The 52,496-nt window shown below is 41.4% G+C and overlaps 4 protein-coding genes across 4 annotated transcripts in view; all 4 read left to right on the top strand.

The window, feature by feature from the left end:
• The window catches only part of LOC115823843 (butyrophilin subfamily 1 member A1-like), a 7,924-nt gene extending 3,678 nt beyond the window's left edge, over positions 1–4,246 (top strand). The window contains exons 5-7 of the mRNA XM_030787866.1: positions 1,268–1,792; positions 3,824–3,891; positions 4,088–4,246. Coding sequence (XP_030643726.1) covers positions 1,268–1,792; positions 3,824–3,891; positions 4,088–4,246 — 752 coding nt within the window. The remainder of the gene's footprint in view (positions 1–1,267; positions 1,793–3,823; positions 3,892–4,087) is intronic.
• An 18,217-nt stretch (positions 4,247–22,463) lies between these two features.
• Positions 22,464–24,745, top strand: LOC115823842 (butyrophilin-like protein 2). Its single transcript, XM_030787864.1, has 6 exons — positions 22,464–22,521; positions 22,629–22,976; positions 23,330–23,488; positions 24,027–24,212; positions 24,384–24,473; positions 24,690–24,745. Exons 1-6 carry the CDS (start codon positions 22,464–22,466, stop codon positions 24,743–24,745), a joined length of 897 nt encoding a protein of 298 aa, XP_030643724.1.
• Positions 24,746–25,148: 403 nt separating this feature from the next.
• On the top strand, positions 25,149–26,784 carry LOC115823841 (erythroid membrane-associated protein-like). Its single transcript, XM_030787863.1, has 5 exons — positions 25,149–25,175; positions 25,515–25,610; positions 25,897–25,977; positions 26,131–26,157; positions 26,255–26,784. The coding sequence occupies exons 2-5, from the start codon at positions 25,532–25,534 to the stop codon at positions 26,782–26,784; spliced, it is 717 nt and encodes a 238-aa protein (XP_030643723.1). The 5' UTR covers positions 25,149–25,175; positions 25,515–25,531.
• A 6,988-nt stretch (positions 26,785–33,772) lies between these two features.
• LOC115823840 (butyrophilin-like protein 8) lies at positions 33,773–44,959 on the top strand. The gene is made up of 7 exons (XM_030787862.1): positions 33,773–33,910; positions 37,106–37,165; positions 37,267–37,620; positions 37,972–38,130; positions 44,177–44,302; positions 44,574–44,666; positions 44,913–44,959. The coding sequence occupies exons 1-7, from the start codon at positions 33,895–33,897 to the stop codon at positions 44,957–44,959; spliced, it is 855 nt and encodes a 284-aa protein (XP_030643722.1). The 5' UTR covers positions 33,773–33,894.
• The last annotated feature ends 7,537 nt before the right edge of the window (positions 44,960–52,496 follow it).

Here is a 52,496-nt window from a genome sequence, read left to right as displayed (position 1 = left end):
TGAGGGCAGCCGTGTTCTAAAGGTTAGAGAACCGGGCTTGTGATCGGAGGGTTGCTGGTTCGATTCCCAGGCCCAACATCCACAGGCTGTGTGCCCCTGAGCAAGGCACTTAACCCTAATGCTCCCCGGGCGCAGAGGAATGCTGCCCACTGCTCCTGCATCTGTTGTGTGTTCACTACTGGTGTGTTGGATGGGTTAAATACAGAGACAAATTCACTGTTCACAGTGTGTTTGTGCAATCACAGAGACTTTACTTTACACGTGCAAAGGTCATACAAAGTTTTAGTCTACGCTGGTTAACAAAAATAAAATTATAAATGATTTATCTGTCAACTCCGGAATGGGATGCTATGCCTGGCCAGTTAGTTAATTAACGTGAACAATGGATGCAAGGCTACCTCTTCATAACACGGATTGTATATATATATATATATATATATATATATATATATATATATATACACACACACACACACAGTTAGCTAACGTTCGTTGGCTTAAGAACAAGATGGGGGAAAAATATGTGGATAAGTGAGACAGGCACTCTTTTTGATAGTTCTTTGTAGTTTTTATATGTTAGGGTAGTCTTGAAAAGCCCTCAAACAGTTGGCTCTTCAAAAAGCAAGATTTCATTCACCATATTGCAGAGCCACAACAGCACAAGGTTACCGAGACGCCATCTTTTCAACCTCCTCTCTTCAAATGTCTGCCTGTTGCATCCCAAAAAAGCAGCCTTAGACAGAAAGTGCTTTTCAATGAAAAACTGCCTGATTACATTATATTGGATTCAGTCAATATTCACTCTATTTGGAATTACACAAACATAATGCTTATGTTTTATCTAACTAGAACACGTGGATTTTATTCTAAACATTTTTTATTTACTTAAACACTCATTATCTAGGCCACTTATCCTGATTAGGGTCGTGGGGGTGCTGGAGCCTATCCCATTTACTTAAACAACTGCCACAAAATCAAGGACACAATTATAATGAATATATTTTACCTAGCACATTATTTAAAATCTACAAAAAATCTACCACAGAATATTTTTTTTACAGTGTATGAAAGTTCACAGTTCAAAAACATATCAAAATGAAGATATATTGCTAATGAATTTAAATCTGTTCTTGTCCAGATTGGAATATCATACATCTTTGTGAAGGTAAGCCCAAACACTATACACCATCAGCCTTTACCACTGATTGGAGATAAACTCCATGAACTGTGCATGACATGCTTTTTTCCTTATATTATGATTCCTCAGAGCATCTCACACTGGACACATCTACATGTCATGAACATCTGACAGTTAATAAGGGAAGAAAGGAAGTGACTTATCAGCCAAGAAAAAAAACAAACAACAAAAACAAACAAAAACAAAAGGCTAAAGAGAATGAAGCTTCCAATTTAATGCTTGATGTGCTGTGTGAGAAGAAGTTTGACTCAGGCGTGCACTATTGGGAAGTGATTGTGCTTGATGAAGAGAAAGCTGTTCCACCTAAACTGTCCTGGTATGTCGGTGTGACTTCTCATGAAAAGCAAAGAAAGAAAGAGCCATTAACTCCAGAGAATGGTTACTGGGTTCTCCAGTATGAAAGAGGGAAAGGATTCTATGTAAACACTGGCCTTCCAAGCCCAGTGTTAGTAAGAGACTTGTTCTCCACACTGGGGGTGTATTTAGACATGAAAAAGAACACTCTGTCTTTCTATGATGTAGATTCAAAATCACATCTTTATACTTTCACTGAGGTCAAATCTGAACGTAACCTGATTCCGTTGTTGAGTCCTGGTGAGTATTCTCTCACACTAAAGTGAACAACAACAAAAAAAAGAATGTGGAATAGATAAATAGATAGATAGATAGATAGATAGATAGATAGATAGATAGATAGATAGATAGATAGATAGATAGATAGATGAAAATTACATTTCAAAATCATACATAAGGATGAAATGTTTGTCTGGCAGTAAGGAACTGTGAGCTTCTCCACTCCCTCACAAACACAAAACAGATGAGCATGAGTTGCCATACACTGTTTTTTTTCCTCTAAGGCAGTTCATTATTGGTGTGTACCAAAGTGGCATTTTGCAAAGAACTCATTCTCATATTAAATCTTAGGAAGGTAAGCAAATCAGCTTGAGTTTTGTGGTCTTAAGACATGTAGACTTAATCCTGTTATTTTGTTAGTGCCACTGGACAACGGTGTTCAGGCCATCATTACAGCTGTCATTACATTACATACCATTAAAGTCTATGCAAAAGAGCTGGCAACACCCAGAGGACCTGACATTGATTACATAATGCCTTTATGCTCAAAATCACCTGAAATCTCAGGGAAACATAAAATTCATGTGTCATTTGAATTTTGTTTACCAAATATGTGTCTGTTGTGACATGTAGAGAGTTACATGAATAAATAAGAGAAAAAACATTTTTGCTATGTCACTTCTAGGACAGATTTTTATATATGTCCATTATCTTTGTATGACTATTGATGTGGCACAGAATTCAGATTATGAAGGCTATGTGACTGGATTACTGGATCAATCTGTGTTAATCATTACAGCTACAGATTATGATTTTGATTATGCAAACAGAAAACTGTAACCTTGTGGCAAATGTTGTTTTTTCCCCCTTTGCTTTGTTGCTTTGTTTTGTATGTTGTTGGATAATTGTTTGGGAGCTTGTATTTTCTGATTCATTCCATGTACATGTTGTACCCTTAAAGTTAAAAATTTTCAAGAAAAAAATGAAAATCTTAAAAATCTGCAGTATTAAAATGTAATTTTTTTGTTGTCTGTTTACATTTATAAAGTTTAAAAATGTATTCAACTATCTTATATTGTATGTTAAAATACTGTCCTATGTATGTTTTGACGCATTTCTTCTCTCTTGACGTCTTTGTAACCAATCTTGTGATGATGAATGTGACTCTCAAGCACGGCTGCCGTCTAATTAACCATTAATCAAATCATCTTTACAAATCAGAAGTTTTGGCAACTTTATATTGAATGCAGTACTTTACGTGCCAGTACTGCCAGTGCAATGCAGTTATCGTTGTATAATACAAGTTAAATGAACGCGTCAAATGACGATGTTAAAGAGAGTTTGCACGAGAGACAGCCCTAGGCTTGTTTGCTCCCCCAGCCAGTTTCCTAATTAGAGCTGGGCTGTATAAAACACCTGGTAGTATGTCTCCTGCCTCTTTGTCTCTGCGTTGGTTTGTGGTGTTTGGTGTTCCTGCAAAGCTCCTTGATTTGACCTGTTGGCAGAATATACTTTGTGTTTGAGCTTCCAAGGTATGTGCCCTTTATAATAGCCAGTTATACTACCAAGCAAAGGACTTGCACTTACATTGATCTTGTTTATTGTAGTTGCCCTGCCCAGCTTGGGGAGATCCTGTGTGTTGGTACCTCACACCCGAGGCACTTTACCTGCTGCTGTTTTGCCTTTAGTTTGCTCTTGTTTTGCCCTTCACTTTGTCCTTGCTTTACCATTGTTTTGTCCTTGCTTTGCTTTTAGTTTGTCCTTCACTTTGTCCTTTTTTTTTTCTACAGCCATTGTTCTGTGGCTAGTGCTCTGTAGCTATTGCCATTGCTATTGGTTTCACTGCTACTTGGTCCTTCAACTTGTTGGCCTTGTGGTAGTTGAGCAGTTGGTGTTAGGGCTGCTATTTCTGTTTTTATTTAAACCTACTGGGTTACTATTCGTAATTCTTTTTGTATCAGTTCCTTTTTTTCCTCTTAGTGAACAGAGTGCCATATTGTGGGGGTGGCTAGGTATCCATGGTGGGGGTCCCTTCACTTGATGCGTGTGTAGGAGCACTGGGTCACAGAAGTAGATTGCACTACTCTTTTTGCGGTGAGGATTGCTGTGTTGCCCGTAAGGTAAGGGTAGCACTTCTGGGCACTCCTCATTGTTATCAGCCTCTCCATAAGTGGCATCAATTCCAGTTTAGTTTCCGGTGGGCTGCTATTTTATATATTTGTTTTAGGGTCTAATACTGTGTTTAGTTTTTAGCATTTGTGTTAACTATGTCTGACAAAGTATGAAAAGAGTCAGGCAGATATTCGGTGCTTTTAGGCCAAAAAGACGCCTAGCCTGCCAGCCACTGAAAGTGACTCAGAGCAGGGTGAGAGCGAGGAGAGTGACCGGGAGAGAGCATCAGAGAACCGAGCAGAGGCCAGCCAAGGTCAAGACCAAGGTGGCTCCAACCCCTTTTCACCAGGCCAGATGACCTAGGCACAACAAGATAATGATAATAGGCAAACATGACTGCATTGTGTGAAGTTGACAAATCGACATACTGATGTGTGAAAGATCATGTAAGCATATACCTGAATTCTTGTCCCTCATGGTGATGAGGTTTAACGGCTTTGTTTTGCTGAGCAGTATGTCTACAGGAGTTCTCACTTAAATGTTTCGAGTCTTTTCCTTAATTTTTGCTAATAGTTGTGGTTTTATAGTTGTCATAACAGATAACAAATAGCAGGTCTTAGCTGAATACAAGCATGGATTTTGTGATGTGTATTTGTGTTTTAGCGACAAACTGGGATCACAGTTGATGCGCACATGCTGCTGTGTCTATGTGTGTGTGTGTGTCTTTAGTATATTATGTATTAAATATTTGAAGTGTTTTTATGCATTATGTTTTCTATGCACCACATTTTAAATATGAAAATTGAGTTTTTATTTAAGCTTTTTTGAAGTACACAGTGTTTGAAACAAGGAACAGTTTGCAAAATACATTCAATGATGTATCTTTCCTCAAATCTGAAACTGTAGCCAACAGCAAACAAGAAATGACTAGTGAAATGTATATACACCTTACAGAACAGGGAATTGTGCATGGATGTTGGACCTATACTTGGGCTCTCTGTGTTAAATGTTATGATTTCAGGTTATAATTATTTCAGTTAATATGCTAAGGCTAGCAAACTAATGAACATTTAAATGGGTGAACATTAGCCAACAGTGGCACTTAGCTTGCTATCTATTTCCAACACCAGTAAACATTGCAGGTTTAAGAACATACCTACAGATGACATCCATGCAAAGCTGGAAATCTGTCCTCAGTAGAACCTCAGCCACAGAAACTAGGGTGGAGATTACAAAAACACAATATACCTATCTGCACAGGTTTACTCATCATAAAAAGAACAAAACATACACTCTCTCTTTCTCACACACACATTCACAATTTACAAGCATTTGTGTAATGTTATAATTTACAGCATGATTGACTCACCCTAAAGGAAATAAGAAAAATGTCATTTATATTGTATGGAGAATTTTAAATGAATGACTGTTTAAATCTTAGAAACTGAGTCTTCTGGGATGAAACCAGAAAGTGCTGACAGAAAAACCAACACAGACTCTGCTGCGATACCAGAGAAATCTCCAGACTAAATCTGATCAGCACAAACATCAATCACAGGCCTCACAATGCATAAAATTCACTGGAATGAAATAATCAAGCCAGCTCATCACAGTATAAACAAGATTGGAAATGTATTTTCACTTCAAAAACGTCACATTAACTACTAATGTATTCAAACTTTAAATTTAATGTTAGAGGGTTTATCCTTTTGTGAAAATAAGACTATACACCAACAACACTGAGCTTTATTTAGGAGATCCCGTTTCTTTTCAGTCCCTCAGATCATCTCACACTGGATGAATCTACATCTCACAGTTGACTGAAAATTAAAGAAGCAGAGGGTTTTAAATGCACAGTAAAGGCCATTACATACTTGTTCATGTTTAAATCCAGCATTCATTTCTGGCAGGTCACTGTCAAATGTACAAAAAGCTGTTCCACTTAAACTAGACATTAAGTCCAGAGAATGGTTACTGGGTTCTCCAGTATGGAAGAGGGAAAGGATTCTATGTAAATACTGGCCTTCCTACCCCAGTGTTAGTAAGAGACTGGTTGTCAACACTGGGGGTGTATTCAGACTTGTATAAGAAAATTCTGTTTTTCCATAATGTAGGTTCAAAATCACATCTTTATAGTTTCACTGAGGTTAAGCCTGAAAATGACTGATCCCATGCTTCAGACTGGAGAGGAATGTGAGCATTATGTAAGACTAGCATCGACTACAGAAAGATTGGTTTAAGATTATGTATGAGAGGGGGAGAGAGAATGACATAGATGCTGTGATTGTTAGTGTCCCTGGGCCACTGGTGGTCAGCATTACAACTGTCATTACATTTCATACCACTTAAGTGCATTAAACTGGAGCTAACAGCACTTGGTGGGTTTGACAATGATACTGTTTTAATTATGTTCCCCAAAACCACATGAAATCTAAGAGAAACTTAAAAACCATCTTTAAGAGTATGTGTCATTTGGGATGTTTATGCAACATGAGTTCCCCTTCAGACCTATAGAGTCAGCACATACCAAAAAAAAAAAAAAAAATCCCACTTGTCATCTGAAGAATTTATCACAGATTTATGTTTTAACCTTGTATGTTATTGATGCAGCTCAGAATGGAGATTATGAAGACTTTATGACAGAATTACTGGATTAATCTGTGTTGATTGTTACAGCTGCAGATTTTTATCGAGAACAATTGTAACGAGCTCGTCTCCTCCCCCGCCGACTTCAGCCATTCGGCCATCAGCGTCGCCGGTTTTCTAATCACCGGTCTATTCACTCATCACCTGCACCTGTCGTCACTTACATGCACACAGTCACTCTCCCTTACTTAAACCCCTCTGTTTCCTTTGCGCACCGCGAAGTCTACACTAGTCTATGTGTTTTCTAAGCGTTAGTACTTACCTGATAGCGTTCTTCATTCAGTTCTGTAAATCCTTTGCTTATTCTAGTACTTTGTTTGTTTGTTACTTTCTTGTATCTTTCATACTCTTATTTGGATATTAAACCTGCAACTCTGCACTTGCGTCCTCCCATTGGTGATTCGTTACAGAAGACTTCGCCAGCACATGGACGCAGCGGAGATTCCTCTCCCCATGGACGAGAGTCCAGACCCACGCGGAACATCCTCGTCGAGGCCACCCCTCAGCCAGGTGGTAGCGGACCAACAGCGCGAGCTCGTACATCTTCGCACTACCCTGGGTGAGGTAATGCGCCACCTGGAGCGGCTCACTGTCACGCCGCCTCCTCCTCCTCCTGCCCCAGTACGCCCTCCAGCGCCCACGGTTGAACCTCTCCGTCTCCAGGATTCACCTGTGAAACTCCCTCGTCATTGCGATGGCACACCTTCAGGTTGTCGTGGCTTCATAACCCAGTGTCAATTATATTTCGCTCATCACCCTTCTTTTCCAGATGAGACGAAAATTTCGACAATCATCAATCTGTTGACGGGAAGAGCCCTGCAGTGGGCTACCACTGTTTGGAAGCGAAGGGGAGAAGAGGTGGCGACCTATGCGCGCTTCGAGGGCCTCTTCTGTGCTGTGTTTGACCACCCTGCAGAGGGCAGGGAGGTTGGAGAGCGGCTGCTCCAACTCACCCAGGGTACCGACTCAGCAGCTGATTACTCCCTGTCCTTCCGCATTGCTGCCGCCGCCAGTGGGTGGAACGAGTCAGCCCTGTGTTCTATCTACCGCCGTGGACTAAGAGAAGACCTACAAATGGAGTTAGCCTGCCGCGATGAAAACCTGGGTCTGGACTCTCTCATGGCTCTCTCCATCCGATTGGATCGCCTGCTGCAGGAGCGCCGTTGCACTTCCGGAGTCACCAGATTGCCCATTCCTTCCCGTCCACACTCCGAGCCCGAACCCATGGAAGTAGGCAGCACCCATCTTACCGTCCGAGAACGTCGTCGCCAGATCGAGCAGGGTCTGTGTCTCTACTGCGGAGAGGGAGGTCATCTGGTTCCCAGCTGCCCAATTAGGCCGGTCCGTCCACGTTAGAGTGGGAGAGGAGCGCTTCCCAGGAGCACAGCCCCACGGCATGAGGTAAGCGCTTCCTCCTTCCTCATGTCTGCCCAGCCTTTCCTACTTCCCGTGACTGTGTGCTGCGGTGATTCTTCCCTCTCTCTTACAGCCCTGCTAGATTCGGGGGCGGCAGGAAATTTCATCAGCCGTTCCCTGGTCCGGACTCTCCACATACCACTGCACTGTCTGTCCACCTCCGTGTCCATCCATGCTCTCGACGGCCTCCCCGTGGGAAGTGGATTGGTCACCCACATCACCACCTCAGTTCAACTCACCGTGTGGGTGTTCCATCGAGAGGACATCCAGCTTCTCGTTCTCCCATCATCAACTTACCCCCTCATCCTCGGTCTTCCCTGGCTCGAGCGTCACAACCCCAGCATCTCATGGTCCGATAAAGAGATCACCTCCTGGTCACCGTCCTGTGGTCAACATTGCCTCCGTCTATTCTGTGCCGCCACATCCATTGAAAGCCCTCCCACTTCAATCGCTCCTGAGGTTCCCAGGCAATACCGTGACTTACAAGAAGTCTTCAGTAAGCACCAAGCCACTCGTCTCCCTCCTCATCGTCCCTGAGACTGTGCCATCGACCTCCTGCCCGGTACTTCACCTCCTCGTGGGCGCGTATACCCCCTCTCATTGATCGAAACCCGCGCTATGGAGGACTACATCGAAGAGGCTCTTCAACAAGGCTTCATTCGCCCATCCACTTCCCCAGCCTCGGCGGGTTTCTTCTTCGTCGGAAAGAAAGATGGGGGTTTACGTCCCTGTATCGACTACCGAGGGCTGAACTCCATCACGGTGAAGTACCGGTACCCACTCCCTCTAGTCCCATCGGCCATAGAACAACTCCGGGGGTCCCGATTCTTCACCAAATTGGATCTCCGGAGTGCCTATAACCTAATCCGTATCCGGGAGGGTGACGAGTGGAAAACGGCCTTCAGCACAACTGCAGGTCATTATGAGTATTTGCTCATGCCTTTCGGTTTGGTTAACGCACCCTCTGTCTTCCAGGCCCTGGTGAACGATGTGCTGAGAGACTTTTTGGGAAGATTTGTTATCGCCTATATTGACGACATCCTCATCCACTCCACCACGCTCTCAGAACACATCACACACGTTCGCCAGGTCCTGTCACGCCTCCTAGAACACCAACTCTACGTGAAGGCAGAGAAGTGCGTATTCCACCGAACCACCGTCTCCTTCCTGGGATACGTGATCGGCCCTGAGGGAGTGAGGATGGAGGAGAAGAAGATCTTGGCAGTCACCACATGGCCAGAGCCCAGCACCATCAAGGAACTCCAACGCTTCCTGGGATTTGCCAACTTCTACCGCCGGTTCATTCGCGGATTTAGCTTTGTGGCTGCCCCCCTCTCAGCCCTCCTTAAGGGACAGCCTAGAAAACTGTGCTGGAGTGACGCTGCCAGAGCTGCTTTCCGCCTGTTAAAGGAGCGTTTCACCTCTGCTCCCATACTAAAAATGCCTGACCCGAAAAAATCGTTCACCGTGGTGGTGGACGCTTCCGACACAGGTGTGGGGGCGGTTCTGTCGCAGCGTCATGGTGAGCCTTCTAAACTTTACCCATGTGCCTTTTTTTTCTAGAAAGTTGTCCCCAGCTGAGAGGAACTACGACGTGGGCAACCGAGAGCTGCTGGCGGTGAAGTTGGCACTTGAGGAGTGGAGACACTGGCTAGAGGGATCTCAGGAGCCATTCATCGTGCTGACCGACCACCGCAACCTGGAGTATATCAGAGCAGCAAACGACTGAATCCACGTCAAGCCAGGTGGGCCCTCTTTTTCTCCAGATTCAATTTCTCGATCTCCTTCCGCCCAGGATCTAAGAACGGAAAAGCCGACGCGTTGTCACGCATCCACGGGTCGAGTGAGAGTCCTGCTGCCGATAAGACAATCATCGCCCCATCGCTGATCGTAGCGCCCATCCAATGGAACTTGGAGGAGGATATCTGGAGGGAACTCGCCAGAGAACCCGCACCATCTGACCAGCCCGTGGACAAAACATGCATCCCTTCGGCTCTCTGTGATCGGATCATCACCTGGGCGCACACATCCCCTTCCTCTGGTCATCCCGGCATCACACGCACCACCCAACTCCTAACGGCTAAATATTGGTGGCCCACCTTGGCCTCTGACGTGCAAAGATTTGTCAAATCCTGCTCCATCTGCGCCACTACCAAGTCCCCGAGGGAGGTCCCCGCCGGTAAACTATTGCCCCTACCCATACCGCAGAGACCATGGTCGCACATTGCGGTGGACTTTATTACGGACCTCCCTCGGTCAGATGGTAACACCACGGTCTTGGTAGTGGTAGATCGTTTTTCCAAAGCCTGTCGTCTAATCCCATTCCCGTCTCTTCCCTCTGCTCTCCAGGTTGCGGATGCCCTCTTTCACAATGTTTTCCGCTGTTTTGGCCTTCCGGAGGACATTTTGTCTGACCGTGGCTCTCAGTTTACTTCTCGTGTTTGGAAGGCATTCATGGAGAAACTGGGTGCCACGGTGAGCCTCACATCCGGCTACCACCCGGAGTCCAATGGCCAGGCAGAGCGGACCATCCAGGACCTGGGGAGGTTTCTTCGTAGCTACTGTCATAATCGTCAACATGACTGGTCCCAGTTTTTGCCTTGGGCTGAATACGTGCAGAACTCCTTGTGCCATTCGTCCACTGGACTAACCCCCTTTCAGTGTGTTCTGGGCTACCAGCCTCCCCTGTGTCCCTGGATCCCGAGTCAGACCGAAGCCCCCGCGGTGGACGATTGGTTTCGGCGGGCGGAGAGGGTCTGGCAAATGGCCCATGTCCACCTCCATAGAGCCGTCCCCCGACAGAAAATCAAGGCCGATCGCCACCGCCGGGATTCTCCAGTGTTCAACCCAGGAGACAGGGTATGGCTCTTGACTCAGGATCTCAAGCTCCGCCTGCCTTGCCGGAAGCTCAGTCCGCGATTTGTGGGGCCATTTAAAGTCCTCCGGAGGGTCAATCCAGTCACATACACTCTCCAACTACCTCCCCATTACAAAATCTCACCCTCTTTTCATGTTTCCCTCCTCAGGCCGGTGATTCCTGGTCCACTGGCTGATGCGGTCCCCCGTGACACTCCACCTCCAGCGCTGGAAATCGAAGGCGCACCTGCCTACGCGGTGCGCACTCTTCTCGACTCCAGACGCCGTCAAGGCCGCATTCAGAATCTGGTGGACTGGGAGGGGTACGGTCCCGAGTAGCGATGCTGGGTGCCGTCATCGGATATCTTGGACATCAACCTGATCACAGATTTCCATCGGGATCACCCAGATCGTCCCGCTCCTCGCCCTCGTGGACGTCCCCCTGGCCGGCAACGCTCCACGGCTGGAGCCGTGCGTCAAGGGGGGGGTACTGTAACGAGCTCGTCTCCTCCCCCGCCGACTTCAGCCATTCGGCCATCAGCGTCGCCGGTTTTCTAATCACCAGTCTATTCACTCATCACCTGCACCTGTCGTCACTTACATGCACACAGTCACTCTCCCTTACTTAAACCCCTCTGTTTCCTTTGCGCACCGCGAAGTCTACACTAGTCTATGTGTTTTCTAAGCGTTAGTACTTACCTGATAGCGTTCTTCATTCAGTTCTGTAAATCCTTTGCTTATTCTAGTACTTTGTTTGTTTGTTACTTTCTTGTATCTTTCATACTCTTATTTGGATATTAAACCTGCAACTCTGCACTTGCGTCCTCCCACTGGTGATTTGTTACAACAATATAAACCTACAGTTTCTTTTAAGTGAGAGATGAACACTATTGACGCCTTTATTGTTTTATGCTATGTCACAATGTACTTTTATTTCCTCCAGCCACAATCAAGATAATTTACTACTAATTGATATGGGTGTTATTTCTATTTTGTGTATACTGACAGAAACAGAGAGCGACAACCTTACATCAAATTGTAAGTAAATTATTAATAAATTGTGAACTGAATGTTACCATCAGTATGGGAACCTAAATGAATTGATTTTCTCTCTGTGCCCCTGAAGTTGAAAATCAGCCCAAAAATTAAAAAAAAAGAAAAAAGAAAAAAAGAAAAATGTAAATTCACTTGGTACAGGATTATATTCAATTGTATTTTATTATATTTTAAATATCCTTAACCACCTTTGAAATATGTAAAACAATATGCTACCACTTTAAGAGTAAAGAACTTATATAGTGGCATGGTTGTGTAGCTAACCTTTGGTTGAACAGTTAAGAAAAAAACACACTGAAAAATAAAAGGCACAGAAATGGAAAGAGATGTGTGTTTTCAACCAGGCCTTTCAAAGCACCTTTGAACCAGGGTCTTTTCTCTGGGTAAAACAAAATAATGAACTTTTTCAAAAAAAAAAAAGTTTGTTGTTTTCATAAGATTCAATTAAATCCAAAGAATGGCTCATGGATTCATGTACTTGGCTCCATAAGTCCCAGACAAGTCAGCAAGGACTGAGTGTTCTTAGATATTCATAAACACATATACTGTCCTTTACTGATATTACAACAAAGTCATATTTCAAGAATCATAAAAATGTAATATCAAAACACCCTGTTCAGACCTAGAACCAGAGACATTGCATAATAAAAGGCAGAATATGAGAATCCGTAAGGGTTTCCATCTCTGTAGACGGTTAACTTTATCACCAGTCTGACAAGGCTAACCATTCAATCATCTGTTGTGTCTGCTTCCGTTCCCTTCCTTCCTAATCTCACCAGAGATCTGTTCAGTTACCCTGCTCTTCAGTTAGCATAAGTACTACTGCCTTTTCACACTTGTCATGTGAAGCCTCACCTTGATGTACCTTAGTCGTACTTCTGAAAAATAATTCAGAATAGCATCCTGCCTTGTTCTACCCAAAACATTGTCAAAACTGCCTGTCAGTCTGAACTTTTGTGTATCCTGTCTTGTGTCTCAGTGAGTAAATCTCCCTTCATTCCTGTTCTGTGCATGTGTGCCTTCTATCCTGGAATCTTTGGCCTTTCAATAAAATCTTGGTCAACTGCACACACATCCAGTCTCTTGTCCATTATGTGACAGTAGCCTGTGTTTCAAACACTATTTTTGCTAAACTCTATGTGGCTTATTCATTTTGTGTATGGGATTAATAATAAGTGACATTGTAAAGTTATACATTTTTGAAAAGTCTGGGTTTTGTCCTTTTTTTTCGATATTCAATAACATCAATTAATTTTTAAGCTATTTCAATGATACCCCTTAGCTCACTTCCTGGGGCGCCTGATTCCCTGGCCCGTGGTTGGCGATTCGAGCCTGGCTCAGGGGAAATCTGCTGTAGCTCTGAATAACCAAGTAAAGCTGAGAGACGTGAGTGTAGCAGCTGTGAACCAGTGCCGCCTGGGAGCCTGGCATATCTAAAAGGAGTCTCATGATAAATGTGGAAGAGTAGAAGCACTTTGTATGTGAAAAACAAATGGGCTGATTTTATTTTACTATTTTCAGTGTTTCCCGATGATCACTATAAGCCAATTCATTTGAGATGACATTCAGTGCATTGTGGAAATTTGAGACTGTTGCAGTTTCCCTTTTACAGAAATATTAAACATAACATGGGTGTGGTGGTTTTGTCTCTGTACCTCTCTGTCATTACTGTAGGTAACTCTGCATCTCACTCTGACCAACACTGTTTACATAAAAACCTGGTAAATGTGTTACACTATTAAGAGTCCACAATTTGATTCAGAAGAAGTAAACAAGCAATTTATACATTTTTCTTTTCCTAACTCTAGAGATATTCTCAATGTGTGGTTTTGCCCTGTGATCTCTCTCCTCTGTGGAGCCGGAGGTGTGTTGATATAGGCCCAATAAATTCAATACTCCAACTCAGTTAAACAATGAGCCACAGATCCAGGAGACTCCTACAGAAACTCTGGCAGGGAGTCTCTGATAGGGAGTGTGAAAGAGGGCAACATGTTTCTTAAACTGGAGAACCTCACATAAGCAGACAGAGAAAAAAAAGTCTTGTGACAGAACTAGGTATGACAAGGGTCCAGTTTCACTCACAGTAATTACAGTAATAGCAGTGGAACAGATTTATGTAGCTAGTTTGTGTAAGAGCACAGAGCTAACACATGAACTTTTGGTGACCCATGAGTTAAAATCATTTAAAGGCATTTTGAAAACACAGACCCTGAAATATATCAACTCCCAAACAAGAATCCCAAACAACGGTCAGGATATATATGAACTGTGTTTAACTACAAAAACAAAGGGAAAGGCAGCTCTCCCCTGACTGTATACCAGATAGAGGTGTCTTACATTTGTGAAGTCAGTATAATGTGAAAAGTACATTGTACTGTTGAGGACACTGTGTTGAACTAGCTCCAAATGTTATAACAGTCTTTAGAGTCTCAGCATTCCACATCCTAGAAAAAAGGAAAACACGGACTTTTTCAGTTTTAAAGTTTAGATTCATGAGGTAGCTGTGACTCAAGCACAAGGACTTTGTGGGGAGTGCGTAACTTGCTGAAGAAATATAGGGTAGCTGACTTAATTATCTGTGATTTAATGATGGTTACGATAACTTGTCATTTTCTTTGTAGATTTATGCAGAACGTTAAAAGGTCATGAAATGACACGTGACTAAATTTCTGAGCGTGAATCTTCCTATTTTCACCCAGAGCGGAGACCACAAATCGAAACCGAAAGTAAACCGAGTTCAGAAAGCCACGTCATAACTGTGATTCAGATAAAGACACCTCGCCTGTGGTGTAGGTTTGCACTAGACATACATAAATTTGGGATTTTAGACCGGTACTTATTCGCCTAATCAGCGACTAAAGTATGATGGATTTACGTGGTGAGTAGACTGCGTTATTAAAACGTTTGAAGATTTGTACAATAATCTATGTTAACCATATACAGCGAGGAAAACCTCAGTTCGGTTTCGTGCATGGTAATTTTGGGTCCTTTTTAATATTTTAGACAAACAGTTATGTCAAATATTGCGACTTATCTTAACCTTTGGGCATACAGCAGCAAAAAAACTTGATTTGTTGCAAGGATAATCACACTTATCGAAGTTCAAATGACCCGTTCAAAAGATTGGCGTAACGCAGGCTATGGGATTTACGTCAAAGATTTCTCCGAAAATCAAGCTTATTCGTTTGGTATAGAAAGCATACACAAGGCTACAAGTCATCGTACATTCTGCAACGTCCTGTTTGCCATTGAGCGAGGCAGAAAATTTCCCTCAGTTCAGTTTCAGTTTCAACTTCGGTTTCAGTTCCATTATTAGTCATATGCGAGGATGGAAGTAACGATGGAAATAACGTGATCTCCTACGCCAAGACAGCAAGTCAGTTGCTCATTCTATACCAGGCCGTCGAGATGAAATATTCTATGTGGAAGCCCGTTTCCGCTACATTAATAAAAAAAAAAAGCGTGCTTAAGCGCCGCTGTATTTCTCGGAATGCTGACTTTTTTGTCATAATTCTGACTTTATTTCTCGCAATGCTGACTTTTTCCCTCACAATTATTAGTTATTTTCTAATAACCAAAAAGTAGCTTGAGCCATCACTTCAGCCACCCTGTCACAGCCTGCGCCTCGTTTTGGACTCTTATTTTGATATGTCTTGTGCTCTTGTTCTGTGTCTGTCTCTGCCCCTCACCTGATCCTGTTTGTCCCATTTATTAACCTCGTTTTCCCCTTGTTAATTTCAACCAATCATGTTTCCCCTGTTTAGTTCTCCTCTGTATTTAAGCCTTTGTGTTTGACTCGTCCTTTATCTATCGTTGTTAGTGTTTGTATGCACTCTGTTAGGCTGCACCTCTTTCAGTAAATATGGGGTACCAGTGCTTTCTTCTATGTTCTGACTTGCACTAAAAATGGCAAAGTTTAAATTGTTTTGATTGAATTCCCTTTTTCATTGCGAGTGCTTGCAAAAACTTTAATGTGGTGACACCTTGACATGTTTGATTTCAATTTGTAGTATACTTTATTGTGTTGTTATTTTTTTCAGTTTAATTGTATTTATTTCATGTTTCAATCAATGTTATTAATGCACTATGATTTTTTTTATTAAATATTTATGCAATGTTTGTTTTAATTTGTTAATGCACTTTATTTTATGATGGTGATCTGAAATTAAAAATAACATGTTATGTACATGCTCTTGCCCTACCTGCATTGCCTGGGAAAGGTCCTAGAGGACAATCTACCTCACCAACCACAGTTTAAAAAAAACAAAACAAAAGTAAATATGCAACTTGTACTCAGAGTACATTTTAAAGAAGTTACTTTTGAGTGGATTTTTACACAAGCAGTTTTGCTCTTACTTAGCACAATTTCACCATAGCAACAGTACTTAAGTAAAATAATTTGCTACTCTTTACACCTCTGGCCATAGGTTAACACAGGGTCAACGGTACAATGAGATGTGTTGGATGAGAAATGGGTCAGCTCAGCAGTAAGAGCACTAGTTACATCAAATATAATGTAAGATGAAGGAATTTAAATAAAACTGGGATGGGATATAATTAAATATAACACTGTGACAATGAGGATTAATATGTAAAAGTGAGGAGTGTATACAACAGTATTGCATGCTGGGTATGTAGCAGTCCTGGTTCAATAGCAGCAGTCATGGTTGATGGTGCATTTTTATGTAAACAGTGCAGACAAGCAGGTAAGCAAGTATGTGATGTGGAATATTTAGATGTATGAGTTGAGAAGCCTGATGGCCTGGTGGTAAAAACTGTTCTTAGGTCTGGTGGTATGTGCAGCCATGCTCCTGTATCGTCTGCCAGACGGTAAGAAGGAGAACAGTCTGCATGCTGGGTGGCTGAGCTCATTAATGATGCTGTGTGCCCTCCACAGGCACCGCTGGTGGGAGACATGCTGATCATTTTGTTTTTTTATTTTCTCTGATCTTTTTGTCATTTTATGGCCTTGGGAGCAGAGTGCGAAATAGGTTTAACACTTGAGACTCCCTGAAAGCCTCAACAGCAAACTTTGGAGGGGGTCTCTTATTTGTCACTAAAAATGTCTTTTAAAAGCTTACTATGTTCAGTATTAGTGACTGAAATTGCAAACCATGTATTCACAAATATCAATACAGAAAGACATCGTTGTGGTGCTTCCACGTATGTTGCCTTTGAATACTCGATCGTTTCTGGTAAGGCCTCTGCCATGGGTGGCGCTGTTGCAAATGGTCCACAATCCAAATATTGTGTAGTTTAGACAACCAAGAGTTACCCCTAACACCCTGAAAAGCAGTGGAGTTTTTTCTTCTTTGACACCATGGTTACACTTGATTAAATATACGGACTCAGAGTGCCATGCCAAAGAGAAAGCAAAGTTCATTACTTGCTAACTTTGGGCTCACTTCTAAAAAGCTGAATCAGAATAATAATGAAAACATAGACACGAGACACTGCTGGTAAACTAAAGATAACGCTGGTAAACTAGAATATTTTTCGATATCTAACCTTTGTTTTCTGTGACTGAATTGTGATAGAATTGCTGTGCATAAGATGAAAAGTTGTACAGCGACACACAAGTGTGCGTCTGTCGGGTTCGAGTGTGTGCGTGTGTGTGTTGGGTTAGGTGAGTGTGCTGTGTGGATTCTGCTGCAGGGCATAGTTGTTGCGTAGTTGTGTGTGTGGCCTTATTGCTAATGATATTACCCTCCAATTTGTTTTCGTGACGAATCTGTATCTATCATAATGACCAAATTATTATTATATTTTTTAAAAACCAAAAACTCCTTATTTACTTAATGTAAGTGTGTTGTGGCAACTAATGGGTTTGTACCTGTGCAAGTCTGCTGCCGCTGTTGTGCTGATTATCGTCACTGCCCTACGATCTGTCTCTAACATTTACGTTGTGCCGCACTTGTAATCTTGTGTGCTTGTTTTAATCTCGCTCTGTGTCTGTTTCGTTAGCGTTACCTGTCAACACATTCTTTCTACTGTCTGGCTGCTAGCGTGCTAACACCAGCTTAGCCTTCTTGCTAACCTTACTTACACAGCAATAGTGTGTTGATAGTTCACGTTTACGTTACCTCTCTTTAATTATCTGCCACTATGTCTTGCTCTCTCTGCCTCGCTGTCGTAGAGAAGTTGTCTCTCCTAGAGAGATGTGTCCGTCAGCATTACCCCAGATAGCATTAGTTTAGCCTCTGAGCCGATTAGCGGCTCAGTCTCTCCCTTTAGTGCAGTTTCGCCGGCAGAAAAGGAGTTTGTTACAGTCGTGAGTGGCAGGAGGTCTCGCCGACGCCGACACCAGCCGTCATCTGTACGGCACGACTCACAACCACTGCCGGTGGTGAATCGCTATGCTACTCTTGTTTCTCCTGCTTGCCGGCCCAGGTCCTCTTCCTCCCTCGACCGCCCCAAGCCCCGTACCTTAGTTATAGGGGACTCAGTGACCCGAGGGATTAGGTTAGCAATGCCAGCGACTGTTACCTGTCTCTCCGGAGCCAGAGCCCCTGACATAGAAGCTAACCTTAGGGTGCTGGCAAACAGGAATAGCTGTATCGATAAGGCACACCACATAGACACCAGCTATGACAACATCGTTATTCATATCGGCACCAACGATATTGGAATGAGGCAATCAGTAGTCACAAAGGTCAACATAGCTAGGACTTGTGACTTCGCCAGAAAGATGTGTCAGCATCGATTAATTGTCTCTGGCCCTTTACTAGCTAGGGGTAACGATGGAAGATATAGTAGATTATTGCAACTGAATCGCTGGCTGGCGCAGTTTTGTTTAGATCAGGGATTTGATTTTGTAGATAACCTCTTTCTGGGGCAGACCTGACTTGCTAAAAGCGGACGGCCTGCACCCTAATGGGCATGGTGCTGCTGTTTTATCAGGTAACATAGATAGATGTCAGCTATGACATCTTTCACTAGAGCGGGCCAGATCCCAGCTGATTACAGAACCTGCTAATGAAATCCCCTCAGAGGCTGCTGAGTCCCATGAATCAATGACTCCTCTCCTCCAACATAAGGCTAAGATTAATTTGACTAGTTATTCATTTAGTGAAGAGGCTTCAGCAGAGACTAGCTCCCTCTTTAAGCCTGGTCCTCATTCTGCTTCAGTTGCTCAACGTAACCTGCTCTATGGTCATCCCTCTGTCAGCAGCAATTTGGCTTTTGCTATTAGCGTACTCTCACGCCCTCGCAGACCACTTCGGTCTAGATTTAGACAGCCCATTTCCCACAATAACTTAATTCCAATTCAACTGACCCCCTCATCCGATTTGATCGTTTATTAAGATTAGATCACTCCCACAAGGCCTTGCTGGTCAGTGATCTTATCACTGATCTTAGCCTTGACATGATCGTTTTGTGTGAAACTTGGTTGAGGCCAGATGTTTATTTCTCTTTAAATGAAGCCTCACTCCCCCAAGTATTCCTTTTCGCATGCTGCTCAAGCAGCGTAGAAAGGTGGGGCTGTAGCCTTAATTTATAACACTGAATTTTCTCCTAGCATCTTTACTGCACCAAACTTTGCCTCCTTTGAGCGGCTCTCTCTGAAGCAATCCTGCTCTACCTCACCCTTCCTTACAGTAGTGATCTATCGGCCCCCTGGGCCCTATAGTCAATTTCTATAGTCAAATTCATCTCTAGCATTATAACTACGGTGGATAAAATCCTTATAATGGGGGATTTTAATATCCACATCAATGACAACTCTGATTCTCTTAATAAAGCATTTACATTTATTTTAGACACTTTTGGCTTCAACCAATACGTCTGCGAGCCCACTCATTCCAATGGCAACACCTTAGATCTTATTCTAGCTCGCGGCCTAACCATCTCTCATGTCGTTGTATCTCCCTATTCCACCGCCTTATCTGACCATTTTCTCGTTACCTTCCAGGTCACGCTCCCCTCTCCTCCTGTAGTCTCTACCGTGGCTCGACGCTGCCTCCGCATTAATGCTTCCACCACTGCCGCGCTCACTAACCTGCTTCCCACTGCCCTCACCTCCCTCAGTGATCAACTAGGGTCTTTGAACAATCTGACAGACAGTATAAACTGTACCCTCTGTGATGCATTAGATATGGTAGCACCATTAACGCTAAAAAATAGGCGTAAACATATAACACCCTGGTTTAATAACGAAACACGTGTATTGAAGCAAGCGTGCAGAAGATTTGAACGAAACTGGTGCGCCACTAAACTGGAGGTCTTCCGCCTCGCCTGGCATGATAGCTTGATAGCCTATAAAAGTGCCCTCTCCACAGCCAAATCCGCCTATTACTCAAGAATAATTAATCTCAACAAAAACAACCCAAGATTTCTATTTGATACAGTATCAAAATTGACCCAGAATCACTCCCCTCAATCCAGTTCTATTACCACATGCGACTTTGTCAAATTTTTCTCACAAAAAATAAACTAAATCCGTTGTGATATTCAAAGTAGTCAACAAAATCAATGCGCCGGTATACTCCCCATCGCTGCCCCAGAGCCTAATCAGGATGTGCACTCTTTAACCCAATTCGAGCCTATCTCCCTAGACACGCTCTCCAATCTGGTGCACTCCGCTAAACCAGCCTCTTCCATGCTCGATCCCCTACCTCCTAAACTTTACGTAGAACTTTTCTCGATCCTCGGCCCTACAATCCTCAACCTTTTAAATTTGTCAATTAAGTCGGGCATTCTACCCTCTGCTTTTAAAACAGCCGTGATTAGCCCCCTTACTTAAAAGACCTAACCTCGACCCAGAAAGCTTGAATAATTAAAGGCCAATCTCTAATCTCCCGTTTCTTTCTAAAATACTCGAAAAAATTGTCGCTGCGCAACTCATCGCTTATATGTCCTCCAACAGCCTCTTTGAAGTGTTTCAGTCGGGCTTTAGGTGTTTTCATTCCACTGAAACCGCATTAACTAAAGTGACTAATGATGTGTTACTAGCCATGGATGCTGGTGATACCTCAATACTTATTCTTCTCGATCTGAGTGCAGCATTCGACACAGTCGATCACACCATACTGTTAAAGCGCCTGGAAAATCAAATTGGCATCCGTGGCCTGGCGCTCTCCTGGTTAAAATCTTATCTCTCAGAGAGAAAGCAGTGTGTCCACTACAATACTGTGACATCTGAGTACCGAGAGCTTAACTGTGGTGTCCTTCAGGGGTCGGTCCTTGGCCCTCTCCTTTTCTCTATCTACATGCTCCCTCTTGGAGACATTATTCGCAGCTATAACATTAACTTCCACTGTTATGCTGATGATACTCAGATCTACTTACCAATCAAGCACAGTGACCGCTCTGAATTGGTCTACCTTGAGGCGTGTCTCTGTGCCATTAAAAATTGGATGTCTTCAAACTTCCTGATGCTTAACACAGGCAAGACAGAAATGCTAGCATCTTTTTAATAATCTTACGTTAAAGTTTGACAACTGCATTCTCTCGCAAAATTCCACAGCTAAAAACCTTGGTGTGACTTTTGACTCTAGTCTGTTGCTTGTCACTCATATCAAGAATACTACCAAAACGGCCTTTTATCATCTCCGCAATATCGCCAAAATTAGGCCCCTACTATGTTTAGCTGATGCAGAAGCCATTGTCCATGCATTTGTCACGTCTCGCCTCGACTACTGTAACGTTCTGTACTCTGGTTTGCCCGCCTCTAGTGGCAGAAGTCTTCAGCTCGTCCAGAATGCTGCTGCCGGAATCCTGACCAAAACTAGGAAGTTCAATCATATTACTCCCGTCCTGGCTTCCCTTCACTGGCTCCCAATTCACATGAGGGCTGATTTTAAAGTCCTCCTATTAACATTTAAAATTCTCCATGGGCTTGCACCGGCCTTTCTTTCCGATTTAATTACACCCTACGCCTTCCCTTGGCCGGCCGAATGACTTTGTGCCCTGCTGTCCCTGGCCCTGCTCCCCCTGCGTGGCCCTGCTCCTCCTGCGTCCTCCTCAGCCACTACTCTTGCAACTTTCATGCTTCTATAAAATAATTTTCCTTATTTCATCTGTTAAGTGCCGCTACTCCAATAATGCTCTCCTTCCCTCCCTCTTCTCCTGCATGGATGTGGCTCATCTGTTCGAGCATGAGTGTCTGGCTTGAATGTGGCTACTTTCTTCTTACTTTCTTCCCCCCACCCTCCCTGTCATCTCTCTCTTCACCATCATCCCGATGGTGGCTGCGGCTTCGTGTCTTCCTGCGCTGCTGTGGCTGTGCCGTCCACCCCAGCTGAGCCCCATGCTGTCTTGTCATTCTTCATACTGCCTACTAGTTGTGTTTTCATTTTTATTATCACTGTGTTGTTTTGTAATTTGCCCACTGGGCTGGCACCTACTGCACGCCTGGCTGGCCTAGAAGGGGTCTCCTCTGTTTGTGGTCCTTCTCAAGATTTCTCCTATTTTTCCCTAGCGTCTGGGTTTTTTGAGGAGTTTCTTGCCCGCTATGTGGATCAAGTCAGGGGGTGCCACCCTGCTCTGTTTGTTGTAATCCTGTGGGCATGTAAAGCCCTTTGAGCCTGTAAACAGTGGGCTTTAAATAAACTTAAACTTGAACTTAATGAGTAAATTGTTTTTTTTTTTCTTTTGATGGACAGAAATGGTGATCACCATATGGATGTTGGTTTTTGTGTCTGTGCCTTTCTGTCATGCTGAAGGTAGGTCTGTCAGTCTGTAAAATCCTACATCCATGGTTAGAGTTTGAAGTTTTAAGATTTGAATGGGCAATTTATGATCATGTTCCCACACATTCTCCTATTTCCAGATAAATTCTCTGTGCTGGTCCCTGATGATCCAGTTTCAGCCAAGCTGGGAGACTCTGTGATCTTGCCCTGTAGTCTCTCTCCTTCCTTCAGTGCTGTGGAGCTGGAGGTGCGCTGGTACAGACCCAGCAAATTCAACACTCCAGTTTTATTGTTCAAGGATCAGAAGATCCAGGAAAGTCCTGTAGACCCTCAGTACAGGGACAGAGTGTCTCTGATAGGGAGACTGGAGGAGGGGAATGTGTCTCTGAAGCTGGAGAACATCACACTGTCAGACAGAGGAGAATATATTTGTCACACTAGTAGTGCAGACTGGTATGAGGAGGGTAAAACATTTCTGACAGTAAATGGTAAGTGGATACAGTAGCAAAGGGGCGTCTTGTGTTTGGCTGTTATTTTTTTTTCCTGAGAGATGTAAGGAAGTACAAAGACGTTGGTCTAGACACTCTGATGGAACAGAAATTTTCATATACGTAATCTCTGTCAGACTCATCAAAGCCCTGTTTATTTTCTGAAATTTGCCATAAATCAGACAATTTTAAGATCACTGTTCTGAGATTCCTAATGATGTCATTAGAAATTTTATGATTTTAATGACATTGAGACATGCAGGAATTGAAACAAATGTAATCATATATTTGTTGAATTACTTTTTTCACAAAAGAATGAAAACAACCTCTGCTTATTGTTCTTTTTCTCTCAGTCCTGGGCCCTGTACCAGTCCTCTCATTCACTGAAACAGGAGGTGGATACTTGAATGTGACATGTGTGTCAGATGGTTGGTCTCCACAGCCCACAGTAACCTGGAGAGACAGACAAGGGGAAGCGATCAAACAGAACAGTAATGTGATGTACATGAAAGGTAACTCACGCTTCAACACAGTAAACACAATGTAAGAAATGTTGACGATTCTAAAAAAGGGAAGCAGATTTAAAGCTGTGAGGTGTTCTGGTGGTGCTGTGGCACACTGCATGATGAAATCTCAAAAACAAAACAAAACAAAACACAGACTAAGTCTGGAATCACAAAAAATCCAACCTTCTGTGTAATTCAGTCAAGCTCCTCCCTACATCATTGTTAGGAACTCTTATGCTGGGCATTGAAACAACATTGTCCTCTCTCTGCAGTAAATTCCTGCAGAGATTGTACTTCCCATGTGGGTAAGGAGGCAGATTTTAGTATTGGTTTTTCCATACTGACACGAAGGTCATGTAACTTTTGACAATACAGGGAACTGGTGATTACAAAAAAAGGAAGACTGAAAATAAACAAGGTGTTACATGGAACTTAAATTACATATGTTTCATTCATTGGTGTATTATAAGTAAAGTGTTTTTAAAACATGTGAAACATGACAAAATTATTTATCTTTTTTCTTCTTTTATTTTTTTTGTTCCAGATACTGAGGATCTGGTGAGTGTGAGTTCTTGGCTGCTTTTCTCTCCCTCTGAGTCAGAGTGGATCTCCTGCTCTGTCAGTTTATCTGATCAGGAGAAGAGAGAGGGAAGAATTGTACCACACAGGACAAAAATATCAAACTGTGCAACACAGCCAACAATGTTGGAGCCCACAGCATCCAAACCCTGTGAGTCCAACATGATTAATGAAATCATCTGTGGACTATAGAAAAGCATGCTCAAAAGCAAGATTGTTCATCATCCCCCATAAAATTACGCTTTGTTTCACTTAATGACACACACACCTGTCTCAGATATACCGACATTTTTAAACTGAAGTCTTTGTGTGTTTGTTGAAGCATGGAGAGCATTTATTATCATGCTGGTCATCAGTCTGTTGGCCTTCAGTGTCTTATTCATCCTCCTCTTCAGCTTATACAAGAAGAGAGGTAAGGAGCTTATACTTATGTATATTTAAATTCATAGACAGCATTTAAGTCCATGCATTGCAGTGCCAAAAAGTTTTGTGTCTTGGACAAAAAAAGTCTATTAAACAGTCAGTTGCCTTTTCTTCAGATAATGCATGTTTGAATATGTATGATCATGTGCTGAACTGTTTCTGCACCATGTTTCATACATAACTTTCTACCGCATTCCTTCAACAGATCCTCAGAAACCAGTGGACACAGAAGCAGCAGGTATGTGGCAGTCAGTCATATAGACCTGGGTAGTTCCCCAGAGCACTTAAATGCACAGTTTGTAAAATTACAGTAACTACTACAGCCCTAGCGTTTCAACAATATCCTGAAAATGGCTTTTTTTTAATCAGTGGTTAGGGTCAGGATTAGATCTATCTTATCTTGACATACTAAATGAAGACCAGAACTTTCAAGTCAATAGAAACATCTTCTCTCTGGGATGTCACTTTATAGTTTTAATGCTATACTTTATTTTTGTGTCCTAAATAAGCCATTAACAAGGCATCAGATTATCCGTGATTTCACAGCACAAATTAATTGGACATTCATAATTGAATTATGAAATGCATTCGTTGAAACTAATTCATAAATTTTACTTAACCAAAACATTGTCAAGCATTTCACATAATTTCAATTTTTCAGTCTCAGCAGAGAAAGCAGTTTCAAACAGTGGTATGTTTGTCTTTGTTTTTATTTTATGGTTTTGACTTTATCACGATCATCTATACACGGTGTCATTCTCTTGCTCCATTTCCATTAGTTAATTAGAGACGTGTGGTTTTATATGTGTTCATATGGAAGATGTACAGTATGAAAATTTGAATGGAATGCAGCCACATACAGAGTATTGGATATACTTGAAAGTGTAATGTGTAGAAACATGATACACATAAAAGAAAAAAAAATGGCATACTGATTCATGATTCAGTTATATTTTTGATTCTGTTGTGCATCATTTCTGACCTTTATTAATGATAAAAAAACCACTGAACAAGTTCGATCTTCCTCCAGGCCACCACGATGCAGAGATGGGAGATGAATCTTTTTCCTTTGCAGAAATGCAGCCACTGAAACAGGAAATTGAAGATGAAGAAACTAGATCACAAGGTACATGTCTTTATAAGCAATTTTACTAACAGATGGAACAGAACTCATACGTTTGTCACATGCACTTTGTTTTTTTTTTGTTTTTTTTTACAGTAGATTCAGTCATTCAAAATATCCATGTGATGTTATAAATTACATTGTCACAAACACCTCCCAAAGAAAGTCAAGGAAAGTTGTACTCTCTCTCTCTCTCTCTCTCTCTCTCTCTCTTCCTCTTCCTCTCTCTCTCTCTCTCTCTCTCTCTCTGTGTGTGTGTGTGTGTGTGTATTTGTGTGTAATGAAAAAGAAAAATGTGAAACAGAGACTGTGATGAAGAAACCAGAAACTGCAGACAAAGAAACCAACACGGACACTGCTGTAATACCAGGTAGAAAGTTAACCGTTGACCTTTACAGTAAATAGAACCCACTGGTGTCACAAACTAATGTATCAGAATATAAATGATTTTGGAAATTCACAAATCAAAAACATATCAATATAAGGACAGGTTAAAAAATAATTTGTGTCTGTTTTTGTACAGGCTGGGACAAGATGCCTCTTTCAAAAGGTAAGACCACACACAATTAACCTTTAGCACACATTGAAGATAAACTTAATGAGTTGTGCATGACATGCTTTTTTTTTTCTTTTATTCAATCCTTCAGAGCGCCTCACACTGGACAAAACAACATGTCACAAAGGTCTGACAGTTAAAAAGAAAGGAAAGGAAGTGAGCTTTGACAAAGGGGTTTTCAAACATTCCATATCCTCTGAATCCATGGTTGATGTTCTGTGTAAAGAGATGTTTAAGTCAGGCTGTCACTACTGGGAGGTGATTGTGTTAGATGTAAAAAAGGGTCCTGTCCCTAAACTGTCCTGGTATGTCGGTGTGACTTCTCATGAAGAAAAGGAAAGAAAGAAAGAGTCATTAACTCCAGAGAATGGCTACTGGGTTCTCCAGTATGAAAGAGGGAAAGGATTCTATGTAAATACTGGCCTTCCTACCCCAGTGTTAGTAAGAGACTCATTCTCAACACTGGGGGTGTATTTAGACATGTATAAGAAGACTCTGTCTTTCTATGATGTGGATTCAAAATCACATCTTTACACTTTCACTGAGGTTAAGTCTGAAAATGTATTGACTCCACTCTTCAGTCCTGGAGACAGATGTGATCATTCTCTGACGCTAAAGTAAACTGCAGATAAATGACTATAGGAGAGAGTAGAGGATAGATGGAAATGTTTTGATAATGACTGTGTGCGTTTACTATGAGAATTACATGTCACAGTCTAGTGAAAAATATCCATGACATGTTTATCTCCCACATAATCTAGAAGAGTATAGACTACAGGTTACTGCTTCATGTACTGGTATATACCAATATCACTTACCTAAGGGATTAATTTTCAGATTGATAACAATGTCAGCAAGTCAGCTCATGTGAGAATAAAATAATCTGTATTCATATTTTACTTCTCTGTGGACACAATGAGCTGTCAACAGGATGAAACACTATCTGGAATTCATGGCAACATGTTTAAAGCTGTGTGTAATGTTAATGCTTATGATATATAGAAAGTTAAGAACACCGTTTGGGAGATCATCAATGGTGCTGTCTGCAGAACTCATCACAGATTATATATTTACTTTCAGTTTTGTGTTAATATTGATCATGTATGATCTTATGAAGACTGCAGAACTGACAGATTGTAGATCAAAATACGAAGACTATTCGTGTTTTGATGTTTCGTCATTAATTTGACTGCACAGTCGGCCTTCAGTCTCCGTGGGTTCCGTATCGGCTGATTCAACCCACCGCGAATCGAAAATATTCGGGAAAAAAAATTCCAGAAAGTTCCACCAACCAAAATTTGTATCTGCTGCGCGCCGAACACTATTCTGAAGTGAAGTGATGTCTAGGCATACCCTGCTGTAGCCTCCAGCCATTTCACAGATCCTCAGTCTCTCTCTAGCATTCATTGTTTGAGCATGGTTCGTCTCGCGTCTCGTTCGCCTCGCGTCTCGTTAGGGAGAACTAATATTTTCTCTATTTATAAATATATTTTATATAGTACTTGTATTTCAAATATCCTGCATTTCATTCTACGTATTTCTCTTTCGGGTCATTAAACGAAAGCAATATGTAAATGCTGAAAGAAAGAAAGGTTACGTTGTTGCTGACGTGTAGTATGTATTTACTTTAACTGTTTATCGGCAAGAACGTATAGTTCACTTCAGGACTGGAAAAAAAAAAACTACCAAATCATTTTTGGTTCGCCCATGTAGCACTCTCAGCATTTACTGGCAACTTTCAACTTCTTTCAACACTTTTACGGTTTAATTGTTAAAAGATAATTAGTATTAATAAATTCAGTGTTTTTAAGGTGCGGTATTCATAATTGCCAGATCTCGTAATTATGAGAGATTTTCTCATAATTACGAGATAAGGTGTCTAATTTTTTTCTTTTGTGAATGCATTGCGCTTCCTTGGTGCGTAGATTGTATGCAAATATTACGGCACCCTATATAAGGGTCTTGAGCATCCGCGGATTTTGGTATCCGCGGGGGCGTGGAACCAATACTCCGTGGGTTCTGAGGGCCTATTGTGCATTAAATTAAATTAAATTAAATTAAATCCTTCTAGACTTTTATTTTTTTTGATGAAAATGAATCAGAATTAACTTTGTTGAGCAATATATATATATATATATATATATGTGTGTGTGTGTGTGTGTGTGTGTGTGTGTGTGTATGTATATATATATATATATATATATATATATATATATATATATATATATATATATATATATAATTTCTTCAGTATTTTCATATTAGTTTTTATACTTACTCTGTTAAATTTGTGCTGCTACTACTACTACCACTAATAATATTAATAGTAATAATAATAATAATGATACTACTACTACTACTACTACTACTACTAAGAAGAGGAAGAAGAAGAAGAACAACAAGAATTTCATTTGTAACTTACTTATTTGACTCATTCTGTGCTTTGACACAGAGTGGACACAATCCATAATCCCATCCATGTAGCACATATAAACTACTGTTACATTTTTTCTCCAGGCAATGTCCTGCTTTTTCATATTGAATTATTTGTCAGTACTTCTATCAAGACTGTGAAATTTGGCCCCCTGCTGGTCATTCTGTGTATTTCATGTCAAATGCTTTTGTTAGTGTTTGATTTTGCCATGTGCTTCTGTTTGTCCCTGTGTACTCCTGTACCCACCCCCCACCTGATCCCTATTATTACCTGGTTTGTTTCCTCCAATAGTCTGTCTTTGAAGTTAATTGTTCTGTGCATTTAAGTCCTGTGTTTGTACCTGTTCTTTGTAAGATTGTGACTGCTTGTTCTATGTGCCTGTCTGTGTGAGATTTTGCCAACTGTGATTTGAAATCTTGACCATGTTTACCTTGACCTGTTTTTTGGATTTGTTTGCCATGTGGATCACTGGCTTTGACCTTTATTGAACTTGTTTTTGATCTTTTGCCCAACAATTTGGATTTGTTTGCTATGTGTATTTGTGGTTTTGAGCTAGGATTGGACGTTTTTGAGATTGTTTACTGATCTTTTTGAATAAACCTAATTTTACATACTGGGTCTGCGACTAGGTGTTGGCCTGTCAAACCTTGCAGTTATTATTGCCTCTTGTTCTTTGTGTTTATTACCTTTTGCATAAGAATGTTTATTGACTGAAAACCAACCTCGCAAAATAGTATAAATAAATTGTATTATACCTTTTGTGGTTTGACATAAGAGTAGGGATATTGTTAATTATTGTTATAATATTGCAGTTGCCTGCCTCTACATACTCCTGACACATGACCAGATCTTTGGCATTTTTAGCAGTTTATAGACATCAGTACATGGTTCTTACTGCGTAACTCAACGGTCCCATCATAACCCTAGCTGGCAAAAATTCCTCATCAATCAAAATGTAACGATACTGATAGATTATCTCTTTTTCTTCCCAAATATTACATGTTGTAGTTGTGTTGCTTTAACAACCTCGGCTTTTACAACAAAGCTGTCTACTGCAGTTTAGTATCCCTCCAGCACAGCGATATCTCACAGAGTTTCTGCTTGATCAGCATCTCTTTGTCTTCAGTGCTTCTTTTAGTTTCAGAGGGTTATGAACCAAGTACATTCAATTTTGCCATTGTATCATACACCTCCTTTATCTTAGGGCTCAATTTTCACCTTCAGTATCACTTTTCACCTGCAGCTGTGCCTATGTGTTCTCTTCCTTTTCTGTTATCCAGTTACCAGTTGTGATTCATTACTATTCAAAATTCCTTCTTCCGTCTTCAGTTCCTGCTCACTTCCTGGACAATCGTCATTTCCTGCCACCTCCGCTCCACTCCTCCTCCAGGTTCCTTTCCCGGTTGTTCATTGTACTTTTATTGAGGTCCCTAAATCACACACACCTGAACATAATAAACCAATCACTCGTCTTCAGCAGTCACCCACACAACGCCTCAAGATGACGCACACACACACACACCATTTACATTACAAAGCCAGCTTTTTTTTTTATCACAGTAATAATAGTAACTCACCATGAAAACTACACAGCAAAAACAGATTTCTCTGAAAAGTTTCAGGTTTTTTATTTATTTTTGCAGCATTCAGTTACCTTGAATGTTTTGAGCTCACTGAATATTTAGGGAGTTGGAAATGTAGTGCAATGAGTGAGGTAATCAACAAACACAAATTCCATATAGAATTTGTATTTGTACGGAAATTCTATGATTCTGTGAGGAGAGGTGTAACTTGTTGAACAAAGGAATTTCCCTACCATTGCTTATTGTGAGTAGGTCTAGTGGCTTTTCATCAAGTACTTATTGAAATCATTATCAGAAATATAGTGACCAATGTCAACAATATTATGTACAGACAATTTAATTTAGATACTATTATCCAGAGGTTTTCCCATTAGAATTCATAACAATTGTCATGCATCTCATTCATATACACATATTTTATGTGCTATATTTTATTGCCAAAATCCTTAAAAAGACAATACAGATCCATCCCACTAGTAGAATCCCTAAGTTGTTTGGCACTGAATGGGTATAATAGTAAGTGTCCAATTAAAGTGAGAGTCAAGACAAATGTCCAAAAATATATTTAATTGCCACAGCACTCTGTACACACACACACACACACACACACACTTATTGCTCCACACAATACCGTGGGGTGTTGTTCTACATGGACACACACACACACACACACACACATACTTACTGCTCCACACAATACCATGGTGTGTGGTTCTGTATGGAAGGATCATTTTCACATACAAGGTATGTAAACAGTGCTGACACACAACACGCATTCCCTCGCGGCAACTCAACAGTACAAAGGCTCTCAAACAACCGAGGAACAATTAGAGTGAGCTTATCATACACACATATATTATCACAACTGTGATGTCACAGCTTACTATTATTAGCACATTGCGTAAAAAAAAAATGACATACATTGCAACACAGACATACATAATTCTGACACATAAACACAGAGAATATTGCCAACCCTTCCCTGAGTCCCATAGTCCACAGCAGGGCCGGCTGCAGGGTGCAGTGACTGAGGGGGAATTTGAGATTTGCAAGGGGGCAAACGTGTACATTATCATTAGGCTTCAGTTAAATCTGAGGGGGCAAACATTTTATCTGCCCCCGCCCCCGTCCCACACCAAAGTAGAACTGAACTGCTTTCCATTATGAGATTTGGAGACTGTGGGGGTTTTCTCATTACTCTGAGTCCCATGAATTTGCATTGAGGCATTAAAGGCCAATAAAGGCTGCAATGCACTAAAACAGACTGAAATATGAGGCAACATCAGATCCACAGAAAGGTGGCGCCAGACTGATATGTTTGCTGATGTTGAGATCCGGCAGAGCCTGTTGAGTCACTGGGGCAGAGTCTGCAGTGGGAGAGGGAGAGGCAGCAGGAAGTAGATTGCGCAACGGGAGTCACCGCAATCTTCACTGCCTCTAGCTTGAGCTGCCGTATTTTAATTTCTTTCTCCGCCTCCAACTCCATCCGGCGAACCTCTAGCCTCCGGTTAAGCTCCACTTGGAGCGCATGTTTCTTTTCGTCCGACCCGACCCGCAGTCACACCAATTGCACTCTTAATTGTTGAGGATCACAACCACAGGACAGGGAGTCTCTGCTCTGGGTCACAGTGGACCCAAAGGGTGGCAGTCTCTGCATCAGTCTCAGTCTGCACCCCTCCCTGAACTTCAGATTGCTCAGCTGCAGAAACACCTTCCTCAGCACGCACAGGCAGACCCAGCGCAAACACTCCGCTCCACCAGACCTTCAGACACGGCCAGTTTTTAAACACTTTTTTCAATGCCTGCCTCCCAACGGCAATGCCAAAATGCCAGGCCAGCAACAAAAGATTGTCCTAACGCACATGTCTAGCCATACCACAGTAAGGTTACTGAGGAACTCCTCTACACCGAACTGAACAATGCACTAAAATACCGCCCACCAGGCATAAATATGCAAATGCACAAAATGTGCAAGGCTACAAGAAAGCAAAAGAAAACAACCTAAAACAAAACAAACGAACACAAGGTGGTAAAAAAAGAAAGACAAAAACAATTCTGGGAGAAAAAAAATATCGCAGACCCGGAGAAAGTGCTACGTGCCATGTGTATCAAGGTGTCTAGAGGTATGTGTAGGGGATGCAGCATAAAAGTATTCCACCACCAGTGCTAGTCTGGGACAGTGCATATAAAGAAGAACACGGAAACGGGAGCAATGTACAAAAAGGAGTGCGATATATTGATAATATTTACTAAATAACATTTAAAAATATATACAAAATATTTACACTTACAAATACACACCGAAAAGAGGGGAGAGAGAAGGAGGCGGGACGTGACACCAGGCCAGACAGAGACTGACAGCTGCTTTACACCACAGCTAGATACATGCGTCAGGAGAGTATAGTGAGAGAAGCAAGGAAAGGAAGATGCACATGAAAATGAGACACATAAGGGTTTGGATGTTTGTCTCTGAACCTTTCTGTCACGCTGTAAGTAATTCTGCATCTCACTCTGACCAACTCTGTTTACACAAAACCTGATAAATGTGTTATATTGTCAAGACAGAGTCCATCATTTGATTCTGAAGAAGTATACAAGCAATTTAAGAACATGCTTATACAGCTCTCCTTTCCTAAATCCGGAGATATTCTCAATGTGCAGTTTTGTCCTGTGATCTCTGTGTTGGTATAGGCCCAATAAATTCCACACTCCAACTCAGTTAAACTATTAAACACAGATCCAGTAGACTCCTGCAGAAACTCTGGCAGGGAGTCTCTGATAGGAAGTGTGAGAGAGGGCAACATGTTTCTGAAACTGGAGAATCTCACACAGGCAGACAGAGAAAAAAAGTCTATTAAAAGAACTAGGTATGACTATGGGAACAATATCACTCACAGTAATTACAGAAACAGCTGTGGAACAAATTTATTTAGCTGGTTTCTGTAAGATAATAGAGTTCACACATGAACTTTGGTGACCCATTAGTTGAAATCATTTAATGGCGTTTTGAAAACACAGACTCTGAAAGGTTTTAACTCCCAGACAAGAATCCCAAACAATGCTTTGAATATATATAAATGTGTTTAACTACAAAAACAAAGGAAAAGACAACACTCCACTGACAATATACCAGATTGAACTGTCAAAAGCTTCTTGTTCTTGCTGCATTTTTTTAAGTCAATATAATGTGAAAAGCATATTGTACTGTTAAGGATACTGTGTTGAACCAGCTCAAAAATGCTATAACAGTCTTTAGAGTTTCAATATGCTTCAACATCCTACCAAAAGAGGAAAGCACGGGAATTTTCTATTTGAGAAAGGTTAGATTTATGAAGTAGCTGTAACTGAAGAACAAGGACTTTGTGAGGATTGCATATCTTGAAGAGGAAAAAAAGAGAAATACGGGGTAGCTGACTTAATTGTCTGTGATTAAAGGATAACCGGGTAGATTACTACGATCATTTTCTTAGATTTGCAATTTATGTAGATCATAAAAACGCAATGAAAATTCACGTGACGAAATTTTCGAGAATTACTCTTCTGACTCACCCAGAGCGAAGACCACAAACCGAAAGCGGAAGTACACCGGACTCAGAAAACCACACCATAACTGTGATTTAGATTAACACACCTTGTCTGTGGTTTAGGTTTAAAAATGTATATCTACACACGTTTGGAATTTTAGACCGGCAGTTATTAATCAACGATTAAAGTATGATGGATTTCCGTGGTGAGTAGACTGCTTTATGAAAACCTTTGTACATTTGTGCAATAATCTATGTCAATTAGACATAACGAAAGCAACGTCCGTCCGTTTTTCTGCAAGGTCATTTCAAGTCTTTTTGTCGGACTGATAATAATAACCACGCTATAAACCGCATACTATATGTATGAGTTACGGAAGAATTTAAGTTTTGTCATTTAATGTTTTAGACAAGCTATTTCAATTGAAAAAGAACAAAAATTCTACTTGATTTGTTGCAAGGAGAACCAAATTTATCGACGTTTAAAGGAGCCATTCAACAGGTGTAAATGACGGGTGATTTATACTTCAAAGATTTCTCCGAAATTCAGGCTTATTCGTATTAAAAAAAAAAAACAAACAAACAAAAAAAAACATACAGAATGGTACGGGTCATCGTACAACCTGCAATGCCCTGTTTACCGTTAGGTTTATTATTAACTAGGTCAGTGTAATATTAACATAAGTCGGCTAAAGCATTTGCGTCCTCTAACGGTTGTTTTCAGTACATATATTTACTAACTCACTAAACTACCTTCCCAGTCTTCCCTTTCATTGGCAAATCATTATCCACTGAGCTTCAGTCCGTATTAAAACATCACTAATAAAGAGCATGCTGAAGCTCGAAAACAGTAGTCAACATGGCTATACATATATAGTCATTCCACTACTGTCTCTATCTTTTTCTTCATCAACAAAATACTTCAAGTTACCAGGAGAATATTTCTGTGATCATTTTGTCATTTTATTTTCTCTGGTCTTTTTTTCTTGGCATTTAGTTTTCTTAGACGTTCGGTTTGACATATCTTAACCTCAACCTTCAGATCAGTTGTCATTGCGGCCAATGTCAGCGTTTCGCTGAATTTGTATAACTGCAGTTACCTTTTTTTAACTATACGCTTGGAACGAGCCATAAAGATAAAGGTATTTTCTAATTATTAACACATATAGGAGATTTTACAAATTTTACGGTCAAGTCAGGTTTAAGTGCTGTTGTGGAGATGTGGAGCACACTGCATAGGTGACTGTCATCTTGAATCTCAATCAGCGTGTCTTCAGCGTCATAAGAGAAAATGTTTGCTCACAGACGTAGCTTATATGGGGCAGAGCGAGCTCATCATTTTGGTGTGGCGCTTTTCCAAATATAGGCCTATTACGGATCTCCAGGAACAGGGTAATTTCAGAGTAGAGTCGTGGATAAACCATTACACATACACACGATGGAATTTCACCACTATTTCAAGAGGAATGCCTGAATTTCTCCTTGATGAGTGATCTATGTCAAATCACATTGATAGTTTTCACCAGCACATGGCTGAGAAAGACTTGTGATGTTTCCTTTCGTTACGTATCTTTGTGTTATATTCCCCTATTACACCAAATGACTTATGGCAAATCAAACAGACACACTTGCCTCTCAGCTCGGTGAAAATGTATTCATTTTGCTAACATGGCTGGAATCTCCTGCATTCACTTTTGGTTTCAGTTCTTTGGAACCTGTTATTCTGAAAGCTTACTAAAATTCTGTGGAGGGGAAGAGAGGAACGAGGAGAAGATAAGAAGAAGAAGAAGAAGAAGAAGAAGAAGAAGAAGAAGTTTATTTAGAGCCCAATATCACTATTTATAGTCACAAAGGGCTTTACATGTCTATAACAAAGTCAAATCAAAATTATATTATGCATAAGTTCGAGAAAATAGATAAGTCTTTAGTCTCATTTTAAAGGTATGGAGAGAGTTTGCCTCTCTAACTTCTGTAGGTAAACCATTCCAGAGGAAGGGAGAGCGGTAGGAAAAGGCTCGGTTGCCAGGATACTTCTTTTTAACTCTTGGAATGGCTAATAGTCCAGAATCTTGAGAACGCAGGGTGCAAGGTGGGTTATAGGGTGTAATTAAGTCAGACAAGTAGGAAGGCACAAGCCCATGTAAAATTTTATATGTTAATAAGAGGACCTTAAACTCTGCCCTTGCATGAATTGGGAAGCAGTGAAGGGAAGCCAGGACAGGAGTAATGTGATCAAACTTCCTCGTTATGGTCAGAATTCTAGCAGAAACTTTCTGGACCAGCTGAAGACTATTGGGACTAGAGGCAGGCACGCCAGTGAAAAGAACATTATAGTAATCGAGGCGAGACGTGATGAATGCATGAACAATGGTTTTTGCATCAGTCATACTTAGAAAGGGCCTAATTTTAGCTATGTTACAGAGATGCTAAAAGGCAGGTTTGGTTGTGTTCTTGATATGAGTGAGTAGCGAGAGACTAGAGTTAAAAATCACACTAAGGTTCTTAGCTGAAGAGTTTTGAGAAATGATGCAGTTGTCAAAATTTAGAGTTAGATCACTAAAAAGATGCTTATGCGTAGGAGGACCAGTGACCAGCATTTCCGTCTTGCCTGTGTTAAGCATCAGGAAATTTGAAGACATCCAACCCTTAATAGCACAAAGACATGCCTCAAGGTTAACCAATTCAGAGCGGTCATCGTGCTGGATAGGTAAAAAAATCTGAGTATCGCCAGCGTAACAATGGAAGTTAATGTTGTAACTATGAATAATGTCACCCAAAGGGAGCATGTAAATAGAGAATAGAAGAGGGCCAAGGACTGATCCCTGAGGAACACCATAGTTAAGCTTATGCTTAAGAGAGGAGAGGGCATAGCTATTAGTTTTTGATAATGTGATTTTATGTGATGCTGGCACCACCTACTGTGCTAAATGTTAGCCATGTTTTAAAAAATTTAAAAAAATTGCAATAGTGCAGCTCTGCAAGTGCCCTCCCTCACTTCACATGGAGACAGGGCGGGCGGATCATCTTTCAGTTCACCTGTTGGGTCATCATGGCAGCCAAAAATTGGTTTGCAAAACTGATGAGATTTTCCACAAATGTAGAAAGAAAGAAATACTATTGACACCAAAAACAAAAAGATTGTACTGTTGATACTGCTTTAATAAATAAATTGTTTTAATAGAAAATAATACTGTATGCAAACTGTATAATATGTAAAGAGGTCAAATAGACTAAACTGCTACATTAATAAACTGTATATTTTGTTTCCATGACGAACCTATGTTTCTGATAATGACCAAATTTGTGTTTTAAATAAGCAAAAAGTCCTTATTTACTTTAACATTAAGTGTGTTTTGGCAACTAATGAGTAAATTGTAATTTTTTTTCCTTTTGATGGACAGAAATGGTGATTGCCATATGGATGTTGGTTTTTGTGTCTGTGCTTTTCTGTCATGCTGAAGGTAGGTCTGTCAGTCTGTAAAATCCTACATCCATGGTTAAAGTTTGAAGTTTTAAGATTTGAATGGGCAGTTTCTGATCATGTTCCCACACATTCTCCTAGTTCCAGATACATTCTCTGTGCTGGTCCTTGATGGTCCAGTTTCAGCCAAGCTGGGAGACTCTGTGGTTTTGCCCTGTAGTCTCTCTCCTTCCTTCAGTGCTGTAGAGCTGGAGGTGCGCTGGTACAGGCCCAATCAATTCACGACTCCAATTTTATTGTACAAGAATCAGAAGATCCAGGAGAGTCCTGTAGACCCTCAGTACAGGGACAGAGTGTCTCTGATAGGGAGTCTGGAGGAGGGGAATGTGTCTCTGAAACTGGAGAAACTCACACTGTCAGACAAAGGAGAATATGAGTGCCATATCAGTAGTGGAACTTGGTATGACAAGGGTACAACATCACTCACAGTAAATGGTAAGTAGATACAGTAGGTCACTGCAAGTAGAGTCTTAGATTTGACTGAATTTCTCTTAAAGATTTAAGAGAGTACAAAAGCTTTGGTTTCAAGCAATCCACCTTTCTGTTGGATTTTCTTTTAATCTATGTGAGCTCTGTCAGATACATCAAAGCCCCATTTCTTTTCTGTGTTTCTCATAAATCAGTTGGTTTTAAGATAACTGTTCGAAGATTGCCAGAAGACATCATCAGACATTTTATGACTTAAAATATCATTGAAACTTGCAGGAATTGAAATAAATGTAATAGGATCATATTTGCACAATTGGACTTTTCACAAAAGAATGCTTATTGTTCTCTTTTTGCCAGTACTAGGCTCTGTACCAGTCCTCTCATTCACTGAAACAGGAGGAGGATATTTGAATGTTACCTGTGTGTCAGATGGTTGGTCTCCACAGCCCACAGTAACCTGGAGAGACAGAGAAGGGAATGAGATCAAACAGGACAGTAATGTGATGTACAAGACAGGTAACGCACACTTCAACACAGTGAACACAATGAAAGAAATGTTGACGATTCTTTAAAAGGGAAGAAGATTTAAAGCTGTGAGGTGTTTTGGTGGTGCTGTGGCACACTGCATGATGAAATCTCAGAAAAAAAACAAAACAAAACAATACAGAACAAAACAAAACAAAACACAGACCAAGTCTGGAATCACAAAAAATCCAACTTTCTGTGTAATTCAGACAAGCTCCTCCCTACATCATTGTTAGGAACTCTTATGCTGGGCATTGAAACAACATTGTCCTCTCTCTGCACTAAATTCCTGCAGAGATTGTACTTCCTGTCAGGGTTCCTGCGTGACCTGCTCTCTATTGTGCCCCTGCTGGTCAGGTCTGGTGACAGCTGTCATTTGTTTTTGGTTTTGTCATGTGCTTTTGTTTATTTTGGTCTTCCATGTGCCCTGGCCCCGCCCCTCACTTATTGTGCTCACCTGTGTCTCGTTGAAGTAGTATTAGTCTGTCTATTTAAACCCTGCCTGTTCTACCCTTTGTTTGTCAGTTCGTACCGCCTTCCACAGTGTGTCGTCCTAGCCTTTTGTTATCCTGATTGTCTTCTGTTCTTGACCTCTGCCTGTTTTTTGACTTTTTGCCTGTTGGATTTTGCCTCTTCTGCCTGCCTGCCTGCCTTGCCCTGTACCTGCTTTTGAACATTTGCCTGTCTCTGGATTTTGCCTTTGCCTGCCGTTTTGGATTGTTTGCCTCCCTCTGACTGCTCTGTGGTACGACCTCTGCTTGTTTTTTGGATTCCGCTTTCTGCCTAGTGTATTGAAAGACTTCTGCCTGGCACAATAAACATTTTATTTATTCATCAGTGAGTCTGCAACTGAGTCCCCTGTTTTCCCTGACAACACGAACTGACCATAATGGACTCAGCAGACTCCAGCCAGCTTCGAGAGGCTCTCTCTCGACAGGGTGCAATGTTGGGAAGACATGAGGGCCATTTTGCCAACGTTAACCAGACAATGGAGGCCTTCTCTGCCACCCTGACCAGTATCACTTCCCAGTTACAACAGATCCAGCTGGCACTGAAACCTAGCCATTCACCACCAGTAACGTCATCCGCCCCCCAGCAAACCCCTCCAGCTCAGCTGGCCCGAGAGCCCCGTCTGCCACCACCTGAGTCATACAACGGCGAACCAGGAACCTGCAGGTCCTTCCTCTCTCAGTGCTCTCTGGTTTTCGAGCTCCAGCCCACCACCTTCCCCACTGATCGAGCCCGTATTGCATATGTCATCACTTTGCTGTCTGGTCGAGCAAGAGAGTGGGGAACGGCAGTGTGGGAGACTCGGGCTCCATTCTGTGACAGCTACCAGGCATTTTGTGATGAGATGAGGAAGGTCTTTGATCGTTCCCAGCATGGGAGAGAGGCCGCCAGAGAATTGCTGAGAATCCGGCAGGGAGTCCGCTCAGTTTCAGATTATGCTATCCAGTTCCGCACTCTTGCCACCACGACCGACTGGAATACAGAGGCCCAATATGATGCCTTTCTGAACGGTTTGTCCGAGGCCATTAAGGACGAGCTAGCCACCTGTGAGCTACCAACTGGCTTTCAGCATCTGATAGATTTGGCCATACGAATCGACAACCGCATGAAGCAACGTCGTCAGGAGTGGATTACTGAAGGAGCACGGGGTCCCTCCAGGTTTCATATGTTCACTCGCCAGCCTGAATCAGGGTCGTCTGCGCCAAGTCATCCGTCACCATCGACTGTCACCCCAGAACCCATGCAGGTCGACCATGCCCGTCTGTCCGTCTCAGAGAGACAAAGGAGGATCAGCACCAATTCCTGCTTGTACTGTGGCCGGCCCGGCCACTTTGTGTCCACCTGTCCAGTAAAAGCTAAACGCTCACCTTTGAACACAGGACTACAGGTGAGCAATACTCCGCTTTCCCGGCCCTCTACCACACGTACTCTTTTACCAGCTTACCTTGTCACTGACGGCCATAGACACATTATTTCAGTACTCATCGACTCTGGGGCAGAGGGGAACTTTATGAATGCAGGTCTGGCCGCCCAACTTGGCATCCCTTCCACTCCGCTGCAGTTCCCTGTGGAGGCCAACGCACTAACGGGAGTAAGGCTTGCTCGGATCACTCACACAACAGCTCCGGTGAGGCTTCTCATCTCTGGCAATCACTGGGAGAACATTGTTTTTCATTTGATTGATTCACCCCAGGCATCTGTTGTTTTAGGCCATCCCTGGCTAGCTCAGCACAATCCCCACATTGACTGGTCCCACAATAAGGTTTTAGAATGGAGCTCCTTCTGTTCGAATCACTGCCTCCGTGCTGCTCAGGCTCCTTCAACCCCGGTTCCCTCGTCTCCAGAGGAGCACCCTGACCTGTCCTCAGTTCCCCCTGAATATCGGGATCTCAGCATGGTATTTAGCAAAGCACGAGCCACTTCTCTGCCGCCTCACCGTCCATATGATTGCGTCATAGAGCTCCTTCCAGGGACTTCACCACCCAGAGGCCGCTTGTACTCCCTGTCGCCACCAGAGACGGAAGCCATGAACAGGTACATACAGGACTCCCTAGCAGCTGGCATAATTCGCCCTTCTTCTTCCCCAGCTGGGGCGGGGTTCTTCTTTGTCGGCAAGAAGGATGGGTCTCTCCGTCCCTGCATTGATTACAGAGGCCTCAATGATATCACTGTGAAGAACCGCTACCCGCTACCCCTGATGTCATCCGCTCTTGAGCTGCTGCAAGGTGCCACAGTCTTCTCCAAGCTTGATCTCCGTAACGCCTACCATTTAGTCCGCATAAGGGAGGGAGATGAGTGGAAGACTGCCTTCAATACACCATCAGGCCACTATGAGTATTTGGTTATGCCATTTGGTCTCACTAATGCCCCTGCCGTCTTCCAATCCTTTGTTAATGACATCCTTAGAGATATGCTAAATCTGTTTGTCTTTGTCTACCTGGATGACATCTTAATATTTTCCAGATCACTCCCTGAACACATCCAACATGTCCGACGGGTGCTCCAGCGTCTCTTGGAGAATCAGTTATTTGTGAAGGCGGAGAAGTGCGAATTCCACAAGAGCACCATCTCGTTCCTGGGCTATGTGATCACGGCAGGAGGGATTCAAATGGATCAGCAAAAGATAAAGGCGGTAGAGAATTGGCCCCAGCCCACTTCCCGTCGCGACTTGCAACGGTTCTTAGGGTTTGCCAATTTTTATCGCCGCTTCATTCGCAATTTCAGTACCCTGGCAGCCCCCCTCACCTCCCTGACTTCATCCAAACTGAGATTTTGTTGGAGCCCAACTGCCGAGAGGGCATTCTCTGAGTTGAAGAGGCGGTTCACCTCGGCTCCCATCCTCATCCAGCCTGATCCTGCCCGCCAATTTATTGTTGAGACTGACGCATCTGACGTGGGAGTGGGTGCCGTTTTGTCTCAGTTTTCTGCTGTGGATGGTAAGCTACACCCCTGTGCCTTCTACTCCCACAGATTAACCCCCACGGAAAGTAATTATGACATCGGAGACCGGGAGTTACTGGCTGTCAAACTTGCTCTGGAGGAATGGAGGCACTGGCTCGAGGGGGCAAGTTCTCCTTTCTTGGTTTGGACTGATCATAAGAACCTTGAATATATCAGGTCTGCAAGACGTCTCAATTCCCGTCAGGCTCGCTGGTCTCTCTTTTTTGCTCGGTTTAACTTTACCCTGTCTTATCGCCCTGGTTCCAAGAACAGCAAACCAGATACCCTCTCTCGTCAGTTTCAGGCATCTGAGGACACCCCGGAGGTCACTACAATTCTCCCCAAGCGATGTCTGGTCGCAGCTGCTCGATGGGATATCGAGTCGGTGGTCCGATCTGCACAGCAGGGTGAGTCTGGACCCAGCTCTTGTCCTCCTAACCTTTCGTATGTTCCTCAATCTGTCCGCTCCCAGGTTCTCCAGTGGGGACACTCATCAAGACTTTCCTGTCATCCTGGGATCCGACGTACGGCTGCCTTCATCAGTCGGATGTTCTGGTGGCCTTCCATGAGGGACGATGTTCATAGCTTTGTCTCAGCCTGCCCAGTCTGCGCCCAAAACAAGTCCTCCAACCGACCCCCTTCAGGCCTACTACAGCCTCTGACAGTTCCCAAGAGACCCTGGTCCCACATAGCACTGGACTTTGTGACTGGATTGCCTCAATCTAATGGTAACACCACCATATTAACTATCGTGGACCGTTTTTCTAAATCTGTGCATCTGGTCCCTCTTCCCAAGCTACCCTCTGCTAAGGAGACTGCCCTCCTCCTCATTCATCATGTTTTCAGGCTTCATGGTTTACCCACGGAAGTAGTGTCGGACAGAGGACCACAGTTCACCTCTCACTTCTGGAAGGCTTTTTGTAAGTTGCTTGGAGCTAAGGTCCATCTCTCCTCTGGTTTTCACCCACAGACTAATGGCCAGACTGAACGGGCCAACCAACAACTGGAAGTGATGCTCCGCTGCCTGTCCTCCCAAGAACCCTCTTCCTGGAGCCAACAACTTCCCTGGGTTGAATATGCTATTAACTCCCTACCCTCTTCCTCCTCTGGTCTGTCCCCTTTTCAGTGTTGCCTGGGCTATCAGCCCCCTCTGTTCCCTGCCCAGGAGGAGGAGGTCGGAGTCCCTTCAGCACAAGCATTCATCCGGAGATGTCTACGGACCTGGAGGCGCGCTCGGAGGGCCCTGCTTCGTTCCACAGCCAGGATAAAACTACATGCTGATCGTCATCGCAGCACGGCTCCACGCTATCGGCAAGGTCAGCGCGTGTGGCTTTCCGCCCGCGACATTCCCCTGAGGGTGGATTCCCGCAAGTTGGCCCCTCGTTTCATTGGTCCCTTCCCCATCGCCAAGGTGATCAGTCCTGTCGCTGTGAGGCTGAGACTGCCCTCCACTCTCCGTCGTATCCACCCCACATTTCATGTCTCACAAGTTAAGCCCTTCATCCGCAGCCCCCTCTGCCCTGTCCCCAAGCCCCCTCCTCCCCCCCGCCTCATTGATGGCTCAGAGGCCTTCACGGTGCGCCGTTTATTGGATGTGCGGCGCCGGGGTCGCGGACTTCAATACCTCGTGGACTGGGAGGGCTATGGTCCCGAAGAGAGGTGTTGGGTCCCAGCTCGGGACATCCTTGACCCCACACTCATCCAGGAGTTCCACCGTCTCCATCCCACACCACCAGTTGGGACGCCAGGAGGCGCCCGTAGGAGGGGGGGTACTGTCAGGGTTCCTGCGTGACCTGCTCTCTATTGTGCCCCTGCTGGTCAGGTCTGGTGACAGCTGTCATTTGTTTTTGGTTTTGTCATGTGCTTTTGTTTATTTTGGTCTTCCATGTGCCCTGGCCCCGCCCCTCACTTATTGTGCTCACCTGTGTCTCGTTGAAGTAGTATTAGTCTGTCTATTTAAACCCTGCCTGTTCTACCCTTTGTTTGTCAGTTCGTACCGCCTTCCACAGTGTGTCGTCCTAGCCTTTTGTTATCCTGATTGTCTTCTGTTCTTGACCTCTGCCTGTTTTTTGACTTTTTGCCTGTTGGATTTTGCCTCTTCTGCCTGCCTGCCTGCCTTGCCCTGTACCTGCTTTTGAACATTTGCCTGTCTCTGGATTTTGCCTTTGCCTGCCGTTTTGGATTGTTTGCCTCCCTCTGACTGCTCTGTGGTACGACCTCTGCTTGTTTTTTGGATTCCGCTTTCTGCCTAGTGTATTGAAAGACTTCTGCCTGGCACAATAAACATTTTATTTATTCATCAGTGAGTCTGCAACTGAGTCCCCTGTTTTCCCTGACACTTCCCATGTGGGTAAGGAGGCATATTTTAGTATTGGTTTTTCCATACCGACACGAGGGTCATGTAACTTTTGACAATACAGGGAACTGGTGATTACAAAAAAAGGAAGACTGAAAATAAACAAGGTGTTACATGGAACTTAAATTACATATGTTTCATTTGTTGGTTTATTATAAGTAAAGTGTTTTTAAAACGTGAAACATGACAAAATTATTTATCTTTTTTCTTCTTTTAATTTTTTTGTTCCAGATACTGAAGATCTGGTGAGTGTGAGTTCTTGGCTGCTCTTCTCTCCCTCTGAGTCAGAGTGGATCTCCTGCTCTGTCAGTTTATCTGATCAGGAGAAGAGAGAGGGGAGAATTGTACCACACAGGACAAAAATATCAAACTGCGCAACACAGCCAACAATGTTAGAGCCCGCAGCATCCAAACCTTGTGAGTCCAACATAATTTTAAATGAATGAAATGAAATTATCTACAGACATGCTCAAAAGAATGAATGCTCATCCACTATAAAATTAGGCTTTGTTCTACTTAATAATACATCCATGTGTCATATATACTGACATTTTTAAACTTTAAGTTTGTGTGTGTGTGTGTGTGTGTGTGTGTGTGTGTTTGTGTGTGTGTGTGTGTGTGTGTGTTTAAGCATGGAGAGCATTTATTGTCCTGCTGGTCATCAGTCTGTTGGCCTTCAGTGTCTTATCCACCCTCCTCTTCATTTTACACAAGAAGAGAGGTAAGGAGTTCCCATTTCTATCCAGTTTAAATTCATATACAGCATTTAACTCCATATATTGTGATGTCAACAAGGAGTTGTGCCCTGAACAGAAAAGTCTAATAAACAGACCACAATATGTGAAAAAAGCCCAGTAAATCGTTTTTTTTCTTCAGGAACAACATGCTTGAAAATATATGACAACCTATTGAGCTATTTCTGTAGCTTGTTTCAAATAAACCTTCATATTCCACATTCCTTCAACAGATCATCAGAAACCACTGGGCACAGATCCAACAGGTATATGGCAGTAACTTATGTTCCTCTGTAAATTTAAATATGCAAATTGTAAGCTTATAAAAATAAATAACATGAAAGCTTTATGTATATATATATATATATATATATATATATATATATATATATATATATATATATATATATATATATATATATATATATAAAGCTTTCATGTTATTTATATATATATATATATATATATATATATATATATATATATATATATATATATATATATAAAGCTTTCATGTTATTTATATATATATAAATCGGTGATTAGTATCTGGACTACATCTTTCTTATCTTGTTATAATAAATGAAGATCAGTACAATGGAAACATGTTCCTTTTTTTCTCTGGGATGTTACTTTACAATTTTAATGCTATACTCTATTGTTGTGCTCCAAAGTAGACATTAGCAAAACTTCAGAATATCAGTAATGTTATATTTTATCTCCAAGAGGTTACATTATGACTTTAATGTTAACCTGTACTTGTGTGTTCTATATAAAACATTAGCAAGACATCAGTGCTAGACATCACTGATTTTACACTTAGAACTATCAGAACTGAAACGATTGAATCATAACATTTTTGTGCAACACAAATTAATTTAACCAAAAAACTGTCAAGCATTTTGGATTATTTTTCTTTTTCAGTCTCTGAGGAGAAAGCAGTTTTTTATTCTGGTATGTTTGTTTATCTTTGTTTTGATTTCACAGTTTTACAGAAACATGGATAAAAAGAAAAACATTTTCCTACATGGGATACTGTAGATGATTCATTTATATGTCTGATTCTGTTTTTGCATCACTTCTTACCTTTGCTTAATCATGGTAAGAACCACTGAAAAAATTAGATCTTTCTTTAGGCCAACATAATGAGATGAGTGGAGATATAGTTTTGTCCTCAGCAGAAACTCAGCCACTGAAACAGGAAACTGGGATGGAAGACACAAGATCACAAGGTACATGTCTATACCAGCACTTTCACTAACAGAAGGTGCGGAAATGATACTTTAGGCATGCACACTTTTTTAGAATAGAGTCATTCATGCAAAATATTTGTGTGAGGTTAAATTTAAAGTATCACAAACACATTCCAAAGAATACCAATGATATTTTGTGTGTGTGTGTGTGTGTGTGTGTGTGTGTGTGTGTGTGTGTGTGTGTGTGCGCATGCAAAGCAAAAAAAATTGAAAATGAATCTGGGACAAAGAAACCAGAAACTGCAGACAAAGAAACCAACACAAACACTGTGGAAATACCAGGTAAATCCAACCCCCAGGTATCAAAAAATAAAACTAATTTATCAGAATATAACTGAGTTTGGAAATTCACTGATCAAATACATGACAGTATAAAGACGTATTACAACATACTTTTTTTCTGTTTTTGCGCAGATTGGGAAAAGATGCGTCTTTCAAAAAGTAAGATCATACACCATTAGACTTTAATTTGTATTGGAGAGAAACTCTGTGAGTTGTGCTTGACATGATTTTCTTTCTTTTATTAAATCCCTCAGAGCGTCTCAAACTGGACAAATCTGCATGTCACACAGATCTGACAGTTAAAAACAATGGAAAGGAAGTGAATTTTGACAAGTTGGTTTTCAAAGATACCAAATCTTCCAAATCTATGGTTGATGTTCTGTGTAAAGAGAAGTTTAAGTCAGGCTGTCACTACTGGGAGGTGATTGTTTTAGATGCACAGAAGGGTCTTCCACCTAAACTGTCCTGGTATGTTGGTGTGACTTCTCATGAAGAAAAGAAAAGAAAGAGAGAGCCATTAACTCCAGAGAATGGTTACTGGGTTCTCCAGTATGAAAGAGGGAAAGGATTCTATGTAAATGCTGGCCTTCCTACCCCAGTGTTAGTAAGAGACTCATTCTCAACACTGGGGGTGTATTTAGACTTGTATAAGAACACACTGTCTTTCTATGATTTAGATTCAAAATCACACCTTTACACTTTCACTGATGTTAAATCTGAAAAAGTGTTGATTCCTTTGTTCAGTCCTGGAGACAGATGTGATCATTCTCTCATACTCAGGTATACAGATAAATGAATATATGAGAGAGTAGAAGATAGGTGGAGGTGTTTTGATTGTGACTATATATGTTTACTATGGGAATTCAAATATAATAGAAATATCCTTGTCCCACTCATTTCCCACATGAATTAAAATGAAAGTATATATTTTTGATATTTATTGGTTTATACCAACATGACTGTCCTAACAAATTATTTTTCATTTAATGACCATCTCAGCAAGTAATTCATGTGACAACAGAATAATCTGTATTTGTATTTTACCTCTCTGTGGACACAATAAACTGTACTGCAAAGTACCGTACATATATTTTATGCATTTATGACTTAAACTTTTTTTCTCTTTTTTTGTGCTTTCTTTGCGTGTTCTAGTCTACATTCAAAAAAAAAATCCTATTTAATTATTGATGGCAAACTCATGAATAATCAAATCCACAGAAGTTAAACCTGTGAAAGTCGAGGTTCGACTTTACTGCTGGCACCAGTATATTTGTTAGGTCTCCTCATTGATTTTACTGTATATTAAATGGCATCTTCCTTAATGTCATCCTAGACTTTTCTTTCTTTTTTGTTGAAGTTGTGTCTTTCAAATTGTTATGCAACATATTTTTACTTCTTTCAGCCTGCTGAATATTAAATAATTACTGTTATACATATTATTTTGCAATTCTAACAAAGAAACGTGTTATTAGGTTTTATTGTCTGAGCTTATTAACTTAAAAATGTTCATACTGACCGACAGGCAACCTTTCTACATAGTAAATAAATTGTGTAATATCTTTTTTGCTTTAAATTTGGTCTGATATACTGCTACTTCTATTACTACCACTACTACCAACAACAACAACTACTACTAACAACAACAACAACAACAACAGCAACAATAATAATAACAATAATAACCAACTTTATCAATGATTTATATGTTTGATTCATTCTATGCTTTGATACAGTATTGATATATTCACTATTCCACCTATATGGCACATATAAGCAACTAAAACATTTTTTTTTCTGTACCCAAAGTCCTGTTTTAACAAATCACCTCACAGAGCAATTTGTGTTCTTACATTACAGCTATAATTACTTGATTAGGAAGATCTCTGTCTGAGCAGTATAAGGCCTCCATCCCATTCACATAGGACCCTGGATGATAAGAAGATTGTCTAATACAGTCTTAACATGACTCATTACTTTTTTCAAGTGTTCACTGAAAGGCAGGATGGCATGATTTAGAGTTGAAACACACAGCTGTATCCAAACATAGAGTTTATATTAAAGCGGTAATATGGCCGTCTGTCTAGGAACTATTATATATACATATATATATATATATATATATATACATATATATTTTTTTTTTTTTTTTTTTTTTTTTAGTTGGGCGCCAGACGCTCTTCGGGAGCGTCATAGAGTAACAGAGAAAGAAAAGAAGAAGGGAAAAATAATAGAGGGATGGAAAGTCTACACTGGGCCCCTTTCACCCACATCAGACAGCATATTCTGTCTAGCAGGGCTTAGATCATATGCGCCTGTTGCGGGCTAACTCAAATTTCAGGAACTCAGGAACAAGAACAAAATAAAAAGAAAGCAGAGCAATAACGTAATAGTTATAAGTAATAAGTAATCAAGTAATTAGTTATATTTTAGCCTGAGCTGTACAAAATTAGACAAGTCATACATATGTCATCTTTCACAAGGAAGAGAAAAGGAATAAAATACCACATGGTTATAAACAAAATCAAATCGTCGGACATGTTTACAAAACAGAAACCCCGACGTGCTTATTCTCATTTCACTCCACAACGGCACAACGGAAAAGAAGACATCTTTCAAAGATCAGTTACAGACACAAACATAATTTAAATAATTCAGTTCACAGGACATATATACAAGGAGTCGGAACGGGATGTTCTTTAAAAAATGAATGAATGAAAGGGAAACTAAGGGAAAGATGGGAGCGATCTCCGACACTTCCTACACTCATACAAGCTTGTTCTATTTTGAAGAGGTATCCGCTGAAACCGACAGGTAACCTCGTCGTAAATGAAATAGTGGCCAACCGGTAAGCCCAGTGTCAAGGAAGAGAGGGAGTTACAAACAGGAGGGAGAGTGATTACCAGTCACCTGAAAGAAGCCGGCAGGAAGTGTGAGAGTTCGGAGTAATAATCCTCAGGCAGGTCCAAGACACACAGATCAGAATGATAATTTCTTTCGTAAATCATCCAGTAACCCAATATCACTAGTCTAAAACGTACACACTACCGCAGTATTTAAGAGAAAACGCAGAGCACACGCCTCGTAGTCTGGAGGGAATATCCGCAACACTGCCGATTCAAACATCACTCACCGTAGCAGAAAATCACGCCTTCCTATATCCTACTGTGGCCTACTCCAGTCAATGGCGCGTGACCGATGACATAACGGCAATCAAGAAAATAGAGAAAGAAGTTTGGAGATGGAAAGATCAATGTTTATCAAAAATATAGTGAAGGGAAAGTGATAAAAAAAGTGATAGAAAAGTGATAGATAGGAAAGGAAAGTGCTTTAGAAAATAGAAAGCAAGTTATTTAGCGTATTATAAAAACTGATAAGCATGATGCGGTGAAGGGTCCGTGTCCTACGCCACAATATTGAAAAAGTAGTTGTTACTTGGTACAAGGGATTTATGGTGAGTGTTTGTCATTAGCTCAAAAAGATGCTGTACATTTTGAGGTCTTCCTTGAAAAGTGTGGTATTTTGTCACCTCTGGCAGATCATGTTACACAAAACATGTTTCACAATAAGATTACAGCTCTGTATGAATCCCAGAGAGCCAATTCTCAATCGGACTCACCTCCCTCATAGTACGGACTAAAAACTGGAAGCGAGTGCATGTTATATTTATCTCATCAACATGGAAACCAATACCTTTTCGTAGTCCATTTTTTTTTTCTGACAGGGACATTAGATATCTCAAACAATATTCATATTTGTATGCTTTTGTATTCAGTATTTTCCAACAAAAACTGGAGCCATGATAGGCTTGCAGTGGCATGTTACAGTAGGTGATTAGGCAACATTATTTACACTCAGGCTGTGTCCGAAATGGCATACTACCGTACTACATACTACATACTAGCCTAGTATACACTGCATACTGCGCACTACTCCACACACTAGTATACATTATGGTACGCAATTATGAAAACTTTCGTGTAGTGTACTACACGTTTGCTATCGGTTGGGCTATCTGTTCTGTTAAAATCGAACAACACACGACAACCACAAATATGTATCAAAAGTAGCCGTATAAGAAAGCGTATGAAGATTTATTACACCCAAAATATGCAACTGATACATTTATATTCGGAACTGCAGCTGCAGTTGAAGTTGAAGCTGGTTCTGTCGCTGTCCGCCATGTTTTTAAAATTTTTTGACAGTTGGAAATCACCGTGTTGTTTCATGGGATGCAGTAGTCGGCGAAGTATACTAGAAGTTTTCGCCAAAATTTTCATTTTTCACGTACTGCATACTACTTACTACTTTTACGTCATAATTAGTATGCGAGTAGTATGTAGTATGCCATTTCGGACACAGCCTCAGTTTATATTTACACAACAGTCAATGTGAGTTAGGTATTACAGTAGTGTCCCTCACCACCCCACTACCTTTATTTTCTCAGTCATAATCAAATTCTCAATCATCATACTACACACCAAAGCAATCAGTGCTTTCATTAAACACTGCAACACCAGGAAAAATTGACAAAGCAGTCATTACCAACTCAAGACACCACAGATGAAACAATCAGATAATGACAGCATAGTTATTTTCTCATAGTAAGCCAAAAACAAAATCTAATTTAAACTCAACATAAAATACAAACAGAGATGAAAATATGCTGAGAGCATCTCATTCTTGCCCTCTCACAATAAACTCCTGTTGCAGTTCACTCACTGTGTCTGTTCTGGACAAACAGAAACACTACTCAGTCCATGGCCACCATGGAAAAGTAATTGAAATGGCCCAGGACTACGAATGCTAACAAAGTCAATATGCCTCCAGAACTTGCATGAATTAATTTCCTCACCTGGTCATTTTCTCAATAAATGCAAAGCCAGTTCATAAACACTTGTAAGAACCTGTACTGGTTCCTGATGATCCAGTCCTAGGCAAATTTGGAGACTCTGTGGTCTTGCTAGAGAGTCTCTCTCCCTCCCTTAATGCTGTGGAGATGGAGGTGAGCTGGTATGTACCCAATAAATATAACACCCTGATTTTATTCTACAGTGAGGAGTCTTGTAGACCCTGAGTACAGTCAGAGAGTCTCTGATATGGAATCTGGATGAGGGGAATGTATCAGTGAAACTAAACAACCTCACACTATCAGACAGAGGAGAATATGAGTCTCATGTCTGTAGTGAAACGTGGTGTGGCAGGGGTACAATATCACTCATAGTAATTACATGATAGCTGTGGAACAGATTTATTTAGCTAATTTGTGTAATAATATAGAGGTAAAACATGGACTTTTTGTGAGCGAGGAATGAAAATTATTCAATGCCATTTCAAAAACACAACCCTAAAATATGTTGAGTGAGAATCACAAAGATGGGACACAGAAATACATGACCTGCAGACCCTCAAGTACAAAAACAAAGCAAAGGCAACACTCCACTAACTATATGCTTTATAACTGAACTGTCAATCTCTCCTGGGTTCTTATACATTTGTGGAGTCCATATGCTGAAAAAAGCAAAAGTTTCACTTTTGAGGATGCTGTGCTGACGTTTTGTTAATGATATAGATATCACTGACCTTTCAACAAACTGTGACTGCGACATAACAGGATAAAAAGTTCAAATAATAAAGTAGCTGTAACTCAAACAAAGAGAGCTCGTGAAGAGTACATATCTTTCTGATATAAAAGGAAAAAGAAAATATTGAGCAGCTGACTAAGTTATCTTGAATTTTATTAGATTTTTTATTCATGTAGAATTTTAAACTTTCATGCAGTAACACGCAATGAAATTTCCGAGAGTGAGTGCTCCGACTGAAATTACGTGACCTAAATTACAGGCCACAAACCGAAAGCGAAAGTACACTTAGCCCAGAAAACAATCCTTTAGCTGTGATTTAGCTTAAAAACGTTGTCTGTGAATTAGTTTTGCGATATTTGGAACGTTAGAACAGTAATTATTAAACAAGGATTAAAGTATGATGGACTCGCTTGGTGAGTAGAACGTTATTAAAACATCTGTGCGTTTGTGCAATATCCTATGTTAATTAGACCTAACGTGGACAGGACAGCCTACGTTCGTTTTTCTGCAAGTTCATTTCACTATAACAGATTAATAATAATGAGCAGCTCTATAAACCAAACTGTAACATTATGGATTATGGAGTTTGAGTTTTGTCATTTAACTTTTGAGGAAAGCATTTATCTAAAATGTTTTGAATTACCTTTGGTTACATTTGGCTATACAGTATAACTTTTTTGTTTCAAGGTTAATCAACCTC

The sequence above is a fragment of the Chanos chanos genome, chromosome 11, assembly GCF_902362185.1.
Source record: "Chanos chanos chromosome 11, fChaCha1.1, whole genome shotgun sequence".
NCBI classification, from domain to species: domain Eukaryota; kingdom Metazoa; phylum Chordata; class Actinopteri; order Gonorynchiformes; family Chanidae; genus Chanos; species Chanos chanos.
Note: the sequence above shows the minus strand (reverse complement) of the source record. Positions and strands in the feature narration are given on the sequence as shown.

Bases quoted from the DNA above. Each gene is read 5' to 3' on its own strand.
- LOC115823841 (XM_030787863.1), top strand. From the start codon at position 25,532: ATGGGAGATGAATCTTTTTCCTTTGCAGAAATGCAGCCACTGAAACAG. The intron at 25,611-25,896 runs GTACATGTCTTT...GTAATGAAAAAG, and splicing joins TGAAGAAACTAGATCACAAG to AAAAATGTGAAACAGAGACT. The intron at 26,158-26,254 runs GTAAGACCACAC...TCAATCCTTCAG, and splicing joins CAAGATGCCTCTTTCAAAAG to AGCGCCTCACACTGGACAAA.
- LOC115823840 (XM_030787862.1), top strand. The intron at 44,303-44,573 runs CAAAAATATCAA...GTGTGTGTGTTT, and splicing joins GAGAATTGTACCACACAGGA to AAGCATGGAGAGCATTTATT. The intron at 44,667-44,912 runs GTAAGGAGTTCC...TTCCTTCAACAG, and splicing joins CATTTTACACAAGAAGAGAG to ATCATCAGAAACCACTGGGC.
- LOC115823842 (XM_030787864.1), top strand. From the start codon at position 22,464: ATGGTGATCACCATATGGATGTTGGTTTTTGTGTCTGTGCCTTTCTGT. The intron at 22,522-22,628 runs GTAGGTCTGTCA...TCCTATTTCCAG, and splicing joins GCCTTTCTGTCATGCTGAAG to ATAAATTCTCTGTGCTGGTC. The intron at 22,977-23,329 runs GTAAGTGGATAC...TTTTTCTCTCAG, and splicing joins AACATTTCTGACAGTAAATG to TCCTGGGCCCTGTACCAGTC.